At 31.5% G+C, this 72,089-nt stretch overlaps 5 protein-coding genes across 5 annotated transcripts; 2 read left to right on the forward strand and 3 right to left on the reverse strand.

Annotated features, from left to right (window-relative positions):
• Positions 1 to 3,470: 3,470 nt before the first annotated feature.
• On the reverse strand, positions 3,471 to 12,131 carry LOC108338655 (protein NUCLEOLAR COMPLEX ASSOCIATED 4). The gene is made up of 14 exons (XM_017575674.2): positions 11,565 to 12,131; positions 11,407 to 11,480; positions 11,054 to 11,115; positions 10,859 to 10,910; positions 10,566 to 10,663; positions 10,320 to 10,396; positions 10,005 to 10,106; positions 7,466 to 7,524; positions 7,202 to 7,376; positions 6,788 to 6,961; positions 5,092 to 5,248; positions 4,083 to 4,140; positions 3,848 to 3,953; positions 3,471 to 3,717 (listed from the first exon to the last, which is right to left on the reverse strand). The coding sequence occupies exons 1-14, from the start codon at positions 12,024 to 12,026 to the stop codon at positions 3,559 to 3,561; spliced, it is 1,815 nt and encodes a 604-aa protein (XP_017431163.1). The 5' UTR covers positions 12,027 to 12,131; the 3' UTR covers positions 3,471 to 3,558.
• Positions 12,132 to 18,064: 5,933 nt separating this feature from the next.
• Positions 18,065 to 19,433, forward strand: LOC108336333 (HMG-Y-related protein A). Its single transcript, XM_017572747.2, has 2 exons — positions 18,065 to 18,340; positions 18,691 to 19,433. Exons 1-2 carry the CDS (start codon positions 18,290 to 18,292, stop codon positions 19,168 to 19,170), a joined length of 531 nt encoding a protein of 176 aa, XP_017428236.1. The 5' UTR covers positions 18,065 to 18,289; the 3' UTR covers positions 19,171 to 19,433.
• Positions 19,434 to 27,836: 8,403 nt separating this feature from the next.
• On the reverse strand, positions 27,837 to 29,813 carry LOC108336612 (uncharacterized). Its single transcript, XM_017573083.1, has 7 exons — positions 29,676 to 29,813; positions 29,505 to 29,591; positions 29,222 to 29,422; positions 28,958 to 29,125; positions 28,545 to 28,601; positions 28,268 to 28,438; positions 27,837 to 28,202 (listed from the first exon to the last, which is right to left on the reverse strand). Exons 1-7 carry the CDS (start codon positions 29,811 to 29,813, stop codon positions 27,837 to 27,839), a joined length of 1,188 nt encoding a protein of 395 aa, XP_017428572.1.
• Positions 29,814 to 36,040: 6,227 nt separating this feature from the next.
• On the reverse strand, positions 36,041 to 39,383 carry LOC108336357 (ADP-ribosylation factor-like protein 8c). Its single transcript, XM_017572785.2, has 6 exons — positions 39,118 to 39,383; positions 38,860 to 38,941; positions 38,697 to 38,729; positions 38,469 to 38,590; positions 36,505 to 36,666; positions 36,041 to 36,392 (listed from the first exon to the last, which is right to left on the reverse strand). The coding sequence occupies exons 1-6, from the start codon at positions 39,153 to 39,155 to the stop codon at positions 36,275 to 36,277; spliced, it is 555 nt and encodes a 184-aa protein (XP_017428274.1). The 5' UTR covers positions 39,156 to 39,383; the 3' UTR covers positions 36,041 to 36,274.
• Positions 39,384 to 59,600: 20,217 nt separating this feature from the next.
• LOC108337417 (transcription factor MYB20) lies at positions 59,601 to 61,942 on the forward strand. Its single transcript, XM_017573939.2, has 3 exons — positions 59,601 to 59,856; positions 60,236 to 60,365; positions 61,021 to 61,942. Exons 1-3 carry the CDS (start codon positions 59,724 to 59,726, stop codon positions 61,733 to 61,735), a joined length of 978 nt encoding a protein of 325 aa, XP_017429428.1. The 5' UTR covers positions 59,601 to 59,723; the 3' UTR covers positions 61,736 to 61,942.
• The last annotated feature ends 10,147 nt before the right edge of the window (positions 61,943 to 72,089 follow it).

A 72,089-nucleotide genomic window follows, 5' to 3' on the forward strand; every position in this document is an offset into this window, starting at 1 on the left:
CCATGCAATCGGCGAGTTTGCTGTCGGTGAGCTTGCTCATGTGATTGGAACCGAGTTCCTGGCAGAATCGTCAGTTAGACCCGGCCGTGACCTTGCGACGGCACCGGCGCGGTTGAAGATGCCACCTAAGGTTTTGATGACAAAGAGGCAGAGGTTGTTGTTTGGGCGGCTCCGGCCTTGCCAGAGGTGTGCGCGATTTTTGGGTTTCAAAGCTTGTTCACGGCGGGTTCGAAGGCGAGGGTGGTGGAGATGAAACCCCTTAACGGTTCTTTCGAGATTGGAATTCATGGTGTTGCCGTAAACGGTGCTGGAAGAAGCCAGCCTTGAAAAGACAATGGAGAAGCTGCTGGTGATGTTGTAGGTGGCCTGAGTGCATTCCATTGCGGCCTTCATGATTTATCATCTGATACGGAGCATGGAGAAAAGAAACCAGATGGAGCATATCGGCCAGGGGCTCGTGATAGCAGACCCCCACGTATCTATGGCGGTTGGCGGCGCATCCAGTAATCAGGAAGGGTGGCGATGGTGGAACGTAGCTTCCCAAGGAGCTATTGACGATGAGGGTGGGCTTGTCGCCTCCTATGACAGCGACTACTGGGTTAATTGATGAAGGCATGGGTATCCAACCCTTAAAAATAGGGTTCAGGCCAAGGTGATGGAGGTGTTAGTTGTCGCGTTCACAGTGGATGGCGGTGACATCGAGTTTACACAAGAGGCGTGAGAAATGATTTCGTGAATCACTGTTACGGAGGTTGAGTGTGACACCCGCGGTGGAATTGCTCGCCGTAGGGGTTGCCATTGTAAATGCGGAAACCGTGGTTATTGGCGAAGACGCAAACCTCGGCGCGGCGGATGACACGAAGACTGTACTGGACGGTGTGGCAGGTGACGTGAGGCTGGACCGGACGGCGCGGCCGGTCCTGTGGACGGTGCTGGAGGGTGTCCTGGCTGATGACGGTGGCGGATTGCGGCAAGGCCGACGGAGGCCATATAGAGGAGAGATCGGATGAAAACCTCCACAACAGAGAAGTAATCATCTGTTCATAGATTCACTCGCCAACACTAAGTTGTCGATGATGTTGGTGATTAAGCAGTGGTGTCCGGAGTTTGACGTTTGGGAAATAGAAATTGGGTTGGACGACGTGGAGGCAGAACCGAACGGCGCGTGGATGTCGTGAGTGCTGCGGAAGACGCGGAGGCTGGGCCGGACAATGCGGCGGACTTGGAGGCGCCGAAAGGGTTTGTCTCTAGGTGACAACCGTCTTCTCCATAGGCAACGAGGATGCGGCTGATAAGGGCATCCAGGGTCTTTCCTCAAACTGCGGATTGACTTTCGTTATGAGCTTTGTTTTGTCACCGAGGAGGTACCAGGGTGACTTGAAATGCTGAAAAGCATCATGAACTTGCTGATGAAACTTCATGTAGAGATGATGACTTTTTTGGTGTAGTTTTTGCCTCGCTGTAGATTCTTGATGTTGATCCGAAATAACGATGTCGAGACCGAGTGCTCGTCTTGGCTCCTTGCAGTATCAATGGGATGACGCTCGACCCCACGGTGGGCGCCAAAATGTTTCGATATGGATGTTTTTTGGTGTGTCTTTGTTGCTTCCAAATGTCTGGGATGCTCGCTTCTCCTCAATTATTGTCGTTCGCGTTCCTTCAGCTCGTAGCGCTCGTCCACTTTCACCAACGGAGGGGGAAGGTACCTGCGAAGATACTCTGACGCTCAAGTCAGACGTGAGTTATGGAGCCTCAGCTCTCAAGAAAGTGATTATATTATCACTGTAGAATATTATCTAGAGTCCATCTGGCGTAAGTGGAACGTACCTGGTGTTTGACTCTGTCCTTCTATTTATAAGTGTTTCATAAGTCAAATAAAAATAACCTTAATTACCTGAAAATTTGGTTAGTTACTCATAAATATCTTAACCGCCTAAAATATCTAAGATATTTTATCCAATAAATATCTTACTATACAAAAAGTATCTACGATTAAGATTACCAAATAAATAAAATCAGAGATAAACAAGGATTTTTAGTTTTCTCTTACACGTAATCCCTCTGAGTTTTATTCCGGAGATGTTGAATGTGGTGGACGTGATTTCTCAATAATGAGTCTCGTCTACGACCATCCTTCTGTTAATTGTGGGCTAAAATACATTTTTGTGACAGATTCTAAAATAGCATTGAACTACAAAATCTTCTATAACACACTGTACATAAGATATCAAATTAAAGGAGCAGAGCAAGGTAATTGGTATAGAACAAGTGAATGTAGCCATCAATATATTGTGCAAGATCTATCACATGCCATCTTCTGGTGGCACTGTCAAAGTATACGGTTCCACCTACGGTTATTCTTGATGACTAAATGTTTCAAATTTCATCAAGGAGTAACAACTTTCCGCTCATCATTGTCTTTAAAATCGCTTTTAAAAGTAAAAGAAAAATCCAACAATACAGAAAGTGTCTCAACATCCCATGAAGTCATTAGATATAAAGAAACCTTATTCTAGTTGTTCTCAAGAGCGCCACAAATATGTTCAGCCACAACCTTTGTTAATATTTTCATACTCAAAATTTCAAATATGATAAACATACGTGAATCATCACACCAAATATGGTATCTGCATATAGTTTTCATGATTGTATATCTGATTTCAATATTAAAATAATGTCTCAGATGGACTCCTGAAGACTGATTTCCATGTATTTTGGAATGTCAAAAACAGTTTCAGAAACTACTATGCAAAACCAGTAATAACCATAAAAAAATTAAACTCCAACGAAACACTTCCTTTCATAATCATAGAATAAGATTAATTATTTTCTACTTTATTAGTGTATAAATATTTGAGATATATATTCTATAAGGAAATATTTAATAAAAGAATAATACCTTCAAAGTACTTTATGCAATTTTCATTATTTCAATATATATCATACCTATAGGTAAAAAAAATTGGAATGTATTCATAGTTATTTATTTTGTAAAGTTAAAATACACACAATCATCACATAATTTATTTATAGAATGTAAACCTAACACCTGTGTTTAACTACCTTATAATGAGTAAATTAACTTCCCGAAAAAATTGGCACGTTATATCAGTGGCTTTCAAGTATTTGTATAGCGTATTTATGGAGTATAACATAGCAATGTAACCTTTTTCATAGATTTAGAAACATCGTTTCAAGAATAGCGTGAACTCCAACGTGAAAATTGGCCTCAACCTTGACAAGTTATCCACAAACGTCAACAAATGATTCAAATGATGTGCTATAGAGTGAATACATATTATGCTACCGTACAAAAAATGTGACTAGAATTATCTTCCGACTGTTTTATCTAACACTTCAAATTAATTTACTCATTATAACAAGCGAACCCGAAGATTTCCCCTGTCCCTCCTCTCCCTTTTGTACTACCTCGAATCGCAAATTAATGAAGTGGACAAACGAGCCACATATTTCCTAAAACATGCAGGCATATTAATGAAATGGACAAAAATGAATCGCAAATTCTCTATCATGTCGTTTCACAGAACAAAATTTAGGTTACAATAGATCTTTAGTACTTCGCTCATTATTTTCATTGATCATTTCGGGGGTTTCTTCACTTTTGAAAGTCCAACCAGCAAAATCAGTCTCTGAAAACAAAGAGGAAGGAGTTGCTTTGTAGAATGCTAAGGGAACCTGCTTTACCCTCCGCGTTATCTGCAATCATGCAATGTGACACATGTAAGACAATGAGCAATAGGCACATTCTCTTCTTTCTCTTACAAGTCTCAAATAATATAAGCCCGTCATGAGAAGCAAAGAGAAAATAGAGCAATTATTATATCACCTCTGCTCCAAGGATTGTTGCATATGAACCACCACTAAAGTCACCGACATTAACTTCGCTTGTTTTGGCCCTCACTGTCAAATCATTCCCAAGAGACAAAGCAAACCTAAGAGCACAGGTAAAGTACAAACATTCAAGGTTAGTATGTCAAGATCCAGATACGACAGTTGAAATAAAAGTGGGGTAAAGGGAAAATAAAAATTATTAATAAAGTAAATAAGTTCAAAACATTTACCTTGAGACTGGAGGACAGTAGTGGTGAAGAATAGTGTCAATTTCCCAAAGAGAACTCCCTGCTCCATCAGATCTCATCAATAAAACCAGTATAGAAAACCAGGAAATATCATGTAACTCTTACCAAGAAAATAGTTGACTACTTGACTTCATTTCCTTAAATACTTATTAAACTAGGGGATTTAATGCAGAATATCATGTGCCCAGTGAAATTGATCCACCCCCATGATGCTCAAAAGTCAGACCTACTATGTATGTCAAAATTTATAAATTTAGACTAATAAAAGTAATATATAAATGTAGAAATTTATACAGGTCATGAAGTTCCGACTAACCCAGAATTTTTCCTGGTAAACCAAATATAAAATTATGGCAATAGAATTTTTAAGTGAGAAACATCATCCTCTGCTGACAATTCAAACCTGACATACCTTTTTAGATAGAGAGAAATGGAGGGGAGGGGAGGGGGAAAGGAGTTTTTTTTCAACTTTTCTTGTTTGGTTCAATTTAAGGGAGGCAAAAGGAGAGAAAAGTATCTCTTCAATTGTCGTTCTCCTCTAATATTGGGGGCTTTGGAGGAAAGGGGATGAGATTTAAAATTTTTCAAATATTTTGTCTAATAACCCTATTTATGTTTCGTAATTCAAAATTAAAATTTTTAAAACATCCCTCCACTCCTTGTAAACCAAACAGGATATCTAATTAAAATCCCCCTTTAACTAAACAAACCATAAAAGTTATGTACACTCACGATAATAGGAACCAGGAAAGGGGGACTATTTTGAAATCGGAATATATCATCAATCCAATGATGCAGAAAATTTAATCTTTGATTCATAATGTCATGCTTAATCTGTTTACTCTAGTATACAAATAAGAAACATTATGCGCTTTTGAATAGTGCGTGTGTTTTATTCTCTAGTATACAATCACGCAGTTTTCCAGCATTCGCAAGGTCTGATTTGGATAGACTGAAGTTAGATTGGAAAATAAATATCAAAGATACTTACTCATAGCAGCTGACTTCTTGGGATCTGTTTCAGTATTGTTAAAATGGTCAACGCCTGGTTTCTGGCAAGGTATGGCACTAGTCTTAACATTATCTGAGTTGGCAGTTGTTTCTTCATCTGTTCTATGGTCACTTTTCCCTTCGTCAACACCATCTTCCTGCTCATATATCAGAAATTATAAATCAAATCAAAATAGAAAGAAAGAAATATTTTTCAACACATTAACAGACATATCCTTACCAACTTCCAAGAGGAAGGAGATTTTCAAATTTGACATGATAAACACACCCTAAGAAAGTGATAAAAAAATGAAATTAAGGTTTCCAACTACTTTCTTGACATGTACAATTCCACTTTGCAATTCCATTCTAAATATGACATTAAGCAAACTGGCTACTGACTATTTTAAAGGTCCAATCCCCTAGGGAAACCCATTGCCGAATTATGACAGCGGAAGTAAAAGAAAACCCAAAAGCATTCATAGCTTCACCCTCAGGCAGTACCATTTTTTATAAAGTCTCTCTTCTTTCATAATCCTCTACATTTCTCTTATAATGTTCGATATAAGACCAACTCCAGATTCAATCACCTAGCCTTGCCAGATCATTCTTAACCAAGAATCCAGTGTCTAAGCTACTCATAAAAGAAAAAGAATTGAGCAAACAAAGACAGTGGCAACCATCTACTATACATACAACCAATCTGGAAGAAAAAAAGTTCATCAAAATATATGGTTGTCCAAGCCAAGCCAAAATTAATTTCAAATGATCATAAGTTATAGGCCACAGCTAACATTTTTCTTTTCCACATCTCACCCATTGCATGGTTAAGCTACAATCCAATCCACAAAGCTAACATAAGACAGCAGTTGAACAACCTCATTGAATGCAATAATAACTTGAAACAAACGGAAAAGTCAGTCCAGAACGTGACATATAGTCATATACTGTCTTTCAAATGAAGAAGCGGTCATATAATGAGCCCAACAGACTTCGATTTCAGTATCACTGCTCTACTCCTTTTCCCTAGCGCCCTAGTATTTTCATGTGATCCTCAAAAACTTCTTCAACTACTGTTTCTAAAACTGAACAGACTGGTTCAACTAGGAACAAGTTCAGTTAGACCGAAAAACTTATTCTACTCAACTAATGAAAACTGGTCCAAAGCCGGTTTGAATTAGTATTCTTTAAACTAAATGCTTTTTTTTTTTAACAAAAATCATTTTAAAGATAAATAAAAAAAACATTTAAAAAGGATAACACATAGGAATGAATTATTTTACCAATTATTACTAATTTTTATTTTACAAAACATAATTTAGTCACTCATTAATTGACAATTTTTTTATATCTTCCTTTCTTTAAATTTTATAGTATAGTAATTTGTGGTCTTCTTTTTTATTCTAGATTTAAATTTGTCATTGTCAATGGACACCACTGTATTTTGATCAAGCATAAACCTAAGTATTAAGATATATTTGATTTGGCCTTTAATTTGTACTTTAAATGTTAGGAAACTATAATTATGTTTTATTTTAATTTAGTGTTAAGAACCATCAAGTCTTAAATAAGTGTCTCCAGCTGTTCAATGATTAATTTGTTTTTATCAACCTGGTCTCTTACACTGAAGATGCAATCAAGAAACCAAAATTTAAAGTATTAGACAACAAATTCAGATGAAAGGAAGCTGTATTTACCCGGTGCACCAAACAGTTGACTGAAGGATGTCTACGCAAAATATTGTGAATCAGAGCCGTAATAACTAATGCCCCTGAAGGAGGAACTGAAAGCAACAACCTACTCAGTTTCTTTGCAAAGGAAGCAGCCAGGTAAGCTGGAAGAAGAGGTGACTTGAGGCAAGAATCAAGAAGCTGCAATTAGGAAGTTGCATATTGTTAGCAAGCAGCTCATGCATATGATTTGCATCGGACAAAACCTTTATAATCATTCACTTAATCTCTACAAATTACGCTTGCCAACTCACTTAATTTCCATCATAGAACTTTAATATCTCCTTCATACTTCTGAACAGAAAGCATTTTTTTATTCAAAATTCTACTTTGTCTATTTTTACCTGTCATAAGTAAAAATAATAATTAACAAAAAATTACCTGTAAAAACCTTGCTCGATGTTTTGCCATGAAGGTGGATGGAACTAAGAGGGCATATAGTTTTTCATAGAAATTTGGATATTCCAAGCCATACTGGGTCATTAGGACAAAAAGGCTGCTAAGAGCCATGACACTGACTACACCACCAACATCATATGACCTTGTTAAGAAATCACTGCACACAATAAAAAGTAACATGATGCCAGATTCAACTTCTTGTTATCATAATAAATTGCTAAAGCTAGTAGAGCAATAGATGCTTACCATAAGATGATGGGATTAGATAGATGAGGAATAACAGCCTGGTGAAGATTAACGAGAACCTGGAAATAAAAGTTATGCACATGTTAATGCTATTGAAAGGGTTAGAGACAAAATAAAGTAACGGAAGAGAGTACTGCTATAGTACCACGTTGGGGTGGGAGAAGTCAAAAAGGAATATAATGAATTTCGTATGTGGGGTACACACATAAGTATTCCTAGTTACAATGAAGAAGAAATACAATAATAATGAATAAAATCAATATCTAATACATTCCTATCATACTCAAGACTAAACATCTATAGCATGAAATTTGTATGATTGGACATTTGCAGTTGGCCCAATATCATATCTGGATAGGCCTTAGTACCATATTAGAAATGGACTGGTCCCAACTCACTTCCAAACGCTAACTCAAAAGAGGAGGATTACACAAGTCTGATAAGAGTATTCTAGTCACATTCTTGGTCAATGTGAGACATCTCAATACAACCGCCTCATGCCCAAGACTAAACATTCGCAACGAGCAACAAACTATGAAAACTACACAGGCTATGACACCACATACGAAAGGGCTGGGCCTACCTCAAATGCTAGCTCAAAGAAGAGTCTTATAAGGAGTATAAACCGTATTCCAAGCATATTTTGGACATCTTAACCTCAAATAATCAAGATAAGTCGCAAATAACAATATTCTATATGCTCCTAGTGCCCATCGTATATATGAAGTACTGAAGTAGACCTTCAATGAACTTGAAGAACGTATTGGGATAACAAAGACAAGCTATTATCAACCCAACCCATGGTTACAATTTAATTGGGTAGCTCATTTAACATTACCTAAGACAATAGCTGATTTAAGAATATTTTTCAATAGCTGATTTAAGAATCTTTTTCAATAGCTGATTTAAGAATCTTATCACAACCGAGGTGTTTGTAACCACAAGAATATATATGATCCGTAGATTAATAAAGGTTCTGAATGAAAAAATTAATGCCACAAACTGAATTAATCTGTTAATGTATGAACTGATGACTGGGACATTGATAGAAAGTTGGTATCATTACTAGAGATGCCATAATTTCCTCACAAATGACAAGATGTCCTCTGTCTTAACCTTCCTTGTTTATAGGCAACACGCATCATTTATTTGATCAACTAACCGAAAATGTTGTAACTGCCCAACTAATGTGTATCTATCAGACATTTAGCTAGCAGTGATTCAGAATCATGACCACTGTACTAAAATTGGAGAGTATTAGGAATAAGGAAACAGAGTACATACAAAAACTAGTGTTGTCAAAATAGGTTTGAATTCATAAGTCAACCCGACCCACCACAGGTTTGGACTGGGTTGAGTTGGAAAAATAATTTAAATTTTTATACGAGCAAATTTTGAGCCCGGTTCATTAAAAACCCAACTCACCCAGGGTAAACCCATGACCGGTTGGCTCACCAACTCTCATAACTTTGCTTTTTGTGTTTGTTTTGGAATATATTTGAAGTTTAAGATGATTTTGGATTGATTATATTTTTTTTATTTTGAATTGTCTCTGAAGTTTATTATCATTTTAGACTGAAATTTATTTAGAATTGAATTAGATTTTTATTTATTTTTCTGGAATTGAAAAAAAAACTTGTAATTAAGTGAGTCAGTAAACCAATCCGTTTAACCCACCAACCCATGGTGGACCGGGCCAGACCAGATTCAAATTTTTTCAACTTCCTAATAAGTGAGTCGGATTGGCTCGCTAAGTGATCAATCCGTGGTGGGTCGAACCAGGTGGCCCGTTTTGACAGTACTAGCCAAAACTATCTTAACAAAAAGTATCCTGAACTAAACCTCTATTGCTTAAAGAATTTTACCATCATGCCTATCAATAAATTAAGGTCCCAGTATTTAAATGGAAGGGAAACCAGAATTTCCAAGGGATGGCATATAAGTAAAAGCGTTACCACACCATTGTATTTATAAATCTTATGTTCATTGTTGTTAAAACTTTAATGTTAAGTGTAGGAACATAGGAGCCAACGACTTTAAACCCATTTTGGTCCTCATTGCAAGATTATCAGGTAAACATGCGAAATCAAGAGATCCACACTTCTCATGTCCCCAGAAAATTATTGGAGAATGGAACAAAAGATGAAAATTAGAGTTCTCTCCGAGGATTTCCCCTTTCACTGGCACAAACTATCAAATTCGTAGAATGCCCCTTATCAATCCAATTTCCCCTTCTAACAGTTGTCCTTTTTGAACTCTTGTTACATATCTAAACAATGAAACCATAGGAAGGTGAGAACAACAATCATTATTTGAATGCTTAAGTACTGGTTGTGATTTAAAGAAAGTTTTTCAGACACACATGTTTCATACTTCTAATAGGATCACACAATCCATGTCACAATCCCAACATTTGTGTTTCTTTCCACTTCTTCCCCTACATTGAATCTCATGACAACCTTGAGATATCTTAAATATGGAATTTATACCATGTTTCAGCAGCTATATTCAAATTTCAAAATCATTACTTTTACATTACCTCTTTGTAAACATCAAGTGGAAGTGGCAATCTAAGATATGCAATCCAAGCTTTTGTAAATTTTAACTTCATCTTCTTGGTAATTTTTTCTGCTGACAATACCTATATACGTGAAACATGAAAATAGACAGTAAAAAACAGTAGACAAACAATGACGAGTGCTTAAATGAGAAGGTTCTACAATATATAAAATCATAAAAATAAAAATAACAAAACTACTAGGAAATCGGAGGATACGTGATGCTCAATAATGAAAAAGGAAATAGAATGGGGAGTAACATTTAACTTGGCAAAGAGTATGGAATAATAACTTACATTTTTGTTAGGCTTCTTGGACTTCAGCAGCTTATCATCAACACTCGCATCTCCAGAATGCTGCTTTTGGTCACTTTCTATGGACAAAAAACCCAAATGAAAAATACAGGTACACTTTTATAGTTCCTTAATCGAAAAGGAAATAGCATTAACTTCAGAGTACTAAAGGAGAAGGGGCATGGAGGCACTAAATATTGTGATACATAGCTTTTTAAAAAAATGTCCAGAAAGTAAATGAGAACTCACCTGAGCTGCTCCACATTTCCAAATCAGATGTATTATTGCTTTGGAGAGGGGGAACGTGCGATATAGTATAGTACATATTGCGGATGAAACATTCCATTCTGAAAATAGTCCATTTTCAACTTATCATAAGAACAAGTTTTTTAAAGTAAAGTATTCATCTCCTATATAGCACTGAGTTGCAAAACTAAATACATTGCCTATATGCTATAGCATGTTGTAAGCATGGTTTACAACCAAGGAAAAAAGAAAACCATGGAAGTAGCTTCAAAGCAACTGTCATAGGTCTTACTAACTTTGAGCTCAATTGACTTTCATTGTTGCCATCTGCACTTGCAATTTTGTCATCTGACAGGGATAAGCAAACAAATTATCCAATGAACTAAAATTCAAATGGTGGGAAATCGAAAATATAATACACAAGTCTCCTGTTTGCAATTTCACACATTAAAACCTAGACGACTAAGACAAAAGAAAGGCTAGAAAAGCACCTGATTCATCTTTGCCTTCCAAAGTACTAGCGAGCTTTTTCAGACTTATAAATGTAAAATAGCTGCACCAAGTAACTTTATAATTCAGCAAACAAACAAAACTCCATAACCAACAACAATTATTCACTAAACACTCGCTCAGGTAAAAATCAACAAGAAAATCGTGTCAATGAATTAAGGACTAACAAATTCATCCCCATCACACAAACTACATAAATTCAGCCTTCCATAACAGGGGCTAAGAGCGAAACAATATATTCCATAAATCATAATAATATAAAAGAACCATGCTAAAAAACGTGAAATGAACGAATAGTTGGTGTAGAAAAACAATGTGAGCATAACAACCATACCGGACATCAATATATCTGAAATACTTCGACTCCAGAAGATCCACAACAAACGTAGCCGGACTAGTGGAGCGAACCTAATAGCACCAGTCCAAAACCAACAAAATCAGATCGAAACAACAACAGCAACAACATTTATCAACAAAATTGGCATGACGTACAATGCTAAGGAGAAGCTTGTGGTACAAAGCAGAGTGGAAGACGCCGCCATTGGCCACCTTCACGAACTCCATGAGCGTGTCCAGCACGAGTTCTTTGAGCGTCTCGTCGGACTGTGGCGAGGCAAGAATGTCGAGGAGTGACTTGAGGAACTCATCGAATTTTGAGCGGAGCCAGGTGAGGTAGATGAACTCGGACTGGTCAGCAGCGGAGGGAGCAGCCGCGGAGGTAGCGACGGCGGAGGAGGAAGGGAGCTTTGGTAGAAGAGGGAGGAAGAAAGAGTGGAGAGAGAGTAGGGATTCGAGGACATGGTGAGGAGGAGAAGAAGGGGAAAGGAATGTGAGAAGAAGAGGGAGGTTGTTGATGTGCGAGGCGGAGGAGAGAAGCTGGTTGCCTAGGGTTTTCAATTCTGCGACGCCGTATCTTCCTTTCTTCTTCTTCCTTGGAGGATCCACGCACGCCATGGTTCGGCGCAGAAGAGGAAGCGCGGCAGCACAAGGTTTAGTATTACTACTATTGACTATTGAGGGTTTGGGTTTTAGACAGAGGGAGTTAGTTAGTTTAATTTAATTGAATTTGTGTTTTTTAGGTTTTGTTTTCGGCCAATACCAGGTTCACTTCAACGGAGTAGGTCTATGAACAAGTAAATGTGAAAAAATTAATCATCAATAGATATATACAAACCAATCAATAAATAAAAAAAATATAGACTTCAATAATGTATAATTGATATTTACGTACCCAATAATTTTTTTCTAAAATTAGATATACAATAGAATAAATGATTTTATTTTAATTCCTTTTTAATTTTTACTGTTTATATATCAATTAAGTTAAAACATATATCACGTAATTTATATTGTTAATAAATTAACTTATTTTTGTTACATGTATCTATAATACACATATAAGATAAAAAAAAACATGTCAGTTGCCAAAAAAATATATATAAGTTAACAGATGAAAAGAGAAATTAAAAAAGAAATCTTAAAACCTAGTTAAAAAATAATATAATATTAGAATTAAAATACAAATAAATCTTTTTATGAACTTAAACTAAAATTTTATAGTCTATTAGATACACAATTTGAAAATAATTTATTAAACACACGAAAGGAAATAAGGGAATATATTGGAACATAAAACTTATTTAGATTGTATTATATTGACAAGTAATAAAAAAGTTTACTTGGTGATTCCATTCTCAAAAATTATGTCTTGGTCTCCCTTTTAAAAAGTATCAACTTTATTCACAGCAGTTAATTTAATATGTATTAATCAAGTTTATTCAGTTAATTTTTCATTGGTAGTGTTAATTGTATAATGATAATAAAAAAAGGAAAAAGGCAACACAATAACATCAAATTTAAATTATCATCTTCTTTATCTTTGCACACATTTATTCTATATTTGTTTCTCCCTTTCACCCACATATTTTATCAATTCCTTGGAGAATCTCATTCTTCTCATATTTTCTCTACAAAAGAGAACATGCATTAAGTTCAAAATTTTCAAGACTATTTCTCATTCAATACAATTAAAACTTATCTTCATTGTGTCAATGTAAAATTCAAGAAAGCAAAATAGCCATAAAAATCATAAATCTCAAGGATCTTGTTGTAGTCCCTTGCACCTATCTTGGTCCAAATTGAATTCTGAGGAGAAAAGTTTGTCTTTTTATTTGTTAAAAGTTATGTTATTTATTGGGTTTGAAAAGAAAAAGAAAGGGTTGGATTTAACTATGTGCATGTGACTGCAAAAGGGATTGTGCGGGTGACTTTAATAACACTCAATCTACTAGTGCTAGCTCGGAAGGAAGAAAAAGAAGAAAGGGAATGGTCTTGTCAATGTAGCGGTGCCTCAAGTCACATACAACATCAACAATATTGGAAATAGGTGAGGATAGTGGCAATTGTGACATTGCAACGTTATTTTGGGTTCTTGTAATGGTGTTTGGTGCTCGAAATTGTTGGCCAATATTTTAGTCCTTGAGCTCCAGTTATGCTTTGACGCCGAAGTGGTAGTGGAAGAGGTCCTTTTCGAACTTAATAAATTTTTTTAAAGCGTAATCCCCCATTTTCACATTAGAAAGCCCTAATGGATCATATATTGCAAATGTCTTTTGTCACATCACTACACTCTTTTGCCACATCACCACAAAAGAAAAATAAGGAAATGAATTTGATTGATGCACATTAAAAACTAACTATAGATAAAATTGATACTTTTTTTTAAAATGAGAACCAAATAGACACGCTACTTATGAACCATCCTAATAATTAATCCTAACAATTAAACCTAATAAAAATAAATAAGCTTTCTCACGTATCAACTTCAGAAAACTTTCAAAGAATATAATTTACCTTTTTAACTGTTTTTTGAAACTAAACTAATATTTTAATAATATTGAAAGTATTAGAATAAATTACACTTTTTTTTAATATGTTTATTAATTATATGTAAACTGTAACAAAACATATGAGAAAAATTGGGTAGAAAAATTGATGCGTACAAATGAAGATAATCAATAACAACCTCTTAGGCGTTAATATTATAATATTTAGGAAGAGGTAAAAGTAACTTAGTTAGCTTTTAAATAATTTTTACATGAAAATAATATTTAAATTATTAAAATTAAATTATATTTTTTACTATAATTTGTTCGTTATTAACTTGTTTATAGATGTATTGAAATATGAAGAGAAAAAAATCATCCTACTACATGTTTTATTTCTTTTTGATCAGGAAGATTATATATATATATATATATATATATATATATATAATATATTTATTATAGAATTTGTGATAATATATATTTTTTCAGTTAAATCAACAAATATACCTACATGTACATGTCACATCAAATAAAAAGAAATGAAATTATATTGAATGGAGTTAAGTATTGTTGCCGGTCAGAATCAAGTATAATAGTCGATACTCCAAGACTACTAGTTATTGAGAAAGATAAATATTTCAATTATTTATTGAATTATTATATGATAAATAGGATTAAAAGTAATTGTTTGGGATCACCTTACACTAGATGACATTGTTAGATGTGTACAATGTCATTTATGTTACAAACACACTAATATGCTCGTATGGGTTTAATGACCCATCATACTTGTCAAACGTCGACATCTTCCAATGGTTTGGCAGTGGAGCATAACCCCTATGGTGAAGGGGTGCGATCTTATCATATCCATGGTGGTCATCGCAGACGATTTATAGTTTCTATTGGCCTTGTCACTCCCTCCATGGACCATCTGCTATTATTCTACACAGGGTTGCTTAGTTGGCCTGGGTTGGGTTGGGTGTGATACCTTTGTTATTCATATGTTGTCTTATTGATGTGTTTTCCTCATGTAGAGCTTGTAGCTCTTTGTGCTATTCTTCATGTTTCTTCTTCATAAGACTAGGTGAGAGGTCCCTATTTCATCGATTACACCCTGTCAACACCACTTCATCGTGTGTTTTAGACAAAGTGCTAAGTGTTAAATTCTTACCACCACCCGAAAAAGTCAGAACTTTTTCGAACATTGATGAGAGTAAGCATTGTCGATACCATCGCAACCTGGGGCACAACATGTAGGAATGTACCATGTTGAAAGATAATAATGAAGAGCTTATCCAAGTCAGGCACTTAAAGAAGTTCATAGGTGCAAGGTGAAGCTCCCAACGTACTCGATAGGAGTCGCGAAGAGAGCAAAGATATAAGAGACCACAAAAACGACCACGTCCAAGATGCAATAATATGAAGAAGCCAAAATAATCCCTTAAGAGGCACGAACCACACAATACATGGTGGTTTGTCAAGGTGGTCACACTTCTTCAACTCAGAAGCAACACATTCGAGTGTTGCAATCAACATGGTGCAAAGACCCTGAAGAAGCATGCCAACTTTAACCTTTAAGGACTTCGATTTTAAAGCTCTTGATTCTAACTAGGGCAACCCCATGGTCATATTGGTTGAATTAGCCAATTTATGTGTGAAAAGACCCACATTAACCAAGAAAGCTCAATCAACATCTTGTATAAGAAAACTTTCTTCACGTTGGACATCTTTGAGGAGTTTATTGTACCACATATTTCTTCTTTTCAAGAGAGAGAGTCGACAAGAGATGCTATATAGACCTTCGTACAAGGATTGTAGACGAAGAATAAAATAACAGAGTTATCAGAGTGCAATATTGGTTGGTGGAGGCAAATGTGTTGTTATGACGATCGTGCTTGAATTCTTTAAGAATGATCGTCTCCACCCACACCTAACCATGAAATTCCCCTCGGGTAGAGAGGACAAAGTGATTATACATGTGGATAAGGAAAATGACAAGGGCATACAACATGATTGAAAGTCAACCCCTTCAACCTTCCTCAGAATAAGAAAAGATTTGGACCACCGATTGAATATTGTCGATCGGTTTGAACCGAAAGAAGAAACAGTTAAGTGAAGGCTAAGATGCCTCGACCTATGCACTAAGGTTGGTAGTGGGTTAACCAAAGAATAATGTTATCTCATAACCAAGGTGTTGGAAAGAAACAAGGATCTGATTGCGTAGACGTCATCAGATATACTCAGAATACATCTAGGTGTCATGTCTCATAAATTATCGATCTGTAGGGTCACTTGGTCTGTGGCACAAAGAAAAAAAAGGTTAGGGAAAGAAAAAAAGAAAAGTCACTAAAGCAAAAGAGAAGACAATGATCTAAGCTAGATTTATCAAAGAAATTAAGTACACCACATGGCTGACAAACCTCGTGCTAGTGAAAAAAATCAAACAGTCAAGGAAGCAATACTGATGGAGGAAAACAAACTGGAACTCAAGGAAGCATGATTAAACAAGAAAGAATGAATTTTAGACAATTATTAACTTCAAAGGCTCTAAAATCACATTAGGGCTACAAACATGAAAAAAAAGGCTCACTTGTACGGTTATATTGCCAATGACCACCCCGAACAACCAGAAAATCACCATTGGGCACTAAGCTGACTCGTTGAGTAACATTGTGTTCGTTTGGGTGAATGGTACTGTTTATGCGTATTGGAAAAGACACATTTGTGAATGAACATGTGTTCGTTTTGGTAATGTAAAAGCGAGTGAGAACCATATTTGAGGAATGCATAAGATTTCTTTATCCTACCACAAAACTCGAATTTGCATGGATTTAAGAGAAAATGTCAAAATATCTCTCGAATGTAATCGATTCCAATACATGACACACAAGAAAAGGAAAATGTATTTTGCTTCACAACCAGGTGTATTCGGTTCCAACTAAGAATGGAGAAACTTTATTCAATTCCAAATAAAGGGTATTCAATTACAATATCTCCTATTGGATTCCACAAGCTATGTATTCGGTTTTAGTTGCAGGTATATATTTTTTCTGTTAGTATCATTAATAATAATAATAATAATAATTAATAACAATAATAATAATAATAATAATAATAATAAAATATATAACTTCGTGGGAAAGAATCTTATATTCAATTATTGTAAATTGTTCTTCCTCAGTACACCTCAACGCAAAGGATAACACTCTTATCCAACTTCTTCCTCTCATCTAAAAAAACATGTTGAAGTTTTATATGCTTTCCCTTGTGAATCAACTTTCCAGTTCAATCTTCACCTTCATGCTCTACCCTTACAAAACTCAGAGTTCATATTCAATTCTTTAACAAAGTTTTTCATGATGCAAAATGGGAAATGCAACAATATTTTTTTAAAGGGTTTGAATGTTAAAAAAATTGCATTATTATGCGAAATTTATCTTGTAATTGATTCATTTGACAATTTTATTGAAACTCCTAACCTTTATAAAAATTTATTTACTAATTTTCTGTCGATGAAAAAGTGATTGGAGATTTAGTGAAATTAATTTGTGGAAAAAAAATATAATTATAGAAATTAATGATAAAATTTGTCACAATAATAAAATGATAAACTACAAAATTATTAAATAACATGTATTAACAAAAACATGATAACAATCACATAATTCAACTAAAAGAATAAGCAAATTTAATTGAAAACTATAATTTTTTAAAATATTCAATAAATCACAACTAATTATTAGATACTTAACTAAATATATCCAAATTTATTAACAGAAAACTTAATAAAAGTTAAAAATTAATATGTATGTCTATTTATTTTTATGACGAATGTAAAATATTAAATTAAAATAATAAATATTATTACAAACCACACAAAAGATTCTGTAGACTTTCAATTGTCAATTATCCTAAAATTTAAATAAAAAATGAAAAGGAGTTAAAAATTGGGATAGTCTTCCTAGAAGACCTCTTCCGAAAGAAGAACGAACCAAAAGACAAGAGGTACCTTCAAATATTTCTGCGAACAAGCACATTCTGCCACGTCATCGATCCGAGTGACCTTCCGCAAATATATCTTAAGCCGTCGGATAGCCATCCTTTGTTTATTCCTAGCCGTCCATTTTCACGAAAAGATGAACAAAGGATAGTTGTAACAGAGGGATGAAATTTTTTTCTTTATCTTTTTAATTAAATTTCTTTCCAATTTTTAATTTATTTATGCTCCTTTAAATTCAATCCTCAGATCCTTGCTAGAGTCATCCGTATCATACTCTTCACTTTCCTTAAATTTTTTTAACCTTCCTCTATTAAAGTTTCCAGATTTTTGGTGGGGTTCGTTGAGGGTACTGTGCAAGCTTTTCAGCGTCTTCACAGCCTGCAACTTCGATGGCCACTGAAGAGGTTAATAAACCTCAGTCACTTCCTCCATACCCCGAGGTAATTTTACACCAAAATCCAGCTTCTAATTTTGAGTTTTTTCTTTCCATAATGAAAATTTCGAACATATTTCCTACCAAAGCTGTAGATTTCTCACTGATCTAACTGATCTATACATTTTCACCAACTTGGGTTTCTTGTTTTGCCCACCCTGCTCGATTTTTAGCACTTGTTGAGATTTTCGAGGAACTTAAGAAACCGGGAAAGAAAAAAATGGTTTTAATTTATTTGGCCTGTTATGATTGTTTTGTATTCGTGCAAACTCAGGACGCGCGAGTCGTGATTTTCCGATAGAGACTTCGTTTTTTGAGAAACTTCTATTTTGTTAACTTTGGGTGGTGTTGATGTAGCTGATACTGAAAGCGATTGAAGCTCTGAGTGAACCAAGTGGATCCAGCAAATCAGCAATATCAAAGTACATAGAAGCGATCTATGGTGAGTTGACAGACTCAACCGTTTTGGGTAATGAACTGAACAAGATGAAAGAGAGTGGAGAGCTTGTGTTCAATAAGAACAACTACATGAAAGCTGACCCAAGTGCCCCACCAAAGAGGGGCCGTGGAAGACCACCAAAGCCAAAGGCCCCTGTGCCACCAGGCACCGTCGTCTCCCCTCCGCGACCAAGGGGTCGTCCCCCAAAGGACCCAAACGCGCCTCCGAAGTCTCCAAAGCCAAAGCCCACCCCTGGAAGTGGCAGGCCAAGGGGGAGGCCAAAGAAGATTCCTCGGTCTCCGACGGCGGCGTATCCGGCCGCCGTATCCAGCGGAAGGCCCAGGGGTAGGCCTCCAAAGGTGAAGCCTCAGTTGACAGAAGTGAGCGTTGAGTCATAGATTTGTTTCTTTATTTGGGTGCCGAATGTAGTGTTCCTACTCTTTATAAGTGGTCGGTGTGAGTTTAGATTCTGTGTTGATGTAATTTCGTTGTAAAATTATGTAGTGGTAGCTGACTTACTAAGAGGCTTTCGTGTTTGTCTTCCCTCCCGATCATCGAAAGAGAACAGTATCTTGTGCTAATTCTGGCGTTCTAACTTGTGAACCCATGATGTAGAAAAAAGGTTGCTGTTTGAGAATTAATGTGGTTATTTATCTGGGTAGATCCGTGCCATAATACATTTAAAGGGAATCGGACAACGTAGCAGGACCCTAGAGACTGAAAAAGGAGAGTCTGGTAGTGATGATGTAATAAATTTGACCGTGTTTGATATATGGACATGAACCTATGGAGGAACCTCGTACGACACAATCTGTTTTCCCATGTTTCTGTGGATAAGACATCTCCAGCGTGGTGTGAAGTCGTTGTTGTTTCCTTGAAGGGGGAAATAAGACGGTCTGGTTTGACCGGCAAGCCTAGTGCCTGTATTATCTTTCCATCATCTTAACTGTGAGGGTGACATAAATTGGTAATGTCAGCAATGTAATTATCTGCTTAGTCACGTTTTGGGATTAAAACTTGGGGTCATGAAATCTTATGGACATTGAAGCTTTGGAATCTCCTTCATTGGTTTGTGTCTAGCATCTTGGATGTGACGTCGTTTAACCTCGCGATGTTGTATAAATTACTGTCTCCTGATTATTGAATTATGAGACCATATGTTATGTGTCATCCATGTATTTGATGTCCAGTATGTTTGTTCAATTGTAATAATCTTCAATCCCAGAAAAAAATTATTTGGGAGTTTTAAACAAAAATGATTTATTAGATGATATGTGTGATCGATAAGTATCGTTTACCTATTTACTTAAAAGAGAACTAATGCCACTTTTCTATAGCTTTACTAATTTATTGGATAATTACTTATAATTAAAATGTATTGGTAACATTTGAAAAGTCAAGTCCCTCTTAATGATTTTAAATAACGTGTTTGGTAATGAAACCAAATTACTCATGAAGACATGTTTACTCAAATTTATGCATTTAACAAATTTATCATATTTTTCTCGAAGTTATCATATTTGTATTTAATTTATTGAAGTTGTGTTTGTTTTTGAAGAGGAATTTATGGGGAGAAAGATCAAAATTATATTATTTAGATTGAAAAAAATAATAAAAAATGAAGAAAAATAACAATTTTTTAATAAAATTTAGTAATTTTGATTGATTATAAAATATTTTAATTGATAAATTAAGTGATTATCAATTTTTATCCTAAAATTTAATAAAGTATTTGTTTATTCTAAGATTCTCCTTTCTTTCGTGACAAAAAAATTATGTTTTAAATGTAACATTGAAGTTAAGTTATGTCATGAAAATCAAGATTTCAAATCTTTTAAAATATATGAAGCATTGCCATCTACAAAACATTTCAATAGTTCTTTGATTGATCCTCCAACAAAATCAATTTTATCTTCATTATCAGTATTGTTTTCTTGAAATGATTCCAAATATTGTAATTTCTCCCATCAAACGGTGACAAAACAAAAACAAATGTAAAACTTTCAGTGAGATGAAGATGATTTAGTGAGACAAAACTTAAAATAAAATAGTTGAAAAGTTAAAAAGAATAATAAATTTTGACTTGTAATCATTAAAATGTTATTACATCAATACAAAAATTATCCAACTTATATATACTCATGCATCTTTCTTTAAGAGAAAAGGTAAAGTAGTTAATTAGCATATAACTAACTATATTTAGTACTATTACAATGTCCATTCCTACTTTATCGTCATCGTTTACTACTTATTTCTAGCTAGTGCTTATTATATGTTGTTATCACGTTCTACGACTAACTACTTATTACAAGTATTTATAGAATACTCCAAAGTTTACTATTTTACTTTCCAACTATATAATTACTCACTTAATTATAGCTATTTTCAATGAAAAATAAATTAGATAATTATAGGATTAAAATTATAGATTATTTGTTATCTGATTGGATGAAGATATTATAATTTGATCTTATTGTTAGTTAATGTGAGACTTCCAACACAACATAATGTCCATATAAATCTTGCTAGGATAGACTATAACGAAGTGAAATTTAAACATAACTCAAACTCAACCCTATAAAATCGACTTGTAAGTTGAAATTTGCATATACTTATATATTATAAATTGACTTTATCTCTAGTCGATGTGGGACTTCCAACACACCCTAGATATAGACATCTTGAGCGTGAAAGTATAATTAATGGGTGGTCCGATGGTGGCCGATAACGAGTGGAACAGAATGCTCAGATAGATTTCATTAGAAAAAACTCAAACCATAAGTCTGATATCATATTAAGAAGTTCCCACAAAACTAGCGTGTAAGATCTTATACCAATTTCACACCCATCGAAAACCAAGTACGAGAAATATGAGTTTTTATAATTAGAATGGGTAATCAAATCTATACCTACGTTTTATTCTTAATTATATAAGTAATTAAATCTAAGTAAAATTTAATGGTAAAATTTTAAAAAATAGTACTGGAACTAATGTTCATATTAAGGGTGACGATGCCTATTTTGGTCCTATGGCAGTTGGAACATAGTAAATATTTTGAGTTTTTATTAACTAATATTCGTAATTGAATAAATTAAAATAATAACTATTTTTATATTTTAAGTTATTTTATTGTAATTAATAATTAAAATTAAAATTATGAGGCTTAATAATTTAAGCTATAATTTTATTGTATACTTATATTTTTCAAGTAATACATAAAAATTTATTTATTTTTAAATATTATTTATTTTAATTTGTATTAAAATATAGGTCAAATTCCATCTTTACTCTTACAATTTAATGAGGGTTACTCCTTACACCACCCCACATTACTCCCTGCATCACCACATTTTTTTTAAATTTTAAAACTATCTTTTATATTTTAAAATATCCTACACCCCACCTCTTTTCTTAAACGAATGTCGACATTCGTTGAAAAAAAAATTCTTCAACGGATGTGCCACATCCGTTGAGGTTTTTCTTCTTCTAATTTTTAGTTTTTTAATTTATTATATTTTAAATTAATATATAAATATTATTTAATTTTTTAAATTTATTACTTAATTATTTATAAATTAATTTTATTTTATTTAATAAAATAATTATTATTAATTTAATTTATGTATTATTATTTAAATAATAAATAAAATATTTTTTATAAATCTATTAAAACGGATGTTTGTTGAAGGTTTTTTTTTAGTTTTTAATTTTTTAATTTATTTTATTTTAAATTAATATATAAATATTATTTAATTTTTTAAAAATTATTACATAATTATTTATAAATTAATTTAATTTAATAAAATAATTATTATTAATTTAATTTATGTATTATTATTTAAATAATAATTAAAATATTTTTTAAGAATTTATTGAAACGGATGTGGTGATATCCGTTGAAGTTTTTTTTTCTTTTAATTTTTAATTTTTTAATTTATTGTATTTTAAATTAATATATAAATATTATTTAATTTTTTTAAAATTATTACTTAATATTTTTAAATTAATATTATTTATTTAATAAAATAATTATCATTAATTTAATTTATGTATTATTATTTAAATAATAATTAAAATATTTTTTAAAAATCTATTAAACGGATGTGGTCACATTCGTTGAAAGCGTTGAAGGCGAAACGAATGTTGACATCCATTTTATAGCAAGAGCAAATTATATATGAGATGGTGCATGAAATATTTGGTGGTAGAGGGAACAACATTACTTTCAACATCATATTAATAAAAATAATAAATATTATTTTTATTAGTATTTGTCAATTTTTAACGTTTTCTAAGATCGTTCAGTGCTTTCACTAATTTGAAATATCTATGTATTATTTTTCATTATAGCATGAGATATACTAATCTCATGAAAAATTGAGAAAAAAAAAACTAAAACAAAACAAAATAAGAAAAATAAGTGAAAAATGCACTTGTTTTAATTAAGTAAAAGATAGTAAAAATATAAGATAAATTTATTTAATATTGGATTTTTATTTTATTTTATTTATTTATTTTTAGTATTATTTTGAATATAACAATGGAAATGAAGAATTAAAGATATAATCGGACACAATATAAATATACGTAAATTATTATGTAATAAAAATATAAATGAAAAATAATTTGTCTTCAATTCATGCCTTTTATTTTCGCTTTCTTTCTACAATTTGGGTTTGCAGCTTGAATTTACTAGAACTACATTTAGGGTATTTTGTTTTGAAAATAGATAATGAATGTGTGCTATGTTTTTTTTGTTTTTGGTTGTTTGGATGAAATTTTGGTTATGTTTTTTTTATTATGTGGGAAATAGAAGGAAACATGGGAATTGCACATTAGTTTATGATTCTAAGTTGTTTATGAAGTAACGATTAAAGATTTATTTTGGGATTTATTTAAGGAATAACATTTCGGTTTTTGATTCGTGAGTGCAAGTGTTTCATTGTGGCACGTTGCCAACACTGTGCGATGGAGGTGCATGGTGGATGACGATGGTGGCTAGAGTTTCTGTGTTGGGAAGTTGAAGATAATGATGTGACAACGTGAATAATGGACGAGCCACATATGTAAAAAAGGAACACCTTATTGACTAATTGTCCACGTAGACGCTGTGCCGTTAATGATTTCACTAGTGCAAAATTGGCTTTTAACGTCCCCCCATAGACGTCCGTCCACAAAAGCACCAACATAAATAATTGACCGGTGGCATATTCGTAAATAAGTGAAACTGTAGATGTCCGTTGTGGGGGGGGGGGGGGGGGGGGGACGGACGTCTATAATATTATAGACGTCCGTGGGAGGGGCCCGGACGTCTAAGAGGCTGGAAAAATCACCTCTTCAACTCCCCTGTCAGCCCCTTAAACGTCCGTTGGGGAGGGGGCCGGACGTCTATAATATTATAGACGTTCATCCCCCCCACAATGGACGTTTAAGGGGCTGAAGACAATTAATTCTTCAACCACCCTGTCAGCCCCTAAACGTCTGATATGGGGGCCCAGACGTCTATAATATTATAGACGTCCGGCCCCCTCCACCACGGACGTTTAAGGGGCTGACAGGGGAGTTGAAGCGTTCATTTGTTCAGCCTCTTAGACGTCCGGTGTGGGGGGGTGGTCGGACGTCTATAATATTATAGACGTCCGAGCCCCTTCCACAGACGTCTAAAACCCCCTGCGAATATCAATATTAAATCCCCAAAGACGTCATATTAGTGATGGCCCCGACGTCTATAGTATTATAAACGTCGGGGCCCTAGAGTACCGGACATCTAATAGTATTAATACTAAAACGCGAACCCGCGAGCAGTTACGCTCACTGTTCATCGTCTTCCCCGCGAACTCTCTCTGCGGTATTGCTTTTCCAGGTGCGTTTTCTCTCTTTTGGACCGTTTAAATTTACTTTCAATTCGATTACATTGCTCTGTGATGAAATATCTTTGATTTGAACCGATTAAAAATCGTTTTCGGTGCGTTTTGGTGCAGTTTCTTGCGTGTTCTTGGGCGGCTTCTTTGACTGTTTTTGGGCTACGTTTTAGGCCGTGCCCTCCTCGATTTCCCTCCCTTTCATTTGGAATCTACTTTTCAGGTTAGCTTGTTCGTTGATAAAGGTTTTTTGTATGCATGTTATTGGGTTTTGTGTATGCATGTTTTTTACTCTAAGGTATGCATGTGTTATTGGCTTTTGAATATGCATGTATTAGTTGTGTTATTATAATTGTGATATGTTAGAATATAAGTATCAAATCATTGAGTGACACTTAGTTCCCGTTTGAAATTTAACACAAACGATTAATCTTTTAATCGTTTATGTTAAATTTTGAATTGTCCGATTGGATAGTTTGAGAAAATTAATTTTCATAATTTGCAATAACATGTCAATTGGAGTTAATGGATAAGATTGATAAAATTTCGGTTCAGTATTTATGTTGTTCTCCGGATGCATATTTGATTGTGGTCATCGTTGACTATTCTCATTTCGTGTATTTCGGAGACCAATGCGAAATGCTACCGAAATCTTATCAATTTTATGGTGTAGACTTCTTTGCACGTGTCTTAGCAAATTATGAAAATTAATTTTTTTGAATGGGTAGGGCCTAACCTTGTGAGAGTTAAAAAACTTCAACTGATGATTTTACGAACATAGTATGGATCGAAGCTGGATGAATGAACGTCGCATCAGTGAAGAATATGATGAGGGTGTTTCGGAGTTCTTGCAATATGTTGAACAAAATGTTAAGTCTGTCAATGGGACATATTTTTGTCCTTGTGTTCGTTGTCTTAATCAAATACGGCAAGACTTAGGCAATGCGCGTGACCATCTATTCATGTACGACATAATGAGGACATATACCGTTTGGACTTGGCATGGAGAAGTACTGGACCAGCCTACCACGTCATGAGGAACGGATTTGAGAGTATTTGGTCTTCCCCCACATGTGCTAGTTTATATCACATTCTCTGATGCATTAGAGGTGATTGGGGGAGATAGGATGTTGAATATTTCCATCATTCGGCTATGATGCATGTAAGATAGTCAATTTGGTCTTTCATATTACTTTTATTTAGATTCTTATAGTTTCTAACAACTTAACTTTGTTGTTTTAGGTACATGGACACAATCGTTGTAGACCAAGGTTGGTCTTCCATGTACAAATTTGTTGAACCTCAGACCATTCAACCGTCTGGTAACACACTTCAAAATAGACAACATTATTTGCAAACATGGATGGATGAGTAAAAAAGAGACGTATACCTTGTGCCATACATTGATGGGTAGGTGTTGTTATATGTGGTCAGTTTATTATTATAGTTTCCTTAATTAGTTAAATAACTATTTGTCCTTTGTGATAGGTTGCACTGGCAGCTGATGGTCATCATTCCCAAAGCATGTAAAATTATATGGTTTTGTTCGTTGCATAGGAAGATGAAAAATGACTTGAGAACAATGCTTCAAGGGTAAGTGTTTCTCCAAAAATGACTTTGAATTTGATGTTCACCTTCAACTTTTATGATAAATATAGTCATATTAATTATATTTTGTGTTTTCAATCTGTACAGAATTATTGGTAAATCTCGTGGTCAACTGGTTCAAATTTTGTATCCAAAGGTTGTAAGTCATTTATAGTTCTAATTCATTTTCTATGTTATTGAATGATCTAAATTCTTAACTATTTAGTTTGTCATTTTAGTGTAACCAGTAACTAGATTCATGGGAATGTGGCTTCTATGTGATGTGTTGGATTAAGACCATCATTCGAGCTGTCATTACAGATGACTGGAATGAGGTAATGATGTATACCTTGAATACATTACAAATCAAATTCATCTTCAAACATATATGAAACCATAATGAATCTTTCTTGAATTTTGCAGCGCTTCAAGAGTACATCTCCTATACCAGAGGACACAATTAGGTAGATAAGGCAGGAGTGGACCGCTTATCTTCTGCAAAGATGGAGTTAGGAATAGTTTTATTTGTTGTTGAACATTGCTTAGTTTTAGTTTAAGTTTAATCTTGATAGTTTTGGTAGTGAATTATTTTTTACATTAAGTAGAACTTTCTTTATATGAAACGCATATATATATATATATATATATATATTATACTATATTGTTCTGGGACAATTTTTTGCTTTTCAGGTGTGGTTTATTGCAAAAATAAATTAATTTAAAAAAAAAACGGCCAGTAGACGTCTGTTAGTACACTGTCGGACGTCTATAGACGTCTGGCAGTGTACAAACCGACGTCCAACCCCACCTCTAGCACAAAACCATTCAGGCATATGGTCGTCGGGGGATATACCTCGGACGTCTGTGTGTGGACGTTGGGGAAGAGGAGGCGTCGGACGTCTGTGTGGACGTCTGAGGGGTGCACACTGGACGTCTATGTGGACGTCCGAGATCACACACTGGACGTCTACATAGGCGTCGGGGCTGACACATATCGACGTCTTTATACACGTTCGATGTGGACCACCCGACGTTTGAGTAACGTCACCCACAAAGACGTCGGAGGTAGATCGGACGTCAAAAAACCAAAAAAACGGACGTTTAAAGTCCTTTTTACATTAGTGTTTAGACGTTATGAGAAAAAAGAACCAAATTAAATAAAAATTATGAAAATTCAAACCAATTAAACACTCGAAAAAGTCAATTATAAAAAGTTTTTTAGAATTGTCATAATAAGTGTCATGTCTAATTGTGTATATAAATAAATATATGAACAAAAATTGTTTAGATATATAATAACTTTTATCATATAATGATTACCAAGTATATAAAATTATGGTTGGTTCACTGTTGATAAAAATAAATTAACGTAAAACGAATTATTCATTCACAAAACTTTATCATCATCACGAGTGGGAGTTTCAAAACTAGAAAAAACATTCATTATGATTAAACTTTATATTTTTATGAAAAATATAAAACTTGAAAGAAATTAGGGAGGATGAGGAGCTAAAGAGAAAGAAAAAGAAAATAGTAAATAATTAAAGTTTTAGAAGCAAAAGCCAGTATTGATGTTTATTCATGGATGGATGAATTTGAGATGCCCTTAGACAGATCAATCGCCACAGACGCCACCGGGTCCCCCATATTGGAGAGAATCTCCGAAGCCGTGGTTATCATAATAGAAATCGAGATCAAAACAATCAGAATTGTCGATGGATGTCTCTGTATCGTGTTTGTTAGGTTCGATATCTCTCTCATCATCTGTAAATGCCATACCCTTAAAGTAGGCTGCATGTTGAAAGTTCCCATCTGGCAAATTTCCAGATCCCATTTGAGGACTAGGAAGGCCAGCAGGAGTCTTTGTTCTTCCGCCCCACCCCACTCGATCTCCTGAGGCCATGTTCCAGAATATTTCTCCTGGATAATATCCAATATCTCGCCCATCGATATTCAACCACCAATTTTTACTTTGTGGATCCTGAAAATGTATATACTTTTTGTCATTTACATAACATCATTCTTAACATTTCATACTAAAAGTACTACGTAGTTGATTCTGAACTCGACCACAGTAATCGAAATTGAAATCTCCACTGTCGTTCCTCCGTAAACAGATGTCTTGGACAAGCGTGAACCGAGGAACTTATCTCGATTAGTTTGGACAAAGCCTCGACATTGTTGATTGTAGCATCCTGTATGGTTGAAATTATCCGTCTGCAACATTTATCAATATTAGATAACTATGTAAATAATATATCATTTTTTAAGTTTATTAAGGATCTTTTCTAGAAGAAAAACAAGTAAATAAGTCTCTTCTTACTGTCCATATTGAAAAGAGATGAGTTCCAGTGTCACGACCATACAATTCTGGAGCCACCTTTAACACAAATTAAATGATAAGTATAAATTAAAATACATGTAAAGAGTTTTATTTTTTATTAAATATATTTTTAGTCTTTAAATTATTTTTAATAATTGTATTTTGTTCCTAAATGAAATAATAAAATATTTAGTTTCTGTATTTTATAAAATTTATGTAAAATATTCTTTTCCCAAATGACAGGAGAACTCTTTTCCATGTGACAAACAAATATTTCATATGGATTTTATAAAGTGTGAGAATGAAATATTTTATAATTTAGTTTTGGGACGAAAAGACAATTTATTTTTAATAAAAGTTTGGAAAGAAAAAAAATATTTAACTTAAAAATAATTATATAAATTGAAACTTACCTGCCATCCAAATGCGATTTTGTTAGTGCCGTGATCGTTCTCAACCCATATATGAGAAATGCTTACTTGATTTACATTTTTCTTAAGAACTCTTGGATTATAAACACTGCTTATCCCCTTAACTTGATAAAAAGGACCCATTTCTTCTATCACATATAGTTCTGCCATCTACAAAATTAAATTAAATAATTATGCAAATAATAAAAAAGAATGAGATATGTACAAATAAAATTGCAAAATTTAAAATAAAATAAAAAAACTTACATGAACACCGGGATTATCTTGAACCAAACTTTGATTATAGATATACAATAATGATTTTCCTTGAATGAGATCATCTTTTGTTGTTCTCCTAATGGGAACGGTTCCCATTGGACATTTTTCTTTTTGAAGTCCAAATATGAGTTTATTTGATGAATTATTCACACTTGTTTTTCTAAATGAATTTTGGAAACTAGGTTTTCTCTGTAAATAAATAAAACAAGTATTATAACATAAATTATTTAAAAGTCAATCCATTTAAAGATATTAAAAAGACAGAATGTACCTGTAATGTGTGGTTTTTTAATAAAGGATGATCAAATGCTGGTTGTTTATAAATATCAACGCAATCAATAATATATCCAAATTCTGTCTATAAAATTAAAAATGTAAAATATAAAAAAAAAATCAAACTAAAATATAATAGAATAGAAAGAAATAGAAGAAGAATATGTACTTGAATACTCTTGCGTGAGGGTTTGTTAAGAACTTGCAATTGTCTTTCTATCTCCAAATCATCTATGTGAATAGCATTAACTCTATGACTATCATGGCTATTTAACAACCAAAACACAAAGAATAATAACTTGATCATTTCTTATACAGATCCTTCTATCTATCAAATAAAATTAGTGCCTGTTGGATCACCTTGCAGAATCGTCTCTTTATAGCCATTAGCAGTCATGAAGGAATTAAACTATTGAATGAATTATATGAATCAGCAGTAAAAAAAATATATCAGTTATAAATAGTTATTCAATTTATTACTAAAAATATTATTTTTATTAAGAGAAAGGTGTTATAATTACTTATTATACGTCTACATGAGTTGTTATTTAAAATACATGAATTATATCAAATTAATTATAATTAATTGCTTAATTGTTATACTTTGAATGTCAAAGTGGAAGGATGAATTGCATAAATGTATTTTAAATAATTTATTGATTGCAATTTAGATGTTGTTTTGAAATGTATTGTTGCCTAAATTGGGATCATGCAGCAATTGTAGTTAGCTATTATGTTCATGATTACATTCATTAATCTTTATTATAGAGAAATTGTAATTACTTATATTTAATAATTATATATTGATTATAATTTTCTATTGAATTATTATTTTTGTCTTGATTAATAATATTCAATAGCCTTTAAAGTTGACGAGTAAACAGATTTAAGAAAGATATTGATGCGATAGTTAAGAGAAGCCCGGAGTTGATAAGATGAAACTTGAGTGCTTATACACTACAAAAATAACCTAATATAGTAGGGGTTATTTTCTGGGGGTTTTAAAAACATCTGCTAGTTTTTGGTGGTTTTAATAAAAACTGCAGTTAAATTTTAACTTTTCTTCTTGAATAATTTTCTGGCTTTCTGAATAATAAAACATGTAGTTTATTTTTTCTATTTTCTTTTAAATTAATTTCTGGCGGTTTTTTAATAACCCGCCCTAAACTCATTTTAAAAACTCATTTTAAAATGTGATAGTTTTTAGAATTTTTGTAGTGATAATTCAGAATTTTAAAAAGATTTCTAAAAGTAAAAACTCATTTTTCTAACAAAATTCATATAAATGTCAATCATATTATAAGTGCATTTCATAAAATTAATTATGTAAGACTCTTTAAATTTTACATTATTTTTTAATAAGTAATATTTAACATCTACTAACTATAAAATTCAAAATACAAAATATATATATAAAAATCAATCATACCTAAAATATATCAACAAAAATTAATGGTACTTAATGAAAGGAAAGAATATGTATTTGAATCTTTTTGACATAGAGTTTGATAATGACTTGTAATTGTCTTTCTAATTACAAGTAATTGTTATACATTGGTTATCATTGTGGAAGGATGAATTGCAATTATTGTGTTTTAAATAATTTATTGATTACAATTTAGATGTTGTTTTGAAATTTATTGTTGGCTAAATTAGGATCATGCAGGTATGGTAGTTAACTATTTTTTTCAGGATTACATATGTTAATCTTTATTATAGAAAGAATTGTAATTAATTATATTTTAATGATTTTCTAGACATTTGCATTAATTTTTCTTTCTGCTGGGTAATGTTCAAGAGCATTTAAAAAGTAAGTAGAAAGAATAATATCAATTTGAGAAAGATATTCATGTCATCCATAAAAAAAATAAAAGGTTAATAAGATGGAATTTAAGTTTTTATAATTTAGAATTAAAAAAAAAATCTGAAGAAAACTCATTTTTTTTAATAAAATTCGTTTACATACATTATATAGTATGAGAGACTATATTGACGATGATGTTGTACACTTCAAAATGAATAAGAATAATGAATTGGTATGCTATTCTTAAAGAATTCAATGCTGAACTTCTGTCTGTATATTCCTATATTTATTCGCTTACTTGTTCATATCCATGTCATTCGAAAACTTTGCAGATATTTTGGAAGGCTTTAAGTTTAATTCATATTTCAATATTGTTCCTCCTAACAGTCCGATTTTTTGGAAGGATGAATATCTTTAATAATCGAAACTAATAGAACCTCTAATGTTAAAAACATTATATAAATTAGTTTATATATGTATTAAAAATATAATAATAGAAGACAAATATCAATGTTATTTTAAATCAATTTGATCAATCTATTAATTAAATAAAAAATATCATATATTTTATTTTATATATAATTTTGAAAAACATGTTTGTCCATAATATAATAAGTTGTAATAAAAATTATCATATTTATAGATTTAATTTGATGTATTTTTCAATATGTATAGGAAGATAAAAATAATTCATATTTGTATTATATTATGAAATATTTATAAAAATTTAAATTTAAATTATCAAAAAATAATATTTTAAATATCAGAATTTGAGTCAAATATCCATAAATTAAATGATAATTTTATATATTATAATTTTTTTTTGTAGATTCATTTTATATAACAGTGAAATAAAATAATATATAAAATTAAAATAAGTAAAAAGTAATATTTATATTTTAAAATATTTAATATTTAATATATAATGATTAATATAGTATTTTAATATATAAAATTAAATGATAATTTTATATATTATAATATAGTATTTTAATCTTTATTTTTAAAATATTTAATATATAATGATTTTCTAAGAATTCTATTTTAATAAATTGAAATAGCATCTAAGAAAAGTTTATCTTTTAACAATAATAGAAAATTATAGGCATTATTTATTTTTACTAATATTATTCTAATTTGATATTTAATTTTTTAGTTTAATAACATTTTTGTATCTAACATTGAAAAATTATAATTATTCAAAAACAATAGTTTAAATATTCATTAGTTACTTTTCTTTTAGAAAAAGAAAGTATTTTTAACAATACTTAATCCAAATTTGTTTATAATAATTCCTGTTAATTATAAGAACTTAGAAAATAAAGTATCAGAGTATATAGATGTATTAAAATAATGAGATCGATAATTTTATTTTAAAATAAGTTAATAATATAAATTGAAATTCTTAAACTTGTCTCATTACCTAAACATTGTTTATCCCTCTAAAACACTATTTTTTTAACCTCTCTACCATCCCTCTAAAATCTTTTACTCCTAAGTCATCTATTTGACGATCAAGAGGTGTCAGACGATCCTTGCAACAAGGTCTATTAATCTACCCGATCAATTCACTATTTAGAACAAGTAAGTTTTTACTTTTTTTTGTTGGTATCTTCGGTTCATGATCATGCCAAAGCAAAATCTGTTTTGCACGTGTCAAGAACTTCTCTTCCTTCATTCTTGGTTCAATTGAGGTTCTAAGGGTTATCTTTAAACACCAATCGGTGATTTGTAAGTTGTTGTAGAAGTTCTTTGCGGTGGAAGCAACAATTGGTGGTTTTTAGAGCTGTAGGAGTTTTCTAAGGTAATAAAAGCTAGAACCTTTGTTTTAGTTTGTGATTATGTTAGAAGAATTTGTATCTCTATGTATTGTAGTAAACTTTGAGAAATGTTTATGTTTAGTTATATGAAGATTTTATGAAATTGAGGATTTGATCATGTTTTGTTGATATGTTGGAATTGTATGTTTGTGATATGTAAAACTGTATTGAATTATGTGTAATGAAGTTATTCTAATGCTTGGAACTAAATGAAAAGTGATTGATTTATAGAAGGGTCTTTTTGTTTAGGTTTTAAGGTCAAAATTATGGGTTTTAATGGGTGAATTTTATAAGTGAGTGTTGGAGTGATGAAGTAACTGGTTGAGTGTTGTTTTGAGGTCATTTTAGACTTGTAAGCATTAAATTGAAAGAAATCTGGTATGAAATATGTAAGGGTATCATTGTTGAATTTAGAGGTATATTTAGTGTAAAAATAAGGTTTTGACTAGTGAGAATTTGAGGTAGGCAGTGAGGACTGTGTTTGACAGTTGGGAATGTGTTAGGAGACTTATTAGGACTTGCCTAAGCTGTCAAATGAGAAAAGTTTAGTGTAAAATGGTTAGTGTTGTTTATAGGATGATTTTGTAGGTGTTTTTGGCAAAATTTGAGGTTTTGCATGTTGAGATTTTGAATTTTTAGTTATGTGTATAAATGATCGTTTTAGAGGGTGTTAATGAGTCATTTGTTACTTGTTGGAGTCATTAAGTTGTTTAAAAATGAGCTATAACTTGTGAAATTCAATTTGGGTCTCTAAAGTGAGGTTTTGGTTAATTTTAGAATGGAATCTTGTGATCAACTAGTTTTAAAACGAGTTTAGGTTGGTTTAGATATGTTTGGTTAGGTCAATTCTAGTTTAGAATACAATATAAGAGTGTTAGAAGTTGGGAAAGATGCATAAAATAGGTCATGAGGGGTGCAAACTCTGTAGATTTGATGATGCAGAATTATGTAGTCTCACTAAGCGAATGTAGCTACTGAGCGAGTGGAACTATGTCTAGCTAAGCGAGAGGGTAGCCGTTGAGCGAGTGAAACCCACTGTTTCTGTATTCGCACATCGAGCTTGGGCGTTGAGCGACCAATCCAGAACATGTTTTCTTTCTTTCTTTGTTTTCTAGTAACTTTGAACTATGATAGTACTTTGATGATGGAGTAGAAGTATCTGTTGTATTATACGATGGTTTATTCTTGAGGTTATATGTATGTGTTTGAAGTATGGTTGATGGACGTAATTCCATGACTCGTGGAGAGGTTACATGGTCGTGCCTATTGTTGTTGTTGTTGTTGTATGAATGTATCGAGCTTTGGACTGGTGGTCTATTCCGAACTCTAATGATCATCTATTCTCAATTAGAGAGGGGTAAGTCATGTGGTGAGAGTAACGAGATGTTCTTGTCTACAGAATTTGATCATGGTCCTAGGCAACTGAAATGGACTAATCTTGTATGGTAGCTTGTTTTAAGCGAGCTGTATTACCATTACAAGTGCAAAGACCACCGATAGTTCGACATTCATACCTAATCCGGATGAGTCTTGTATAGGTTATGACATGTATAGGATGAACAAATTGTTATGGTTTATTTTTTTTAACTAATGTATGAATTTGTAATATAATAAATGAATTGCCTTGTTTATCTAGCTTACCCTTCTTGTTTATGCTTTGTTATATGTTCTTGTACTACTTTCTTCGTTATGATCATCTGATAATTGTGAGCAGAGGACGACGAGATGTCCATGGAGCAAGCTCTAGAGAAAGGACTAGTAGATACTTAGTTCCTTAATTGTTTGGATGTATATAGTTTTGATTTAGATGTTAAATTGTATATAAAGTTTATATTATAATTATATGATGATGACTATATTAACTTTACATTTTTTCTCTATTATTTTTTCTTGTTTTATTGATTTTGTGATAACTTTATTATAGTATTTATACTATATTTGGGATATTACACTAATTATCATCAAAACTATAACTATAATCCATTGAAGTAATTAACTTAACACATAACATTTAATGAGTTTTACATCAAATAATTGTATATTATTAAAGATGGAAAATCTATTTTTAATTAAATAACAAAATACATACTCCCATAAGACCTATTTTTTACACATAGAGTACGACTTGTGAGAAAAGAGAGAAAACTGTGTAGAGAAAAAAAAATATAAACATATAATTGTATTTATATTAAAATAATCACATATTTAAGTAAGTGGTTTGTCAGAGCAGTATAGCAAGCCATCGAAAGGGCATCTGTTAACATTCTGCAAAACTTGAACATCGCTAATCTGAGTCTTTGTACTACTAACTCACTCCCATTTAATTTATATTTAATTTTAAACAATCACATCTCAATTTAAAATAATTTCATTAAATTATTACTTAATTTTATTTAAACTAATCTCCAAAATTTTATTTCATTTTAATTTCTAAAAATCATATTTTAATTTAATCCATTTTTAATAATATTAATTTTTTCATATTAAACAATCACCCACATTTCATTATAATATAATTTATACTATTTACAATTTAATTTAAATTACTTTTAAATGGTAATCTTATCATTTTATCAATTAAAACACTTTTAATTTATCACATCTATCTCATCACATAACTCCCTATTTTTCAATAAACTTTCCTCTTATTTCATTTCAAATCTACCATCTTTTCCTTAATCTAAACACAATTTTCATTTCACTTTTTTCTTAAATCTACTCAAATTCACCCCAAAAGCAAACACAAGCTAAAACTATATGATGGAAAACAAATTACCAAAAAGGCAAACTACTTTCAATTTCTAAAGACAAATTAGTCTTGAATGTTGGGACTCTTTCAAATGGTGAATACATTTTATTTGGAAAGCATTTATTAAAAGCTTTTCCCCCCACATAAGAAAAACACTAGTATTCAATTTTCCAGACAAAATAAGATTGCTGGACTTCATTTTATTAAAAATAAAAACCACAACAAATGTACAAGACCAACTAATTGGTTGACGGCATAGGATGTTCCATGGAAGATTTGACCTGGTTTGATAACTAGAAACAAACTCGAGCCACAACTAATTAAGAAAAATTAAGGAAAATGTATTCTACCATGTTGCACTTTGACCAAAAGTGAAATACAGGTCAAACCAAAGATCATTTTGCAGTTCTTGAGTGTTTGATGAGCCAGTCAATGACCACATCTATGTTTACAGAGTCCTTGCATGAAATCATATAGCAGCATACCTCCCTTTCTTTTATTGACTCAAGTCCTCTGAAATCACCCACGAAGAAAATGCATGTCATGTTACACAACGAATCAAGACAAATTTCAATATATATGTGTTGTGTGTTTATATATGACAATGTTTGTTTCTAGAGCTTACAGCTGATCAACCAATGCTTGCTTAGAAAGAGCTTCTGACTTGTCAATTTTGTTTCCGAGAACAAGCAAGGGAATCCCACCCAAAGAAGGTTTTGTCAACAGCTCATGTAACTCGCTTCGAGAAATAAGAACACTATCTCTATCAGCAACATCTACAACATACCTGTCTTTGCATCCATTAATGAAAGGAACAGAAGAGTAGAAGCATCGAGGATGGACACTTCAAATAACTTGAAAGGGATATATATAATAATAACACTCCACAAGATGAAGCATGCATGACCAGTCTTCCATTAGATAATCGGAAATAACACAATATGACAAAATAAAGAATTAAGTTTTCCATTCTGTGTTTGAAAAATAAACAGGAAGGAATATAACATTATAAAAAATGCTTTTGGGGTCCGTATCCTCTACTCTAGCTTGTTAGAGATCTAAGCAATATAAATGACAATACCCTGAGTCTTTCCTAATGAATAATACTTCAAGGATGATTGAACATCATATTGGACTAATTCAGGATTTTAGTTCTTAATAATACCATCTCATAACAAATTATGTTTCAGCAAATGCAGTTGTGAAATAAAAAATTTCCACACTTAAATCCTAAAGTCTATTTGTTAGAGGAGACATATTAGAGACCTAAATAAAAACTGTTCCCAAGTATTTTCCCTGATAGCTTAAATAAACTTAAAAGAATAGTATAGGTAATCATTATAAGAGTAGGCTCCTCTAAAATTTTCCTTCTCTCCTCAAAGATCTTGGAGGAGGTCGTGTGTTTCAAGGTATATAGCATTTCAAGAAAAAAATATGTTTATGATTGTTTGGCCAGCATTTAACATTTCTGGGAATGTTTGTTAAAATTCAAGTGTTGGGTATCATAATAATAGCACAAGAATTCACAACTAAAAGGAAATAAAATATAAAAATAAAAGAAACAAAATATATAAATGGCAAAGAATGTAATTTTATTAAAAGAAAGAAAAAATACATACTCTTATCTCTAGTCTCAAGGAGAAAACAATGATAACTTCTCTTTTAGAAATAGAAAAAACAAATACAAGAAGAACCTTAAAGGGGAACCTAACATTCTCTCTTATTTTTTCTCTAAGCACTAAAGCAAAAGAAAAGAAAAGAAAAAGACTTTTCGATGAATTCCTAGGAAAATATTAGGCTTCTTTTATAACATGAAAAATGAAGTCTCAAGTTAAGTTCCACCAATGTAGGACTTCTTTTCTCACAAAAGGTTGGGAGGAAGAATGTGGTTGTAGCTTATGAAACGGAAAGCTGCATATCCATCCCTAATTATGGGAATAAATGAAGTAATGCAAGAGTTATAAATGTCTCACTGGCCAGGTTATTAATAATGCTCAGGAATTATTTTTAAAATTTATAACAGACATGAAAACATCGTATTCCCAAAAATAACTAGCTTACTATTCCTTGAAACAAATGCCCCCTTAGGAGAAGGACAGAGGTGTCATTTACATTGTTGATTCTTTATAAACTTCTCCATGAAACCAGAAAAAGCCCTCTACCGATATGAAGCATGTTAAGTAAAATGGGATGAAATGACACTACTTAGAAAAAAAAAACAATGAAATTGCATAATGCAGACAATTTCTTGTTTAAAATTAAAAAAAACTAGAAAATTAAGAAAACGTATAAAGCCTGGGGTACTAAAAAATCATAAGCCAATGTGTTTAACTCAACTTATTTTGGAGAAAAATAGTTTTTTGCCATTTTGTTGAGAACTTTAGAAGAGAAAGGGGAACCATTACTGTAAAAACTATACAGTCAAATATCCAGTTAGTCTAATACTATATGCAACATGTGATCCAAAGCCAAAACTCAAAAGACAGAATGAAAGACATGCAAGTATATGAATGAGCATATGCTTGCACGCATTAATATATATATATACACACACACACATACGAAAGAGAGCATTGAGAGAGACAGTACACAATGGCAGAGACACCGCGACAGTATCGCTCCCACATGGTTCGGAACCTCCTCTGTCCACCAAGGTCCCAAAGCTTTATCGTGACATTTCCCTTGGTCACTTTTCTCATGTTGAACCCAACCTAGGTTTAATAATAGCAAGAATTAGATTTCAATACAAAGGAAAACATGCTCCCATTTCAAACATGTATTAATAGAAGATGCAATAAATAAAACAAAGATACACACAGTTGGAATCATGTCCTCACTGTAGCCCCCAGTCTGCAGGTAAACAAAAACCAAACATCAATGCAATGTCAAAACGAGGCCACAAGAGCAAAACTTTGTGCCAAAATTGAATTTCAGGGTTTGTAAATTAAGTAAATTGCAATGCAGCAAGCAAGTAACTCACGGCAATTGAATTGACAAGAGAAGTCTTCCCAGCATTCTGAAGGCCAACCAGGGAAAGTTCCATCTCCTGTTTGAAAAACAAGCTGACACAACACGCAGAAAGTCATAATCATGTAAGGGCTAATTTGAAAAGGAACCCTTTAATCAATTAACCTAAGCTGAACTTTTAACAAGGCTATCTGAATCAGAAATCCTCAATCAATATGACATGGAATTGTACAGAATATGAATAAATAGTATTGCAAGAATGAGGTTTTACCTGCGGAGCCAATTGAGGAAGGAATCCCAAAGACCCATTGTGTGTGAATGGAAGAAAGCGAAAAGAGAAATTGAAAGAGAGAGAAAGAGAAATTGAAAGAGAGAGAAAGAGAAAGAGAAAGAGAAAGAGAAGGAGGAGGTAGTTGGAGGAAACAAGAAACTTCGCAGACCAAGGAAGAAGAGGTAGATACGATAATGGAATGTGAAGAATAGAAATGGAATCTAAAATAGGAATGCCGCACACATAATATGCACGTCTTGTCCTTTTCCCTCTCTTTTCTCTTTCTTTCTCTCTTTCTAGTACTAACTTGTTTTAAATTATAAACATAAATGAGGTGTACACACCAACGTGGCACCTTTTAGATGGCTTATTTCAATTTAATTTTTTAAAAAAGTTTAACTAGGTCTAGATTTTTTTTTTTAATTTTATTCAATTTAGGCTTATGAGATTATATAGGTTAGCTATCAATTTGTAGTATTTTTGATATTTTTCTTAATTTAAAAAAAATAATAATATGTTAATATAGTTAAGTTAGTATTACATAATCACGTGATTATGATAGTATTACATGATAATAGTAATGTTTGAGTGTTAATGTTTTAAATTCAATTTAATCTCAAATTTAGTTAATTTTGTTTAATTATATCCCATTTTTAAAAAGAATAACAAATAAATCATGAATTGATACGTGGCAGTTCAGATCTAATCAACTATTTAAACTCGTTTTCTCATTAAATCCTATTTTCACAACCTCTTCTTCATCTATGTTATACACACTTCTCATTTGCCTTTTCACTTATTTTTTTTTGGTTAAATTATGTTATTCGTCTCTTTGTAAGAAAATTTTAAATTGGTCTCACTTTTTTATGTGTCTTAATGTGGTTTTTATTTTAGAAAATCTAATGCAATCAAATTTTTATAGATAATATTGTACATACAATAAAATATCACGTGTCAGTTTTTTTTTATTTCTTTTTTAAATTTGTTACATGTCAAGCATTGTGTTATGTAGAAGTGTCAATATTAGTACATTACTAACGAAAAGAACTTGATTGCATAAAAAATTTAAAATAAAAACAAAATTGAAACATTTAAAAAAAAACACTTATTTAAGATTTTCCTACAAAAATAACAACAAATGATATAATTTAACTTATTTTTTTATTCATACAAATTAATTATAAATAGAGAAAAATTAATAAATCACATACACAAATGGCACAAGAGTCACAGTTTTATTTTATCCTACCATATATACAAGACATGAAGTTATATATTCAGTAAAGGTGAATAAAGAATTAATATATACATATAAATGGTTGAAATTTATTAAAAATGATAAAAACAACGAATTTTGTTAAGAATTATAAATTTTTACGATTACGTGTTTTAATGACCTCTCTTAATTTGAACCGAGATTTATTAAAATCTACGAATTTTATCTGATAAAAACTATTTTAAAAAAAAGGTAATGTCAGCACAAGTTTTTTATTCATACCAAACACATATATCATTTTAATTACGATGACAAAGTAGAATGGATCGGGTTGATCTGGAAGCCTGCAATGAAAAATATTGAATGGATTGAAATTTTAAATCCATGAGCTTGCTAAAGTTTAGTGTCACGGGCCTTAGATTGGGCCTTAATTTTTTTTTCACTTGCAACCTTTACGAGCAATTTATGGGTTGATGTAAAAGATGTCTAACCAAAGCTTTTGTCCCATAATTGAAATTCAAAAAATATACTAAATATTAATATAATAATATATTAGTATTTAAGATTAGAAATAAAATAACACTTGTTTTTTCATACTTCTAATAACAGATTTAATTTTGAGAGAGAAAAGAATCTGAAAAAAAAAGTTACGAGATTTTTTAACAAAAGGTTGGTGAGTGTTACTTTCTTCACCACCACAATGTGTTCCCTACACCTCCCCAACTTTTCTTATTTTTAAAACTAACCTTATATAAATATTTATTTTTTACTTTTACTTATTTTAATCTAAAACCCTAATCTTATTCTCATTCCCTTTCTCACTGACGCAGTATCCCCCACACCCCCACACCCTCACACCCTCACATAACTTTCCTTTCTTATTCCTTTCCTTCCTTAGCTTTCTTATTTTTTTATTTTTGTTTCCTTCTCTATTGCTTCCATTGTCACTTACTCATGTGAAATGACTAACTCTACTATCATACATGACAACACATATTGACAAAATCCTAGTATAAGTCAAATGTTTGCAAGACAAAGATGAGGTGTCCCCGAAAGTGATATCAGAGTTATTTGTGGTTCTCATTCCATCTTCGCTACAATATTTGGCTCCTCATTGTGGCAAAGGTACTCATGGCACAATGATGAGGATCCCGAGTCCTTTCTTAGCCGTCGAATGTCTTGGGTGAAAGTTGAACCAAATGCTCCAATGAACACACTGGACATGGCACATATAGTCTTGTCCAACATAGCTTCCACCTTAAGAAAACAATGTCCACAAGGCAATTTAGCAGAGAAATTTACAAGGCGCACACCGCACATTGCACATAAGGAAACAAACTAAACAATTAAGAGATGCAGCATGATGAATGGAAAAATGATAAAATTAGAAATAATATTAACCCGATGTTAAAAGCGATAGGAAAAAAGAAGGTAATTAATGACATTGACATATAATGCATTGTATTCAGACTTGAGGGTCTCCTTCAATGTGATGCATGTACAACAAAGAGTCCCATTTTTTTGCCGAATTCTGAGGTGGGCGTTTGACAAGTGAAACGTGCTTGTCCTCTCTCATAAGCAATGACTGAAGCAGCCGAATTTCACTATCTCTTATCCTTCGATGGAGGTAATATTCGTCCACAAATGTTTATATCCGTTTAAGAATAAAATGGATACTAACATCTGTTTCAGGAATTATGTTGGTTTAAAAATTTTAATTACAAAAAAATAAATATTATAGAAGGACAAAAGAGGAATGTGGAGGTGCAAAGAGTACTCTGTGGTGGTGGAGGGAGTAACACTCGAAGAAATAAAGCCTTGAAGTATTGTGGGCTTTTCTTGAGTTGAATGAAGCCCCAAATATATTGGGCCGAATTCTGTAGGTTTACTGAATTTTTTGAACGATCTATGATGTTATAATAGTAGTAGCACAAATTAAAAAAAAAAAAAACCTATGGACGAGGACCACCACCAGTCGCGGGTGGAGGTTTTGGCCGTGTTTCTTTATCTTTATTATTTTTATTATTTGAGTTATGTGTTGTAGTACTTTAATTTGTGTGAATTTGTTTTAATTTTACTTTTAAATTATTGTGTGTGAATGGAATAATTTAAGAATAAGTTATGTTGAAATACTATTAAACAATGATTTTCTTGTCTTGTCTTATAATTATCCATATAGTTTGTAACATACAATTATTTTGAGATAATCTGGTATGGTTGTGTCTATTTAGTTTTTGTTCAGTGTGTGAGTATGACTATATTTTTTTTTATATGTGAATGTTGTGAGTTTGTGTTTTTTGAGTGGTAAGGAAAAAAATTATTATTATGAATTTCATGATTCTATTTAATATAGTCAAACAAATTGATAGATAGGATAAAAATAATTTTTTTTGTGATTTATGTGTTTAAGCTACCTGATCAAAATAGTCGTCAATCTTGATACGAATTAATCATTCATTTGTATACCTATTTTTGACCTAATTGATTCATTCATTTATCTTTAACCATGTAAAAAAAATATTTGGTCACACATTCTAATTGATAAGAAGTAAATGTTGAGTAAAATAAGGATATGAAGTCAAACAAAGTTTAAGGCATGGCCTAAACAAATATGAAACCAAGGAATCGAAAATGTGAGTGTTGAATAGTTCTCAAATTTTCTCTCAAATAAAATATAAAAAAATAAAAAAATAAAATGAGACTAAGGAATAGATCACTTGTGTTGAAAAAAAGGTTGTGTTATCAAAATGATAGGAGAAATTATTTTGTATAATGATAGAGAATATCATAATACTTTTAAATGCTATACATTTAGTTATTCTGTTCTTCTAGGGGTGTTTTTGAATTCCTGAAAGACCGCATTTCTTCTAACCAAACCTGTGAAAGACCTTTTGATCTATATCAATTGTGTGAATTGTGTAATAAGATAATGTGCAAAAGTTGTTGAAGTGATTTTATAACATGTTAAATGTAAGTGATAGTTGATAAAAAGTGTGTAGAATGAAACGGTGACTTTTTGTGAGCTACTTTGATTCAATAGTTTGGTTAACATTTTTTATATTTTTTTTAGAATTGAATTAATAAAAATTCCATGTCATTCTATTTTTGAGCTACAAGTGAAAATCTTTTCGGCGGTTTGATTAAGGTTGAGAAATTATATGCTCTCAATTCTAATTAGTTAACTTGATTTTTTTTATAGTTTTATCTTTCATGAATAGATGAAAAAGTTCAAATTTGAGATAGTTTAATAATTGTCATTATCACTGTTTTATATGCTTATTTTTTTATCTTTATTTGAATTTTTATTATGTGATTTTCAAATAATCAAGGTTTTATTATAATTTTATTATATTGAATGTTCTGGAAAATACTTCTATATTCGGAAATAAATTTTGAAACATCAAATCCGGAAAAATATTAAAATAAGGAGGTGTAGGGATTTTTATGATATTTTTAACGAGGGATAATTTTGGAATTATAAATTTTAAGGGAGTGCAGGAAGAAAAAGGATGGTGCAGGAAGTAGCAGTCTAATAAGAAAACAGTAACCCACCAACAGATGGCGTATTATATGAGTCCAAAAGCCCACAATTTCACAATCTGTTTTTATCTTGAGAGAAGAAAAATTATCTGCATATTACTAATTTGCATATTTCAATGATAATTACTTTTTTTTGTGAGAATATAAAACAAAATGCTCAGATTTTCTTGAATTATTATGTTCTCTCCACGCTAAAAACTAAACATACCAGACATAGAGATAAATGATAGACGACACTAATAACGAATTATATGATAAACTTTAATACGGAATAAATTTGTATAATTTGATCATGTTTTTATTTTTTCTTTTATTGAATGGTCTTTATTAATTCATATATATTAATCTTTAGGTTTTTGTGGACTTAAGCTATTGCCAGCTGTCTGGGTGCTTAATTATTTTTGTTTTTCTGCTTAGTCATTGCTAAAACAACGAAATGACAAATACATGCACAAAAGTATTTTTCACTGAACTTGAAAGCTATGGCTGAGATTTTTTTATGAGTTACTTTCCAGCAGCCCTAAAACATGAGCAATGCATTATTTTTCCTTTCTTCTTAGACTTTTCTCATAATCTTTTGTACCAAAATTAGCTTGCGTCTGCGCAATGCTAGATTATTTCGTCAAAACTAATTTAAATATGCATATATAAGTGTTTGATCTGAATGCAACGTTTTAAACACAAGCCACACAGCAATAATTGAAAGCTTAGTGTATTATTATACGTATGCAATGCATGATCCAAAGTCCATGAAATATCTACGAGAAAACGAATCAAAGGAGAAGAAAAAACACCACCCTTTTGTCAATCTTTTCTCTCTAAATCTTACGTATTTATTTTCCCATGGAAAATTTGTGTATTTGAGAGAACCACCTAACGTTGGAGTTGACCGTGAAGTCACCAAAGTCAACTTCTGATGTTCTTGAGCCAATGATGTAAGCATGAAGTGTACATATTGAATAGATAAATTAATATGTTATATTATATGTAAACACCAACAAAAATATGAATATATATAATACATATTATTCACAAATATATTTGATCTATTTTTCAATTAATTTTTACTAAATATTTAAAATAAATTCAATCTTATAAAATTGATTTATAAAATAAGATTTATATATATATATATATATATATATATATATATATATATATAATTTTTTTATTTGTGGTTGATGTGAGATTTTTAATACATCTCTTCAAATTGAGGCATATACATGTTAATTTTAAACATGAGACTAACCATTAATAATTGCTCGATAGCAGTCAAATAATAGTGACATGATTAACATAACAAACAACGAATTTCGTTAGGTTATGTTTGAGATGACTTTAATACCATTTTAAGTAATAAACTTTAAATCTAAGTCAACTATACAAAATTATTGTATATCCAATATAAATTTGTCTTATCTTTATTCGATATGTGATCTTTAACTCATCAAATATAATATTAAACACCTAATAATAAATATAAGTGAACAAATCATAATTGAGATTTTTGATTTGATGAGAGTTCTACACACATGCACTTGTTTTTCCAAAGGTGTTAAGAGTGGCAAAAGGAAGTTGAAAAGAGGACGTTTTCATGCATAGTTCTTTTGTTTATTAATTCTTGTTCTATAAGTTGTGTACTTGAATAATTATTTTCATTAAATAATCCATTAGACATGATGATAAAGGTTTCCAATTAAGCACAACATATGTTGAACCCTAACTAATTGGTGATTCTAAAAATTGTTGTTGCTCCTTCCTTATAGTCAAGAATTAATTTATGTTGTTGAATGATTTTGAAAATCATTATCTCCATGACTTTGAAACTCAAACACTTTTTAACATAATAACACATGCATCGTTCCTCACTTTCGTTGTGTAAGACAATTCTATCTCTCACTGACATGTGAATTAAACCCTAAGGGTGTGTTTACTTTGAAGAGATGATTTGTGGGAGAGTGAGTGGATGAATTTGAGAAGATTTGAAGGTAAATTTTTTGTTGTTTATTTGAGTGGATTTGGAGGTGAGTGAGAGTGGATTTGGAAGGAAAGTTTGTGAAAATTAGTATAGAATTTGACCGATGTGACAGATAAAAAAAATGATTTAATTGATAGAAATTTAAGATTACCAAAATACCCTTAAGAGTAAAAGTAATATAAAATGATAATTATTAATATTATATATAATTGTAAAAATTATTATATAGAAAAAAATTAAAAAAATAATTTTAAAATTCCATTTTATTATTATTTTATTATTATTATTATTATTATTATTAAATAGGGGTAATATTGTAAAATCTTCTTCTATCCCGCAAATCTCTTCTCTTGTGCTAGGGGATTAAACCAATTTCGCAAATCCTTGCTTCACAATCGCCTCAAATCTATGGAAACAAACACACATTTTCTTCGCAAATTAGTCTTTCTCAATCTCTTTGAAGAGTAAATCCTTTAAAGTAAACAAGGCAAAAAAGAAGATTAGTTGTTACACACACTAACCTCACATTACAATGATGTCGATATAAAATAAACTGATTAAAACAAATCAAAACTTAAGGCCACTTTTGTCTAATGACTTATTAGTTGACACTACGAAATCAAGTCCAATATGGATAGTTGTTTGTTGTTCTATGTCAAAGATTACTACTCTACTCAAGAAAATCAATAAAAACATACACACTCTCTACCAAAAATGGATTGTTATAATTAATCAAGCTTTTTTAAGTATAATTTCAATATAAAAATGTGATTCATAGAAATTTTTGTTGAATTATTTTAGCAAATTGATCATAAAAAAATATAATTTTTTTTACATCAATAACATAATTTATATTCGTATATAACGTAAACTACACTAATATACTATAATTAGAGTCAATGCCGTATTTAAGGTGTTATTAATGTCGTTGTCACCGGTTTTGCAATCAACAAACAGTAATTTATGTTAAAACACAACTTAAAATACACAATATAGTATAATTAAAGTCAATCTCCATATTTAAGGTTGTCATTGATTTTGAAATCTTATCACGGTTGTTTCATTCAACAAAGAACAGTTTTGTGAATAATGATGTTTTTAAACTAATCATCCGTACTGATTAAGAGATTACCAATGCAATGTTAATATTATGTTAAATATTTGTATTAAAAATTATAATGAAATGTATGAGTAACCTTGTATACAATTAGTTTTACTTGTTTCTTCTTCCAGTATGTGTATGATTACACAGATAAAGAAACAAAGAATATGTACATAAAATCAACTCTCTTAATAATCTTGCTAACAACTAAAGCTCGAGAAATTTCAACTTAAGGACCTGTAGCGGTTAGAAGAAGCAGGTATTGCTAACCTTTTGGAACCTACATATGGTACAAAATATTTATAATGGAAATTTTTAACTCTATTCAATTGAGCTAATAAGGTAACATTTATTTATTTTTTATTTATATAATATAAATTAATCTTATCCTATGTGTGATTTGTGAGGAGGACTAAAATTGTTAAATGTCAAAATCAGATTCAATAACTCTTATCATATTAAGTTCTAATATCATATTAACATAATCAAATTTAAATTTAACTTCACTAAACTGTAGTAAAATAATGAAGTTTGTCCCACTCATACACTCATATATACTGAATTTGATCTCTGACCAATAACGCAATAATTGGTGTTTTAAAAAATACAAATTAAAAGCAATGTATATACGTGGAAGGAAATCAACAAATAATAACAAAAGAAGTTGTTAGTTGATATAGGCAATAGAAGATTGAATTCAACCTTCTACTGCCTTGATAATCATTTAGGAAACCTCAAATAGTCATGTTTGCAGTCAAACATGTTACGACAATTGCGTGTTCTAGGGAAATTGAATTTCAATCCCAACTTTATTAATATTAATATTAATATTGTTAGTCCAATTTTGGGTATTAGAGTTTTTGTTATTATACTTGACTTTTCTATCATAATTTACCCTTTAAAGGTATCTCTATCATTATGATTTTTGAATGTTAATTAAGTAAAACAACATTTTCTATATATTTAGAAGAAAACTCCTTATTTAGAGTAAGACAAATATGTTTGTGTTTCGCAAGTTATTTATAGGATCAAATTCAAAACTTAAAAATATTTTGGAACTCCTTTTTCTACCGAATCTAACCTAATACACTATTTTGATCGAGTTCAGAAAATTTTACTTACAAATTTTAACAATCATTATTTTGTTAAACCTTGTAGCTTTTAAATATTGTTTTCATAATTTTTTAAATACATTTTACAAAATAGACTATATAATTATTGCAAATAAAACCAAGAAAATTATAAGTACAAATTAAAGATAAAAAGTAAAACAAATAACTAAATTGTTAGATAATAAAATTTTTAATTAAATGGGTCACAAGCATTCATTACTCAATGTAAAAGTTTGAATCGGTTATTGACTTAATCATATAAAAATTAAACTTAGATTGAACTAAATCCTCAAATTATAGTATACAATAATTTTTCGCAATTATTTTCACATATATATGGTTGAACAGTTTTATTATATACATCACAAAAATCGAACATAGTTTAATAATTAAAGTTTAGAAAAAATTTAAATACCTCTTTTAACTCATTAAGATGTGTTATATATATATATATATATATATATATATATATATATATATATATATATATATATATATATATAAATGAAGACAAATTTAACAGGTGAAAATAATATGTTGCATGGTTTTCGAGACATGTTCAGTGTAACTAATAATTCCTTGCCGTGATGAAACGTGATTAGCTTGACTTTCCAACGGATATTAGTGTTTTAAGAAATTAATTCTCAAGAATGTGAATATGATAGGTTTTTTAAAGTTACGTTACCCTCTATAAAATATAAATATATTTGAATCGCGTAAAATTATCATACAATAAGGAATAAGGACACCTTAAATCTTGAGTTAAACTAAAATAATAAAGGGATCAAACGTTAAAATTAAACATTTAGTAAACATGCATACAACAACTTCTATATAAATGTTTCATAATTATATATTCTTAAAATTTAATTATATTTGCTACTTATCAAAATATAAGAAAATATATATACACATTAAATACTTAAAAAAAAAAATTCACTTGTCATCAAGAACCTTCATGAATTTGTAATAAAAAAAATATATAACGATCACTTATTATAAACTTTTAGCGAAAAAAAAAATACTATTAATTGTTTAAAAATATATTTAATTGAAATAACGTATGGTACTTATCATATTACATTAATTGCATAATATTTTGAAGAACGCTAACAATTTTTTTTATAGTTGTTGTTAGCATTTTTTTTATCTGAAATTTGTTTAAAACCATAATTTGGTGAGCATTGATCTAAACGGAGAGAGAATAAATGAAAATAAAACTTAGTAAAAATTTTGACATTTTTAATAAATTTCAGTTAATTAAAAAATGTAATAGTGAAAATATTTAAATTTCACTAATATTTCTTTTTACTTTTTACCGGCAGTTGTATATAGAAAGACGTGGTTAATAAAAAAGTAAAACAACACATACAAACTAATATATTTTTTTTTCTCTCTTCCATTCAAAAGGTTATAACGGCATTTAAAGTTTTGTGTAGGAATCTGAATTCTCTATATAGTTTTTCAACAGTTGAAGCTACAAGTTCTGCCCTCTATTACTTTCTTTTGTTAGCGTGTTTTTCATTTTCTTTTTGAGATAATCAAAGACTTTAGTATATAATTAGTTAATATGTTGAATTTTAGGTCGAGTTATTTAATATTATTAATTTTTATTGAAAACTATTAACAAGCTTTACTTAATTTCTGATCAAATTAGTTTAATACATTAGATGAAACTTTAAGATACCAATCCCCCACATCCAAAAATAAAAGAATATTTTTGGATAAGGTTTATATGAACATGGTACATGACATACATGTATTTTAACCAACCATGATTACATTAAAATAGTGTTCTGAATCATTTATGAACATGTGGGATATATTTAAGCAGACAAAACATCACTCTTGTTTCGCCAGTGAAGCAACAGTTTGGATAAAACAATCACAGTTTAAGTCCATTTACCATACTATTTAGGACGATACTATTTTCATGACACAATAGTCAACACAAACAACAGTGTGAAAATGTCGAATTTTCCAAAGCTCTAACTGTTTACTAGGTTGTTGCTGTTTCATTTTCAGCCAACGTACCCAGGAAAATATAAGTCACTAAGACACACAACACACAAAAAATATTACTATTGCTTACTATTACTTACTATTATTATCGTGTACGTGTTGAAAACTAATTGGTAATAAATGAAACCTTGAATAAAGTTTTTAAAGCTTAATTTCCATGTGTTAAATTAAAATTGATTTGCACTACCAATTAACAAAAAAATCACATTGATAAATATAAATGTGATTTTTAAGATGAAAGTTATAAATATAATAAATTTAGTACAACCATATACAATATATTTGTACGTATTCTTGTGTACAAAAAATTATTCAGAAAAATTAATATTGCATTTATTAGTTAAGAGGTCTCTTCAACACAGCATTTAACATAGTATGACATTTTTTTTTGAGAGCTCTCTTGAACAGTATTTAGAAATCGTAACGATTCTTCATTTCGCAATTATAGACCGTGTCATTTCAACTTGATAAGGTTTGACCGGTTCGCCATTATGATAGCTTATCCGGTTTAACATTCGCAAGATGGCAGAAGTTATGCCATGATCGGTATTACATGTATACTGATGATAGAAGTTAATAATAAAGTAAAGGTTTAATCGATTCATATGTCTCTATAGAGTTTAAATTTTTTGTGTTGTGGCATGAGGTAACATTTAATAACGACGTGGCATAGTAACAATTTATTAGGTGAATTTATTTGATTTTAAATTTTTAAAAACTTTAAAACATGGTAAATTTAATAAAAACAAAACGTTATATTTATTTTTGAAAATGATATTAAAACGTATTAGGATTAAGTTTGGTATTTTGGAGTCAAATTTTGAGTGTGCAAGAAAATTGGGAAAAATAGGATTTTTCGTGGATTCGTTCTGGTTCGAAATTGGGAGAAAATAGGGTTATAATGAGAAATTAGTTGTGGATGAAGTTTGGTTTTACAATTTTGGCATCATTTATCGGTGATTTTTCGGTGGAATCGTCAAATTGTTAGTGGTGAAGCACTGTGGGCAACACCTGAAGTAGAGTCTTCTGAGTTGACTCAAAACCAGCATAGAAACATTGCACGATGTTGGCGACGGAGGAGGTCGAGGAGTTGGGAGGGGGAGAAGTCGAGGGGGAGAGGGTGGTGAGTGGCGGAAGTGGAAGATAAGAGAGTGGAGGAGAATCTGAAGGTGGAAGAGATAGACAAAAGAGAATGAGAAAGGTGTTGTGTGGCGTTGGGTTATTACAGTGTAAGGAATAAGGTGGTAGTAGAGAGAGGATAGTACCATTGAGACAAATTTACAAACATGTGGCGTGCGTGAAGAATTGGTGACCACAGCAGCGATGTCCAGAAGTCAAAACCACCAAAGGAATTGAATAATCCAGTGCAAAGATAAATCAACCAATTCACCAATGAGAGATAAATTATCACAGAAGAAAAATTGGCTCTTTTTTTCCACTTCTTTCTCATCAATAAAAACACACTAAAAGTTCATAAACCCAGAAGCCAAAGCCATAAGCAGAAAACACTATAAAGTAAGGCATGGGAGGTGCAATAGGCAGTTGGATTTAGGGGTAGGCGTGGATGTAGATGTTGAAGAGGTGGGTGTAGGAGGGTGAGAAGAAGGTTTCCCAGAGAGGGGAGAGGGTGAGGAAGAGGAAGGCGATTTTGGAGGTGGAGGAGAGGTGGAAGGTGGTGTGTGGGGGCGGCAGCGCGGCGGAAGAGGGCGAAGGCGTCGGCGGAAGAGGGCTATTAAACCATTTTTAGGTTTTCTTCTTCTTTATGTGATGAGATTGTGGAGTTGATTGATTGTTGAAACGAAAATATAGAGAATTTGTTTATGGTTGGATTTAGAATGGTTAAGACATTTATGAGCTTTGAAATCTCTTCATTTGCGAGGACTATATTTATTAAATATAATTTATTTTAAACTTAAAATAAAATAATTTCATGTAATGAGTTGTTATTGTGTCACATGGTTAGTAAATGCTACCTCAGCATGCCACAACACAACAAATTTAATGCCTTCCACAACAATTAACAACAAGGGCATTATTAACTCAATTTTACATAAATAGGGACCAAAATGAGCACTTTCAAAGTATGAGGACCTAATTGACGCAAATCTGCACAAATAGAGACCTCCAGATCAATTAAACCTAAAGTAATCAACGAAATATACTGTGAAATGTGAAAACTTTATATGAGTGTTAACCATTCTATTATACTATATTTATCGGGGTTAGGGAGTTTATTAAATATGAGATCATGTGACTAAAGAAACATAGTAAAATTCTATATCAAAATGTAAAACATAAGACATCATGACTAACCCAGATGTTGGTGTAGACACCACTAGATCAAAATGTAGATCTTCTACAAACAACCCCAACTTTGCAACACACTCTTCAAATATGAAGGAATGAGTCGCCCCCAAATCAAACAAAACAACACATGACTTCTCAAAAAGTAACCAGCAACTGATAATGATGTTACCTGAGCTAGCTGCCTCTGCTCTAATCAATGCATAAACCCTATCAGCTTCCTGTGGTCTGCCACCACCCCTCTGCACTGATCTCCGTAGGGCAATCCCTAGCATAGTGGCCCTCTCGCCTACAAATATTACACCTCTTGAACCCCGCCATCTGAGGGTAAATAGACTAAAGATATGGCCCTCCACATAAATAACACTTCACTACACTACTCCGAAGGAACTAAAGGCTGAGAGGAAGAACCCCTAGACCCAGAAGAGGATGGTCTAAGATAAGGGGTCCTCCTAGAACTGAAGCTGCCCCTAGACACTGTTGGACCTCCAACCCTCAGTGGTTGGCTCTGCTGGCTCTCAACTTCTCTTTTGGTCTTTTCCCAGACATTTGCTCTTTCCACCATCACTGGAAACTCCTTAATGCAAAGACCAACCACCATAAACTTAATGTCACCCCTCAGCCCGTTCTCAAACTTTTTACACTGCCACTCCTCATCCATAGCTAAAGTATGGAAGCGAATCAAGTGCTTGAACTTATCAGCATATTCTGACACATACATGTTTCCTTGGACCAACTGCAGAAACTCCACCTCTTTTGCAATCCTCACACTGTTTGAAAAATATTCAGTGTAAAATTTCCTCTTAAAGACTTCCCAAGAAATCTGGACTCCACTACTCTCCAATAAAGACCTTGTGCTGCTCCACCAATGGCTAGCTTCCCCAGAGAGCAAGTACTCTGAGAAAGCCAACCTATTCTCCTCAGGACACCTCTTGGCATTGTAAATCCTCTCCACATCTCTAAACCACTGATCAGCTTCATCAGGGCTGCATTTGCCAGTGAACTTGGTTGGATGGTGTTGTAGGAAGCTTTTCAAGCTCCACTCTTGAGGATGGTTGAATGAAGAAGGACCTGCTGTAGCCCTACCAATTAGCATCAAATCTAAATACTACCTCTGGAATGTCTCAACTGACACCCTGGCAGCTTCCAACTGCTGCAAGGCAATAATATGCTGATTTACCAATGTAGTGTTTTGTTGCTACATTGCTTCCAACACATACTCCATCATTCTTATCACGTTAGATGTGTCAGGATTATTGGGTGAAGAAGGAGGAGACCTATTTGCCATCTCCTGCTTACACAGAGAGAAAAAACCATCAGTCTAACTCAAAGAGACAAGGACAACCATTATACATAACTAAGAGTATACAAGCACAAGCAATGCACACTCAAAACCTACAGGATTCCTAAGGAAAGAACTTCTCTGATACCATTAATGTAACATCCCAAAATATATAGTAAAAACTATATAAATAGTAGTCATCATTATAATATTATAGAACAGTTAGAGACTTGCAGATAAAGAGTTAATCTTACAGTCATCCAAAATGGCTATAAAATTTAAAACTTTATAAATAATGGAGTATTGCAAAACTTATACAAATAAAAATGAATAGCCTAAGTAAACTAGACAACCGCATCATCCCCCCAAAACCTACTCTAGGGGCACCTCATCTCCCTCTACTCACATCCATCGGATAATCATTGCAAAAGAAAAGCACCACACATACAAAAAGGCAAACACAAGCAAAAGGGTAAGCTAGATACACAAGAAAACATACACTATAATATCATATAACATACACCAGATAATTCAAGCAAAGTAACTAAATCACACATCCTAGCATATTATATTCTAGACTTGACTCGTCCAGACTTAGAATGATTGTCGAGCTATGGCGGGTCATGCACTCATGGTGGCCTCTATTGCTTTACAAAGTCATTTCCAATGGGTTTCACCCTACCACCCTCACGAGGTTAGTCTGTTCCGGGCCTTGAGACATATTGGAAGCCCCCACGACTAAGACCTCCTACTACTCCTCACGACATGGTTCAATCCTCTCTACTTGAGAATGAAAGAACATTGGATTTTCAAGATAATCCACAAGACTAAGCTCCTGCATTCATTCTAAACAACCTGGAATCTTACCAAGAGATTCTCCATTGAAACTTACATTCACCCCTTTGAATCACATACTTTTATTTGTAATTATCATCCATGTTTATCCTCTATTATATAATACAATACACTCTCAAACATACTTCACAAACCAAGGAACACCCAACATAGTACAACACAAGATAATAGAAAAAGATAGTAAACTAAACTCAGAACTTTCGCACAACGCACCCCATTCGTAGAGCGAGACTAGGAGTTTCTCGCACAGCGACTTGTCTCGCTATGCGAATTAACTCGCTATGCGAATTAACTTGCAGAGGTATCATACCTCAACCTCTCGCATAGCGCCCCCAGGTCGCTATACGAATGTCCAGACAAAGACCAACCTTCTCAACCACTCGCTATGCGCCCCTTTTCGCTCTTCGAATAAAATTAGCAAAAGTCTCAGACCCCAACCAAGAGCATAACGTCCTAATTCGACATGCGAATCACTAGACAGAGAGAAACCCTCACCATTCATTCGCATAACGCCCAAACTCGCTGTGCGAATGTCCAGACAAAGAGAAAACCTCTCAAGTCATTCACACAACGCACTAATTCACTGTGCGAATGCCCTTGGCAGAGAACATCTCGCCATAGCAACTCGCTATGCGAAACTATTCGCACAGTGAGTCTGCATAATCTGCAGAACGAAATTATGCAGATTTATGCAACACAACCACAAAATGTCAATTCTAGCTATTTTTCCCAACTTCTAACACTCCCAGATTGTATTATATACCTAATTAGACTTGTCTAAGTGATTCTAAACATTCCTATCCTCAATCTAAAGTGTGTATGAACCAATTTCCATTATAAAACATCAAATTCGTCAACTTAAGGACCCAAATTCAAATCTCCCACTTTGCACACTTTTTTTTACCATTTGAATGGCTTAAACAAGTCACAAATGACTTATCCAAAATATCCCAACAAACCAATTGAGTCCTTGACCTCTAGTTCTGATTTTCACTACCTCACTTCCTCCAAATAGACTCAAAACATGCAGAAATCACTTAACCTTCTATCTAGTTACTCTTATGACAGATTACCCTCAACCATATGATCAAAACAATTATACTCCACATTCATTTTAGTTTAAAAACATCAACTTCACAAATTTAAATCAAGTAATCAAATTACATAGAACACCATATCACTCAAATTCCTAAATTTATTTTAATCACTAATATATCACAAACTTCATCACACATACATACCAGAATACTAATTAAAAACATAAATCTAGCTTCCCTTACCTCAGAGAAGTACCACCCAGCTCACAGAGTTACTCCGACAATGCCTTACACCGCAAGGAAACTCAACAAAAAACCTACAACTCACCAATTGGTGATACAAATTCAACTTTAAAACCTAAATTGAGCTAAGAATTAAAGAGAAAGAGTACAAATCACATGTAACCAGAATTTGCTGCATGCTCACAGCCCCAAAATGCGCAGAAGAAAACGGAAACGACTTACCAGCTGAAGAACAAGAAACTGATCGGTCAAGATCGTAGCCTTCGACACCAGGATCGCATAGGCACCTCCTGATCGTTGAACAATCAGCTCAATTGAGAGAAAATCTAGAGAGAAGCAAGAGAAAGAGTAGAAAACAATGTTTTAGATAATGAACCGAGCTTTAGAAAGTTCTATTTATATTATAAGATTATTTTTGAAGTAAAAAACTCGTCTCATTATCTTAATACACTTATCTACTCTAATACTCTATTTTCTAGGTTCTTACACATTTCAATTTTCATTTCAATATTATAGTTATACATTAGTCATTATAAGGCCAATCTAAACCTGTTTCTCATGAGTTTTTCTGTTGTCGAGGGTTCGTGCTTGCTGCATCTTCGCCGAGGAAGAGTTTGTGGTTGTGCAAAAGCCCTAAACTGTTAGCTGCTTGATAGACCATCGAGGTAAGTTCTGAGTCCTTCTTTGTTTGTATTTGAGTCCTTCTATTTAATTGTTCAAGGTCTATTTTTCTATTTAAGTGTCGCACTTGAGCCTTTAGATATTGGGGTAATAGATATAATTCTTAGCACAATTGAAGCACAATGAAGAATGAATGTCGGCAGAAAGATATTAAAGCACAATTCTTAACACTTGAAGAAAGAAAGAATATGGATGTTGTGTCATAACACTTGAAGTTTGTGTTTTCAATTAATCTTCATTTATATGGATTAATTGATAATCACAAGGCTAGATTGGTAGTGCTAGGAAGTAAGCAAGAATATGGACTAGACTAGGACGGGACCTTCGCACCAGTAACCAAGATGACCATTGTGCACATAGTTCAAGGATGAAGTTTACATCAAACTTCTTACCGATAAGCCCACACCACTTAATATTGTTTGTAGACTAAACCATTTTATATGGTTTGAAATAGGTACCAAGAGTATGGTTTGAAAAGTTTAGATCCATACTACTTGGTGTTTCATTCACACAAAGTCAATATGATCCATCCCTCTTCCTACAAAGGACTTCTAAAGGCATTGTCCTACTACGTGCTTATGTGGATGACATTGTGGTGACTGATGTTGATGAAAAGGTTATTTCTAGAATTAAACAATTGATGAAGAGGTTATTTCTATTATGAACCTACAAGCATATTTGTAAATCAACACAAATATATTCAAGATCTGATTGAGTTGGAAAGCCCCACCAATTCAATCCTTGTTAACACCTCAATGGAAGTTAATGTATAGACAAGATGAATGTGACCTTGAAGATCCTACTTTTTATAGCAAGTTGGTTGGTAGTCCTATATGCCTAACCATCACTCATGCATATATTCATGCAATCTCGAAGACATTTCCACGTTTCACTAGTGCAATGCATATGTTTTAGGGAAATGCTTCAATTTCCCAAAAATGTAAGAAATAAGATTCAGTCTCTAAGTCATCTACTGAAGTCGAGTATCGTGTCATGTCCATTGCATTCTCTAAAATAATTTGGTTGCATGATGACAACACAAGTGCCATACAAATTGTAACAAATCAAGTTTTCCATGAACTCATAAAGCACATAGAGGAGGTTGATTGTCACTCAATTAGAAAATCTAGAAAATGTAACGATTATTCTCTTTTATTAGGATTCACAACTCTAGAATAAATATATATATATATATATATATATATATATATATATATATATATAATCATAAAAATAGTATTCAACACGATAAAGTAAACAAAAATACAAATATTAGAAACAAATAAAAATTATCAAATGTGTATTACAAATATATCATTAAACAAAATCACACAAAAAAAGTTATATAATTAAGAGTATGATAAGATAGAAAATACCTTTGAGATTTAAGAAATTTTTCTAGTCAAATTTTTGAGAGATAATAAAAATTGTTTTAACAAAATAAATCTTTTTTAAATAAAACAAAAATTAAGAATCAAAGACAATAACTAAGATAATTATTTTATATTACCTAGTAAATGAAAATATCATGTCATTGCACGTTTAAAATTAAAAGTCTCTCGTATGAAAAAAAATAAACAATAAATAAAAATTTTAAAAGAGGGTAAAAATTGTCAAATGAGAGACCTAAAAACTATTTTTTTTCTCTCGGATTAAAAAAAAAATAAGAATATTAAAAGAGAATAAAAATAGTCAAATGTGATAGCTAAAAACTTTTTTTTTCATTGTAATTAATAATACATCATTTGGACATATTCATACTAAGGTTTTGATAAAAAAGAAAGTATTTTAAAGATCTAATTGGATTTTGTGAATATAAAACAAACCAAATAATTAGAATATAGGAGGAAAAGTGTGTGACGAGAAAAAGAAGAGTTATAAAACTAAAAATTAATAGAGTTTATGTTACCTACTAAAAATTGTTGCTACTTTAATAATTCAAACCACGATGAAAATAAGGACAGAGATAAATATTGGAATATAGAGAAGACAAATATGTACACACTATTCCCATACTAATTAAAAAAATTGAATATCATTTATACTCATACTAATATTAAATTAATATGAGAAATTTTATAAAAAACAGAACGAGTTAGGATAATACTCACACAAACATGTTTATTTGTCATTCTTAAGAATGATCACATGGTAAAAAAGAATAACATGGTAAAAAAGAATGACATATGTTTGGTTTCCAAATTAGGCATTTTGGAAAGAAATTAAAGCATTATAATCTCTTCTCTCTTGAAGTATTTTTTTTGTAAAGTAGGAAAAAGGAAGGAAAGTCAACTCAAACTTTTTTGTGGATGTAAATGAAAACAACAGAGAATTAAACCCTAGTTTAAAATGATTGAAAGAAAAATGTGGTTGTATAAACAAATTTTAGAAATTCGATTTGATTTGAACTGTTTAAGTTGATGGAGCATCTGGTAATTGATAAATATGTCGAAAATCATGACTGAAATTTTGATGTCTAAATAATAGTTTGAAGAATTTATATAACATTGTTTTATTAGCATTTGTCTGGGTCCAAGCTTTTGTTTTCTAGTTAGGGAATAGATCTATATCCGAATATTCAAACTTGTGTGTGATGATTTGGTGTTTTGATTCAGGCAAAGTACTGTTAAAACAAATGGTCCATTTTTCTTTCTTGTGGTATCTTCGCTGACGCGTTCACACATTGGAAGTAGTTAGTAGAAATAGAAAACGTCGAAGAAAAATTATGAGAGGAGACTCTGAATGTGTACATCACTTGCGGTATTGTCTTACTTTTACTTAATACTCTTACCATCCTCAAGAGCTTTGAGTCAGTGAGTGGAGTATCTCACGCTTCAATCTCAAGCAAAGTTGGTCGATGAGGTGGCGCTTTCTGATTGAGACCCGGCACGTGCCTCATCCCTCATGCACACGTGTTCATTTTTAACAAAATCTCTAACACCATACAAGGGACAAGTGACAAACAAGAAATTGAATTGAATAATCCACTCAATTTTGCTCATCAATAAAAAAATGATAAATTGAGATAGTGGGGTTTGATGACTTTTGGCAACTTTGGAGTTTAGAGTAGTTGATTTCTGTATATAAATAAGTAGGTGGTGCTGCTCTATCGTTACTTAACTCTCTTAAACTCTCATTCTCTCTCTGAGTTAGTGACACTCTCGTTTTGAGCCTCAGGTGTTCGACGATTGTTCTTCATATCTTGGCTGTCTAGCATTTCCCTTTTGGTATAAAATGGGAAGACAGCCATGTTGTGATAAAGTTGGGTTGAAGAAGGGGCCATGGACTGCAGAGGAAGATAAGAAACTTATCAGCTTCATTCTCACCAATGGCCAATATTGCTGGAGAGCTGTCCCTAAGCTTGCAGGTATCCTCTCATTGCTCCTATTTTTAATCATTTTAGTCCTTAATCAATGCCTTCAAAATGGGAGGCTGAAATCCCAGTTTTTTTTCATGCTCATGCTGTTTTGTTTTTAAAACGGTTCATCAATCTTTTGCATTTTATGGTAATTGGTTTTTGGTATTTCTTCCTTGTTCCTCTGTTCAGTTCCTTTGATTTCCATTCAAGGAAATCAAACACCACTCAAAATTGGCATATTCATTTCATCTTTCGGAACTACTCTTCAAAACATGTTTTGGCCTTTTAACTACCATAATACATCGAATGGTGTTTCATTTGAGGAAAGAGATCCCCTTGACTGACTTCAATGAGTTCAGACTAACGATTGGGGTATGGTTCCATGCAGGATTATTAAGGTGTGGGAAGAGTTGCAGGCTGAGGTGGACGAATTACCTTAGACCAGACTTAAAGAGAGGCCTTCTTTCAGAATACGAAGAGAAAATGGTCATTGATCTTCATGCTCAACTCGGCAATAGGTTATTTCCACCCCCACCATTTTCCCTTGTTTAACTTTTCTGCATGTGTATTTTTTCTTGAAGAACCATACTAATGATTAAACAAAATGATTGCTACACTGCTCATTTGAAAAATTATACTAGGCTTATCCCGGGAAATGATTAAAACCATCCAAAGATATCTTAAGTATCACCAAACGCACCAACCAAATTGAGTTTATTATTCTATAATTCATACGCCTCAAGTTGTAATTTCTTTATTCATCTTAGGCAAAAGACGTGGTCCTATAATGGCTCACACCTTCCAGGGGAAGGAGGCGTACAAAGCTTGTAGACCAACCTCTTTTCTTTTCATTCTTTCATTTTTTTTTTCAGTACTAAAAAAAGTAAAAAGGAACTGCTCATGATTGCAGTTAAAATTGACTAAAACTGGGTGTGATTGACGTAGAAAAGTAAATAGGGTCGAAATTTGTCTTGTGGGAAAAAAATTCTGATTTCGTAACTTGCATGGCAGATGAAACATTTTAGTGGCTACAAAGTCATTCTTCCTTTCAAGTGATGTCCGTGTGGACCTTATGTTAATGATGGAAACTTTCTTTCGCGTGTTTTATTTTTGTAATAAAAAAATATATGTTTGCATATTATTGTTTTACTGATTTGTCATTTTCCTTTTCAGATGGTCCAAGATTGCTTCTCATCTTCCTGGAAGAACTGATAATGAGATAAAAAACCACTGGAACACCCACATAAAGAAAAAGCTCAAGAAAATGGGCATTGATCCTATCACACACAAACCACTCCCTAATGCAAATCAACAAACCCAAAATCATCCCCAACAAGAACAACAACAACAACAACTACACCAACCACCTGAAGAAGAGCAAAATTACCAACAACCTTTGCAAATTGACTTTGACACCGAGGTTGACCCTAACAAGGAGCTAGAGATTTCAGTTGAATCATCAAATGTCAGTGAAGGCAAAGAGGAAGAGCAAATCATGGCAACACCTCAATTTGAGACAATGGATCAGCTAATGAATGGGTTCTGCACAGATGAAGTTCCAATAATTGAACCTAATGAGATTCTAATGCCTTGTGCTCCTTCCTCTTCAGCCACCTCTACATCTTCTTCAAATTCAACCAACATCCTTGAAGACCTGCAGCTACCTGATTTTGAATGGTTTTGTGATTACATTGATAGTAGTCTTAGTAATAACAATAACAACCATGAAGACAAGAACACCAATAATAGCAGTGTGGCTTTGTGGGATGATGATGACGACTTTATTAGCAAACTTAATTGGCTGATCTCTGAAGACGATGACTGTGATGGTCCTCTCACTCAATTCTCAAGAACTGTCACGGATTCATGGGCTTTTGGCTTGTTTTGATTTCAAATTTTCTACCCTTTTCTTTTGCCCTGTTTTCAATCTGATTCTAAGCTTTTAATTAAGAAGAATAAACAGATAATGATTAGGAAGAACACAGCTCTTGTTAAGCATTACCAACTTTCCTCCTAACTTCTCACTTTTTCATGTACAAATAATATGTATGTGATATATGATAATGGAAATACGTTCCTTTCTTTATTTTTATAAGTTTTTTTGCAATAGCTTTACACTTTTTATTACATGTATTATTTATTCTTGGCTTTTCATTAGCAGCACTTTCTGTTTATTTGTTTTATATTAAGACACAAATCTCGAATATGAAAATTCTTTGCCACTCAACCTTGTGGCATGGGTGGAAGCATGCTGATTTGTTCTATTGAGTCGCACTCAATTTTTATTTTTATTTTTCAGTGTAATTACTTACTGCAAATATATATATATATATATATATATATATATATATATATATATATATATATATATATATATATTACTTACACCATTTGAAGAGACCCTATTAAATATTGATTTAAATAATTTTTTATTTTGTCATAAGAGACAAAACTAAAAAAAACAGCATTCTTTTACTTTTTTAAAATTTATTATCAGTTATTATTTTCTAAAAGGATATACAACTTCCACTCTTTTAAGTATATTATTCTATTACAAAACTTAATATAACATAATATCATAAAATATATCAATAATTAAATGATAATATTATCGTGTATGATAAATGAATTTATTTTAATATTATTTTATTTACTTTTCTATACTCATGAACTTGAACATTAGAAAGTCATTTGCAAATGAAACTCTATTTAATATATCTTCAATTTTCATTACTATTAACGCATTAGCTTACATTCAACTAGCTAAGATTCAACGAGAATAGAGATTATCTCTCATAATAAAAAAATATTTGAATTCAGTTAAAATATCTGGTATAGGACCAACACAATTTTTCTTGACTATATGTATTAATAATTCTAAAAGTTGTCTTATTTATCATGTACACATAATCTTATTATAATTTTTTGTCTTTGACTTTTATTGACTGATTAATGCAAATTTTGGATTATAGTATATTATAATTTTTATCTCTCATACTATATTTTAATAAAAATCCCTATACTAAATTTTTGTGTTTTATTAAATGTTTTGAAATTTTAAAATTTTTCAATTGAATATTGTCGTTATTAACTATGTAACGCGACACTTATTTTATCTTGTCATCTTTTTAAATATTGTTACATAATATTTAGTATTTCATAATTTTGTAATTATATATTTTATATTTTTATAATTTTTATATTTTTATATTTTTTAATTTTATATTTTTTAATTCTAATTAAATTTTAAAATAATTTCCATTGAATACAATAAATTCTTATAACTTGTTATTATAGTCTTTTTATAACCAAATATCATAATTTCTTATAACAAAATATTATATAAAATTATTTGAGCGTGTTAATTAATTGTGACATTAATTTAACTACAAATATTTTATTCAAGTTATAAACACTACTGTAAAAAAGTTATTGATATATGTTATTTTCAGTGTTCAATTTCACGTCTTATTGGGAGATGTTAATTTAACGTCAGATCCCTTTTCTCGGAAATCAATTTTAACGTTGAACCTCTCTCATAAACCGACGTCTATCTTATTTTTTTAAATTAATTTGTTTTTACAATATTATCACACCTAAAATACAGAAAATCATTTCAACCCATCACAAAATTATATATACTATGAGTTTCAAGCAATGGAGATTGAGCACTCCATGTTGTCATCGAAATCTATCAATTCACGCACAAAACTACATCATAAGCAAAAATCAATCGTTACAAACAAAATTTAATCGGTGCAAATTAAAGTTAATCGGTGCAAAATAAATTAATTGGAAGAAAATCAATCAAACATACCTTGTAGCAGCAATGACGAACACGAACGAAACAAAAACCCGCACGAAAATGCGAAAGATAGTAAGGCTCGCGTTCTGAGTTTTTAGGGTTTAAAAGAGCATTTGACGTCGGTCTCCCTCCACCACCGACGTCTAATTGCTAAAGAAATCCATTTTGGTGCTACTTTTGGGATATTTTTCGCAGGTTATTGACGTCCGGAGGAAAGGATCTGACATTTAATGTGTATTAGAGGTCGGCCCCTTTTATGTCCGACGTCTAATTTTTTAAAGTGACATTTCAATTCTGATTTTATACCTTCTGACAGAGAATTTGACATCTGATCTAGGAGAGAGAGACGACGTCTATATACACTAAGACGTCACTGGAGCTAATAGCCGATGTTTATAAAACTATTTTATTTACATAACTGTCATCGAACGTTAATTATTCCGTTATGATATGCATGGCATTATATACAGTTTTTATACCAGTGAAAATTTGGACAATAAATCACAAAAATTTAATAAATATTGAGTTGCCAAATTTACCATTAATAAAAATTTTAGAGACTTAATATTCCATTAATTTATTAATAAAGTATATTTTATGCATGATAATGATTAATTATATAATACTTTTAATATCTTAAATTTCATCATAACACTTTTAGAGCATTCAACTTAAAATCCACGTGCATCATTAAAAACAACTTACTCATTTATTGGATTTGAAATAACATTGATAGATGTGAGAAATTCCTTAAAAAGTGCTAAGTATATATTATTTATTGTGCGTTTATGTTTCCAAGTTATAGACAAATGAGTTTTCATTTTTTTTTCCATTATTAGTCAAGTGACAAAATAAAGGAAGAGTTTTTATTTTTTTAATTTATTTATTTATCTATTATCAGTATAATTATAAACATACAATACAATATTATTAATTATTTTATCTTGTACTGTGTTGTTTGAAAACTAATACCTATGATTAATTTCCAACTTACATATTCCATTGTTAATAATTCTGATAGATGTAAAAACTCGTTAAAATATATCTTGTTACAAATATTAATATCTTTTATATTAATTTCTTTTAAATATTGGCCATATGAACAAATATAATACAAATATTTAGTTGTTAAACTTTAAATTTCTTTTGCTAATCTTTGCATATATAATAAGTCTTTCTAGTTTGATATAAGAACTTTAAGATCGTTTAATATAATTAATCTCTTTAATATGTTTAGTTTAACTTCGTGTTTTGAATCTTTAACTCGATATCACTTTCTTCGATTTATTTTGCTTTGTGTCTTATATATCTCTAACTCAACTTTATGTCAAACATCACATGTAAACTTAACATAATTTTAACATTATTTTACGACCTTGAGATATCTTTTTGATAAATGTAGAAAAGATTAATGAAATTTGTGTTTCCTCACAATTGTCAAAGAAAAGTTGAAGTCTAAAAACTTATCTTGCAATTAGGAGGTACCAAGAACTTTTCAATTGAAATAAATGTAGTTATGTGATTCAAAGATAGAATTTGTATACCTGAGTTGACTTAGTTTGTATCCATATTTGAGAAAAATGAATTAAATATTTCATTTTATTGTTCTAACATGAAGAGAGACACACCTTAATTGTAGCATCTTTTTTAACTTTTCAGAAGGTTAAAAGTGAAATAAAATACCTAAGTGGCTATTACAATGACTTGAGATTTTTAAGTAGAAATGAGATAATATATCAATGAATTTTTTTACTCAATTTATCAATGAAAATGTATGACTTTATATGGGTTATAGTTAATTGGTTAATAAAGGGTGTTATTTCTTACCAATTAGTATGACTTAGTTTATTTGAAAGAATGCATTATGTACATCTTAGTATTATATCCAATATAATTGTAGTATAAGCCACTAGTAAAATGAAGGGTTTTAATATTAATTTTTTTAACATTATGTTTTAGTGTCTCTACTAAAATATATCTAGACGAGATAAAAGAGAAGGATTTTTGGTTTCAATTATCTTCACAATGGAAGCCAAAAGCAATTAAAAGAAGATTGAAAATAAACAAAAATTAAACTTGAAGCGAAGAATAAACTTCGATATGAAAACAAATGAAACCTCTTTGACTATATGTTTCGGTTCCTTGGACAATCGAAGTTTATTCTTCTATGTATGTTTCGATTTTTGTTATAACTGAAACCTAATTTTGATTTTTTTTTTCTTAAAATAATTTCAATTTGTTTTTCTTTGTGCCAACATTATAACTTAGACAAAAACAAAACAACCAGAAACATATAAACACAAACCAAATATAACAAACATATATATTAAAACATATAAAAATATAAATTTTTAAAAACATGAAAGTGCATAAGCTAGGTACTACAACAATGCAAAAACGAGTATGGAAGAAGAAAACATGTGCTACAAGAATGCTACCTTAATGCAAAACTTGGACATGAATGACGACACAAAATGTGTTAAGAAAAACATAACAAGTCTTAATAAAATAGAAAAAAAAAAGAAGCAAAGGAAGAGAGAACGAATGAATGAACCAATGACAGAAAGGAAACAAAGTGAAAATGAGTGAAAATGGCACCTCACGAGTGCAGCAGTGAGACCAACAACTCTCTTTGATCAAATTATGGGACACGCTTACTTGAGACTATTAGCCAGGAAGACGTTCGATATAGGAACTATTATATAAACACCAATGAAATATGAGTCCAACCTTATAAGGCAATAACGTCATTCTCTACCCAAAATCTTAAGACAATGGGTTAATGAGTTTTTCACCTTTATACAACGCTATACTTTCTCATTTTTATCTAATTTGAGACTTGAATTTACACTTGAAATCCCAACAATCACTAGTGCAGTAAAGGGAAACGACAACGATTATTTTCACTTATTCGCACCGGTTCTGCAACCGAGGTATATACAGGCGAGACAAAAAGTCTACCACTTTTTTGCCTCGGTTCTAAACCGAGGCAAAAAGATAACCGAGGCGATAGAGGGGGTTCCTGCCAGACTTTTGGTCTCGGGTTCTAGTGAACCGAGGCGGTAGAAAGGTTTTTTTTTTTGTTAACATCAGGTCATGAACAGATCCACCTTCCATGAACTTGATCAACATCAGCTTATTGTCATTTTCTCTGTTGCATCATCTTTTAATCGCGACTCTATAGAAATCTGAAGTCAGTCTTCTATCCCACAAGCAGAAAAAGAGAGGAAAATATCATAGAAATAATAAAATTTAAAACTCACACCCAGGCTAGAATCATATTCAGCTCCTTTCATAACATAACAGAATCATATAACGCAAAAAGAAAAAGAAACAGTTTTTCCTCCAAGCAAGTTCATCCCTTACACCTACACTACACGAAACACACCACAAAAGCCATATCCAGAGAGGACAACATCACTTTCTCCTTCAATTCCTCCCTAACAAAACATGCCAGAAAGCTAGAAATAAAACAAGATACCCGTGCTCTGCTCCTTCTTCACCTGCGTCAAATGGAGCCAACAACCAAATGAGACTCAATATTTCGTTAAGCCACTTTTCCCTAACCCCCGATTCCTTTCCTCTGCAAGCAAAAACCCAACCACCCCGAATTGGTTACGGCGACCACAAACCAAAACAAATAATGAAATTAAGCCTCCACGCCTCTCTGTTCATCTCCAATCACCAACAAAGGAGTTGAATCCTTAAGCAAAAACCACGGGAGATTACCTTAGGATTTTGGGGGGTTCTTTTTTAAAAAGAAAAGAGAGTGGCGTTCTAGCGACATCTCTGTTTGGTCGCGGTGGAAGCAACTGTCTCTCAGGGTTAGGGTAGCAAAGGTAGAGGTCGAACTGTCGTACATGGCGCGACTTCCTCCAACGTGAGCAACAACGGCTCCGACGACTGGCCTCGGGGAAGACGTGGCGCGAAGGAGCAACAACGTTTCTCTCTCGGGGAGTTGGCTTCTAGGGTAGAGCTGAGTGAGGTTGTGAACGACACTTCCCCAGGAAAGTTTCCATGAAGAGGCATCAGCTTTGGAGGAAGGAGGTGAATCGAGGGTTAGCGAATTTTTGAATGAGGCTATGGCCTCGGAGACATTGCGAGTGAGCTTCTGGAACTTCTTGTGGACGTTGGGGATGGAAAATGGGTCTTTAGGGGTGGAAGTCGGGCCTTCAGATCTGTAGATCTGAGATTTTTCACTGCCAACAGCCATTGCCAATAGCCACCGCTTGCTCTTCACTCTAGAGGCGACACACTAGCAGGTGAGGTGGAAGCTGCGCTCGCAGCCATTGCACACAACGAGGTGGTGGTGGCTCCCGGCAGCGGCGAGGCAGGGCTTAGAGCAGGCAGTAGCGAGATTGGAGCGTAGAGAAGAGAGAGAAACAAGAAAAAGAATAGGGAAATGGGAGAGGTGCTAGGTTTTCTTGGCTTGAAGATTTGCACGGTCCAAGCCCAAGTCTTATTAGAAAGGCTTATATGCCTCAGTCCATCCTGCCAACCGCTGCCAGCTGATGTGAAATATCTGTGAGGTATATGCATCCTGCCAATCGAGGAAGTATTCCGTTTAGACATCGGTTGCTTAACAATCAAGGCATATAGTATTTTGAAAATTACAAAACTGCCATCGCGTTTTGATACGCTTCGGTTCCAGAAAAACCAAAGTGTAATGTGTGAGTTAAAAATGTGAGTTTTTACTAGTGAATTATAACTACAGTTCACTTTCCAATCTAAATAACCGAGGCAGTATCTCTTTCACCAGCTGATGTGAAATATCTGTGAGGTATATGCCTCGGTCTATCCTGCCAATCGAAGAAGTATTTCGTTTAGACATTGGTTGCTTAACAATCAAGGCATATAGTATTTTAAAAATTACGAAACTGCCACCGCGTTTTGATATGCTTCGGTTCCAGAAAAACCGAAGTGTAATGTGTGAGTTAAAAATGTGAGTTTTTACTAGTGAATTAAAACTACAGTTCACTTTCCAATCTAAATAGAGATTAAAAAAAATATTGAATCAACATGAGAAAAAAAAACGAGTATTTATTTTTGTTAAAATGTCGATCGGTTTATCATGATATCAATTTTGATGGTATAATATATTAATTTAATGAATTATCAGTCAATTGAAACCTTTATACAAAGTTAATAAAATTTATATTATTAAAAAATAGATGAATTTTAGATGAAATGTATATTATTCATTTTGAAAGCATATCTTTAATATGAGTAAACTCTTTAATATGAGTAAACTGATCTTAACCGTAGCTTTATATTTGTTTATGAATATTATAAGTTTAAAATTAATGCGTTTGAGAAAGATATGAGAATACAGTTCAGCCATATTTTTTTTCTGGGTAGAGAGACCTTTCATTTCATGTCATGTCTTGTTACAGAAAATATTTGACTTTAGGAAAGAAATTGGTAATTTCAGGTCACACAAAGATCTAAAATAAAAGAAAATAATATGAGGTGAAAAACTTAAAACATCTAATATGGTGTTAAATTTTCATCCATGTATATTTACGAAATGCACAATTTTGGGTCATTTTCATAAAAGAAAATAATTTCATTTTTAACAAGTTTAATTTTTGCTCATTTCAATATTTATTAGCATTTTAACTTAATATTATATAATAAATAAATCAAAAAGTGATTTCACATGTAAAATGTAATATTTCTGATTTCTATTATTGTAATTTTTTGAACTAAATTTTATCACCATGTCACAACAAATGTCATTTATTTTTAAATAAAAAATGTTGTCTTAATTTTTTGTTGTTGATATATCTAATATGTTGTTAGTATACACATTATAGGTTTACAATAATAGTTTAGTGCCAGATATTAACATTTATGTATTAATAATATGCCAATATTTTCACCAATAAAAGTTGATAGATATTTTTTTTGGAACATGGAATAATGAACAACTAAAGTCCACATGGAAAAACAACATAGTAGTCACAAGTAAGAATGGAACATAAGAAAAAAAATATCTGTTGAAATTATTGTGTGGACAGAATGAAGTTGACGATCGAAAGCTTCCATATATAGTTTCTATATTTACGAGTATGATTCTATACCTTATACATTACACTGGACGATGAGAAAATACTTTGGAATGTTCATTTTTTATATGTTTACACAAATTTTGAAAATGTTAAATATATAAATTATACTAAATTAAAAAAAACTTTATTTACATATTGATTTATATATATTAATTTAATCAAATTTCATCACTGCTTACAATGCTACATTGTTGACTGACTAAGTTTATGAAAAACATTGCTTTAAAAGAAAAGTTATGAGAAAATATTCATGGCTGACATCTATTTTGAAGGAGATTTATAGCTACAATTTTGAATTATATTTGCCAATGAATATTCCTAAAATAAAAGTTTTTGATCTTCCAAATTCTAATGAGGTTATCGAGACAACCAAGGCAGAAGACTTGAGAAAAAGACATTTAATGTTACCATCCATTTCCCCAACCACTTTCTTTGTCTGTTAGTACAATATAATATAATGTTAGCGTAGATTCAAAATAGAGGACATTTTTCCTTTTAAAATAATAGCAATGGGTTAAATTTAATTTTAATTAGATATTAATAGTATTTTTTTTCATTTTCTAGCATATAAAACTTTTGTGAATTTAAATGACTATTTGTTCATCCCTACTTTCAAAATATTTAGATATTTTACCCTCGAGTGAAATTAAGCTTTTAAAAATGGTTAACAAGAACCATTAATCCCTTTATATGTCCCATCATCAAATTAACTCCTTATGAATTTTGCGTAGACAGTAAAGTTCTATTTGTTAATTGTATTTTTAATCTTTCACTTATATTTATATGGATAAATAGTCATTTCAGAATAACAAGTTTTGTTATAGTTATAATAAAAAATTATAATTTTAGTAAAATAATTTTATTATTTTTATTTTATTTTTTTCTAAAATTTTTAATTACTGTGGTAATTTAATATGCGTTTGGTTTTAATAATTCTTACATGTTTATTGTAAAAAAAATATCTTTAATATAAATTAACTTTAAAGCAAATATTTTTTTCATTTCTTTCTCGCTTTGAAAATTTAAAATCATTTTTTTTTTGTTTTATAGATTTAAAATCTTTTATAGTTCTTTCTTATTAATCACATGACAATTAATAAAGATTTAATAACTTTTCAATTATGACAATTGAATTAATAGAATTAAAAGTTTCTGAATTGAGACTTTAATGTATTTTTTTATTGTAATAAAAATAAAATATGTGACAATTTTTTTTTACTAATACAAATTTCTTAAAAATTATTTGTAATGAATATTTTAAATTAATTTTCTCTTTCTTTCTATTTAATTGCTTCTGACCTTATTTACTATCGGAGAAAGAATATCGATAGTGTAATTTGAAGTTATTCATAATCAAAATAGGAAAACAAAAACATATTATCATATTTATTGTTTTTTTAGTTACTTTTAATTAATTAAAATTATTTTAAGAAAAATGAAAATACAACAGATGAATAGAAAATAATCTTATAAAAAACAGAAAACAAATTCCTTACGAAAAATATGCATAGCACAATCCCTCTATGGCAGACTTGTGGCAATTTTTTCAAGTATTAGAGATGTAACATAAACTATTGACTTGTCTTCATTAAGCTTTTTGCAGTAGTGAGGTTCATCAATAGTTTTTCCTTTAAAAAAAATGAAAAGATAATGTAAAGAAACCAAATTGTAAAACAAAGACAAGGACATTGTACCAAACAATGACAGATGCAAAATTAACTAATTAAGTATCAAAACATAAACTTTTATATTCAACAGTGACTTCGAAGCCACCAAAAAGTGGATTACTACAAAACATGATAAATAATAAATGTGTGTATCATTTTGTGTAATTTTTTTAATGATAGTTTTGTTTTATTACTAATTGAACCAAATATCAAATCATTCACAGACACAATTAATTACTATTATTATGTAACATCATATTACAAATACCATTATAAGTAAGTTGCTTAACACCATTTTAAACTAATATAGTTTATATATTTACATAATTAAAATATAAAAAATTTCTACTAACACAAAAACAACTTACCAAATCACTGAATTTATATTTGACATGTAAATAACACATATGAAAAATATACACAGACATCTTTGTAATTAAATATTCAATCTTATAGATTAGACATAAATGCCTTTAAAAAAACTTACAATATTCATTTCTCTTCACTTTCTCCCTTGCACGAAACTTCATCTCGACAACAACGATTATTTTTGTACAAGTTAAGGCTTCTATTAGTTATCAAAATTTGCATTTTTAGTCATTCTCGTGTGTGATTTTGATTGAAAACATCATTTGCATAAGGGTTGATATAGGATCTTTAGGGTTATAGCCTTTTATAAAATTAATGAGAATGTCGATT

This window comes from Vigna angularis, chromosome 7, assembly GCF_016808095.1.
Source record: "Vigna angularis cultivar LongXiaoDou No.4 chromosome 7, ASM1680809v1, whole genome shotgun sequence".
NCBI lineage: Eukaryota > Viridiplantae > Streptophyta > Magnoliopsida > Fabales > Fabaceae > Vigna > Vigna angularis.

Bases quoted from the DNA above. Each gene is read 5' to 3' on its own strand.
- LOC108336612 (XM_017573083.1), bottom strand. From the start codon at position 29,813: ATGATCAAGTTATTATTCTTTGTGTTTTGGTTGTTAAATAGCCATGAT. The intron at 29,423-29,504 runs GTACATTCTGTC...ATTTATTTACAG, and splicing joins TAAAAAACCACACATTACAG to AGAAAACCTAGTTTCCAAAA. The intron at 28,439-28,544 runs GTAAGAAGAGAC...TAAATGTTGCAG, and splicing joins ATCTCTTTTCAATATGGACA to ACGGATAATTTCAACCATAC.
- LOC108336357 (XM_017572785.2), bottom strand. From the start codon at position 39,155: ATGGGTCTTTGGGATTCCTTCCTCAATTGGCTCCGCAG. The intron at 38,942-39,117 runs GTAAAACCTCAT...GTGTTGTGTCAG, and splicing joins TTCCTCAATTGGCTCCGCAG to CTTGTTTTTCAAACAGGAGA. The intron at 38,730-38,859 runs GTGAGTTACTTG...GTTTACCTGCAG, and splicing joins CTCTTGTCAATTCAATTGCC to ACTGGGGGCTACAGTGAGGA.
- LOC108336333 (XM_017572747.2), top strand. From the start codon at position 18,290: ATGGCCACTGAAGAGGTTAATAAACCTCAGTCACTTCCTCCATACCCC. The intron at 18,341-18,690 runs GTAATTTTACAC...GTGTTGATGTAG, and splicing joins CACTTCCTCCATACCCCGAG to CTGATACTGAAAGCGATTGA.
- LOC108338655 (XM_017575674.2), bottom strand. From the start codon at position 12,026: ATGGCGTGCGTGGATCCTCCAAGGAAGAAGAAGAAAGGAAGATACGGC. The intron at 10,911-11,053 runs GTGCTTTTCTAG...TATCCCTGTCAG, and splicing joins GGAAGGCAAAGATGAATCAG to ATGACAAAATTGCAAGTGCA. The intron at 7,525-10,004 runs GTAATGTAAAAG...TTTTATTTCCAG, and splicing joins CACTTGATGTTTACAAAGAG to GTTCTCGTTAATCTTCACCA.
- LOC108337417 (XM_017573939.2), top strand. From the start codon at position 59,724: ATGGGAAGACAGCCATGTTGTGATAAAGTTGGGTTGAAGAAGGGGCCA. The intron at 59,857-60,235 runs GTATCCTCTCAT...GGTTCCATGCAG, and splicing joins AGCTGTCCCTAAGCTTGCAG to GATTATTAAGGTGTGGGAAG. The intron at 60,366-61,020 runs GTTATTTCCACC...TTTCCTTTTCAG, and splicing joins CATGCTCAACTCGGCAATAG to ATGGTCCAAGATTGCTTCTC.